The sequence below is a fragment of the Archocentrus centrarchus genome, chromosome 8 (assembly GCF_007364275.1).
Source record: "Archocentrus centrarchus isolate MPI-CPG fArcCen1 chromosome 8, fArcCen1, whole genome shotgun sequence".
In the NCBI taxonomy this organism is placed as follows: Eukaryota; Metazoa; Chordata; class Actinopteri; order Cichliformes; family Cichlidae; genus Archocentrus; species Archocentrus centrarchus.
Genome location: NC_044353.1, coordinates 7666056 through 7738144, shown reverse-complemented (window position 1 = coordinate 7738144; position 72089 = coordinate 7666056). Strand labels below are relative to the sequence as shown.

Sequence of the window (72089 nt, the reverse complement as noted above, 5' to 3'; positions counted from 1 at the left end):
GCGTGCTGCTTTTTGCAGCATGTTACAAGGCTGGGTAAAATATTATAGTATACACTCTGTTACCCTGGTTGCACAGCCCTGGAGCTGGTGTGGAAGGACAAAGGCTGTCAAATCTGGAAGCTGAGAGCTGTATTCATAGTGTGATGTTTGCATCTGCTGTTGAGCTGTTGGAGCTGCAAGAGTGTGTGCACATATCACTCTGTGTGTGTGTGTGTGTGTGTGTGTGCTACTTTTATCCTGGATAAAAGTAGCAATAAATTTCCAACATGTTATAATGCTTTTTAAATCATCTGTATCTTCAATACTGACCCCTCCGAACCTGGACCCAGCTGACACCCGTATTGGTCAAACCTGTTTTTCCATGAAAAAGTGAAAAACCAATAGTGATATGTGTGCCTTATTCCAGAAGGATAAGGTTTCTGTTCCTAATGTAATCTCATATTGGAATAATTTTGCTTCAGGCTTAAAAAAAATATTTGTACATTTATTTCCCAAAATATTCTTGATAACTTTACCCTTTCTTATACAGATATATTGTTTGGATTCTTCTTTTATCCCTCTAATCAGTCAGACCAATTCTATATTATTAACCTAATTTTATTACTTGTAAAATATCATATTCATAAATCTAAATTCTCAAAATGCAATCCTTCCTTCTTAATTTTTAAAGAGGAATTCAAACATTATATAGCAACTCTCCAATATTCCAAAAATAAGAAAGCCATAAGAACATTTGATCTATGTTTCCAATTTAACGTTTTTGTGATTTTAATTTTTTTACTCAATCTACATAGTCTATTCAGCCCCCTGGCATTGTGTTATATATCTAAAATTGTGTTTTTGTGTACCTTCAATGTTTAAAGTCAATAAAGATTGGGGTATTAAAAAAAAAAAAAAAAAAACAGAATGCAGGAAAATCACCACAAGGTAGGTGGTCAACAAAATGAGAACTTAGGGATATGTTAGTATTTTGGCATCTAAGTATGTCAGTATGTCAGGACTATGGCTCCCTTTTGATACCGACCAGCCAAGCTTTACTTACTGAAGTAAAGCTTTCTTCGCTGCAATTTGACAAATAAATGGCAAATTGAGAAAATTAGCAGTTAGCTGCCGTTAGCAGCTAACTGCTGCTAACGGCAAGGTACAGACTTTGTGACATTAAGCTGGGTTCACTGCCATAGATTCTCGTTCCTTCATTTTCATTTTTAGCTTGAAATGAAATGATTTTTAGGCATCTTTTAATCTGTTCAATCACATTCTTTGCTCAAATTAAAGCAGCCAACAAAGCACAGACTGATACTGTATAGAGCAGGGTCGGGCGATTACATTTCCCAAGGGGCCACAATTAGAGCCTAGTTGTAAATGAGTTCAGCTTATTGATGCCCACTACAACAGTCCCAGTTTCTCATGTGGCCCCTTGGGAAAAATAATTGCCCAACCCTGCTCTATAGTCACCATGACATCGCCAGCTGGTTTGTGAAGGCTCATCAACAGCATTTTAGCACCCTGATATCGAGCCCGAAGCAATCACATTGAGACAAAAGGGAGGAGTTTTAAGTTATCCTTTAACACTTGCAAGCCTTGTTGACAGTCTGCATCTATAGACCTTATGGATGCATCCGCACACACAAAAACGTGCTAATTAGCGCTAAGCAACATGGAAATAATATACTGTTGCTTGTTTGTATTTTGAGTTGTCAGATTTAAAATGCCCTAAAAGGTACCAACAGCAAAAACACAGAGGTCAACTTCAGCAGCTCAAAGGAGCTTCAGCCACCTTTATCTGCACACCTGTCAGTTGAAACCATTAGGCACATAATTGGTTTTTGGTAATTATTAAATTAAATCACCTTCACACTCAACTACCATATATGGTTCCTTGCTGAAAGCTCTACACCGGCACTATGTCTTCAGTGATTGGGATCTTGTTGCAGCTGATGGATTATTCTTCAACCACAAAATAAACTGCACCAATCACTGACTGTTTATTTTGTTGTACATTTTCTTTCTTTCTTTGTTTTCTTAAATCGTTTCCCTCTATGTTTGAGGCTGTTTGGTTATCTTTTTTTTTTTCCTGGCTTATCTGCCTGTTGACAGCTTTGTTTTTCCTTCAGATGTTTGAGGGGGTGTTTTTAAATAAAGTTGTTTAGAGAGGCCTGATACTGCTGTGTGCAGAGGTTAATGGAAGTGTTGTTTGGGGGGGACTAAGTCACAGAACATGAGGGAGACTGCAGACACACGCACACATTACCCCCTTGATGACTTTCTCTTGGTTTTCTGGGGTTGTTGCTAATGGTTTGTCCCATCCTCTGCAACACAAGCTGCAACTTCTTTCCCATTTGTTTTTTCTTGATTGAATCTGTCGCCCCCACGTGGTTGGGAGCAGTAACTGCGCTGTGCTTGGTAGGGAGTTGCAGACACTTAGAGCCCCACTGGTTTGAGGATTGTGTTAGGGTTTAATCCCGGGATCCGGGATTCCCGGGAAATGCGATCAGAACCATTTCCCGTTTCCCGGGAAACGTTAGACGGGAAACCGGGAAAAAAGTCGCACGCGTCGATTTGACTTTCAGAAAGAAAAGAAAGCTTCAGAATGTTAAATTTAAGGAAATATTGAGAGAAGGGTTCGTTTAATGCGAAAAGCATTACTCTTCATTTCAGGCACGTTCAGCCTCCGTTTAAGGCTTCAGCCTTCATCTCAAGCGTTTTAATAGAGGTATTACACAGTTGTGCTTTTTTCCTCTTTAATTTGTTGAAATCGTAGGCAATGTGTTTACCCTAAGGTATTTTGTATTATATAATTTTATATTATTATATATTGTTATATTGCATTATATAGCCTTAAAATATGCCTGCCCTGAACAATAAAGAAATATCTGTTTAACTTCGAGTGTTTCTTTTCCTCGTTTGCAGCCGCTTACTAACAATCATGAATTAGGATACGGGCCTAATGTGTGAAGAAATTATCATGAAATAGATTGCTTTAACATATTTCGCTTTTAAAATGGAGTTGAGTAAAATGTATATTTTTTAGGCTATAAGGATTGGCCAGTTTTTCAAAAGACGATTCACAGCGAACCTACTTTAACCCTCAGACATGGTGTTATAAATTTGTTGTTGCCAGAATGGCAATGACCAAGTCGTGGTGCATTACTCAAGGCCCTGTGTTATGCCATATTATAGTGTAGTACGGTAGTTAACTTTTCAATGACTATTACAGCGTTCCACTGGTGGAGATATAGCGCAACAGATGTCGCCACGACAGCGTGGCTGAGCCATTATCAATGCTGTGGAGATGAACCGTATTGTTTTGCACTAGCAGTTGTAAAATAGCTTGGTATAATTCCATGTACAATGGAGGAATATTCGAACTATATTTGTTAAGGGAGTGTTGAGGAACGATACAACACCGCATAGCTCGAGCACTCCAATGTCGAGATGTAGGTTTTATTGCGTTAGCCCCTTAACTGGCAAGGGCCCGGTGACGGGCCGTTTGTAGTCTCTTTTATATGGCAGGCTAGACCCTCCCATTTTTATTGACACGTCATTCGGCCAATCATGTAACTGGCTGCACCAAATCACCTGACAAAGCTACGTGACGCCCTCTGAGTATTATTGGCTCTGGGAAACCCATTTCTTAACATTATTGGCCGAATGAGGTGTCAGTCAAAATGGGCGGGTCTAGCCTGCCATATAAATGCACTTCATTCGGCCCGCGGACCAGACGCAGCCGATTAATAGGCTATGAAATGGGTTGTTCAGAGCCAATAATAACCAGAGGGTGTTATGTAGTTGTTTCAGGTGATTTTATTTGCTGCCAGTTAAGGGGTTAATCAAGCCGACGTTACCCCCTACTGGGCATAACAGGACATAGCTGGAAAGCTACCTCTACAATATCAGAATAGGTTAAGGCCGACACAGGCTACAGAAGGCCTAATTAAAATAAAAAAATAAATCCCGGGAAATGGCTCGTCATTTCCCGGGATTTAATTCATGTCATTTTCGGGAAAAATATTAAACCCTAGATTGTGTAGAGACAAAACCAGCATTGTAAGAAACACTTTAAGCCCTATGAATTTATTTTTCTTTGGTTTCTTTTTTCTTTTAAAGCACAGATGGAATGCACCCCAAATAAGCGCATACAACATTTAAGAATTGTATATTTAAAAATATGAACGTGTAAAAAGTATGAGACACACGCCTTTGTTGTTGGGTACAGATGGAGCCAGGTGTTCATATTTCTTGTGTGTAGGTTTTTTTTGTTTTTTGCGTTCCTGATGTACCATTGAGTTTTTTTTTCTGTTACATTTGGATTGTTTTTCTTTTAAAAATTAACTGCATTGGTTTGTCTTGTTAAGATGTGCAGTACAAAGATGACAACTATTTCTGTATATTGCCTTTTTGCTGGAAAATGTTGAATGTTGAATAAAAATTTTCTATAAAAACAAATGCCCACCTCTGCTGCTCATCCATGCAACTGTGTGTGACTGTTATGAAACATTGATACGGAAATGAATAGTGTTAGTAGTAATAATAATGCGGCCCTTTCACACCTAGGTGTGATTTTTCACACCTAGGTGATAAAAAAGCCTTGCGCGTGCATGTGAGGATCACTGGACTAAATGACTACAGACCTGTGGCACTGACTTCTGTGGTCATGAAGTCATTTGAGCGTCTGGTGCTGTCCCACCTCAAGTCCCTCACAGCCCCCCTTCTGGACCCCCTGCAGTTTGCCTACAGAGCCAACAGGTCTGTGGACGACGCCATCGACCTGACTCTGCACTTCATCCTACAGCATCTGGACTCCCAGGGAACCTACGCCAGGATCCTGTTTGTGGACTTCAGCTCTGCCTTCAACACCATCATCCCTGATCTCCTCCAAGACAAGCTGTCCCAGATGAACGTGCCTGATCCCATCTGCAGGTGGATCACTGACTTCCTGATGAACAGGAAGCAGCACGTGAGGCTGGGGAAGAATGTCTCGGACTCCCGGACCATCAGCACTGGCACTCCTCAGGGCTGTGTCCTCTCTCCTCTGCTCTTCTCCCTGTATACCAACTGCTGCACCTCTGACCACCAGTCTGTCAAGCTTATTAAGTTTGCAGACGACATGACTCTCATCGGACTCATCTCAGACGGGGACGAGTCGGCCTACAGGATGGAGGTCAAACGTCTGGTGTCCTGGTGCAGCCACAATAACCTGGTACTGAACGCCCAGAAGACAGTGGAGATTATAGTGGACTTTAGGAAGCACACAGCCCCTCTACCCTCCATCATCCTGACTGACACCCCCATCACCACAGTGGACTCTTTTCGCTTCCTGGGAACTACCATCACCCAGGACCTCAAGTGGGAGCCCACCATCACCTCTGTCATCAAAAAGGCCCAGCAGAGGATGTACTTCCTGCGGCAGTTGAAGAAATTCAACTTGCCAGCAAGGACCATGGTGCAGTTCTATACTGCCATCATTGAGTCCATCCTTACCTCCTCCATCACTGTGTGGTACACTGGAGCCACCACTAGGGACAAACAGAGACTACAGCGCGTTGTGCACTCTGCTGAGAAGGTGATTGGCTGTAACCTCCCATCTCTCCAGGACCTGTACACCTCCAGGACACTGGGGCGTGCAGGTCGGATCACAGCCGACCACTCTCACCCTGGGCACAGACTTTTTGACCCTCTCCCCTCAGGCAGGAGGCTACGGTCCATACGGACCAGAACCTCCCGCCATAAGAACAGTTTCTTCCCCTCTGCTGTTGGACTCATGAACAATAACCCTAAGACTGTTACCACCACCCTCCACAAACGCTGATGACCCTATGTCTATGCACCTGTCTGACTGCACTGATGTACATATTAGTGGAATATAGTCTACATTCTTTTATCTTTTAATTAGTCTCTGCACTGTATATTTTGTAATTTTGTAATATTGTGCTATAGTTATAGCTCTAATATCTCTGTATATTTGCAATTTGTATACTTGTATATTGTCTTATAGTTTTTATACTTATTTGTTTTTTTTCTGTAAGCACGAAGTACCGCAGCAATTTCCTAATGCTGTGAACCTGTTCACCCATATGGCAATAAAAACCTTCTGATTCTGATTCTGATTCTGATTCTTTGTTGTTGGGTACAGATGGAGCCAGGTGTTCATATTTCTTGTGTGTAGGTTTTTTTTGTTTTTTGCGTTCCTGATGTACCATTGAGTTTTTTTTTCTGTTACATTTGGATTGTTTTTCTTTTAAAAATTAACTGCATTGGTTTGTCTTGTTAAGACGTGCAGTACAAAGATGACAACTATTCCTGTATATTGCCTTTTTGCTGGAAAATGTATGTTAAATAAAAATTTTCTATAAAAACAAATGCCCACCTCTGCTGCTCATCCATGCAACTGTGTGTGACTGTTATGAAACACTGATACGGAAATGAATAGTGTTAGTAGTAATAATAATGCGGCCCTTTCACACCTAGGTGTGATTTTTCACACCTAGGTGATAAAGAAGCCTTGCGCGTGCATGTGAGGTGCGTGTGCGCGTGCGTGTGTCCGTGCGTGTTTGCGCTGACGTGTGATAATGACGTATACGGTATCCGTTCAAATCAGCTGATCTCATTGTCTCTCCTTACAAGGGGGCTTTTTCCCAGACGGACATCAAAGAGGTTCAAACTCACAAGACAGTGGCTAAATAAAAATACAAAGGTAAATAATCTAATATCAGAGCCCACCTGTGGTGCATAAAGCACACAACATAGTGGCTAAATTAAAATACTATGGCTAAATAATAGCCGTATATCCTCCTCAACAGTAGGGCTGTTCATTTACATACAGTAGGTCTGAGGATCCCAGTCTACAGATCAAAGGGTTATGACGTGTGTCTCCACCTAGCAGGGTGTGTCTTAAGTTATAGGTTGTGTATATAAGATCGTATGTACCTCACTTCTTCAATTGACCACCGGCATATACAGCTTCGGAGAGAATTTGCGACAGCTAGCGATCAACCAACCACCCATCTAAACTGTCATGACGTCCTTCAACCCACTTGCCGGAGTGAATCCGTCTGACCCTTTTGGAATCAGGACGGACTTCGGAGGTACGTCATCAGATGCGCAGATTGATGGGCGTCCTCGCAAAAAGAAGCATGATGAAGAGGTTGAATTTAAAACAGATTACCAGGGTGTGAACGGGTACGTGTATTCAGCTAAATATAGGGACGGTAAGGTGGTGCTGTGTGTGAATTGTGGGGATGACGAGATTTGGGGCGTTGGTGGTTCACACCATATGTCTATTAAAAACTGGAGACTTTTTCGCACCGTGGTCGGGCCTGACCTGGACCAGACAGGCTTCCCCGACATGCTGTATGCATCCCAGTGGTATTCACCAACAGGGCCTGAGTTGTACAGAGTGGAGGCTGATCGTTACAACCGACCCACCGAGGAGTTTATTTTTGTGAGTGTTTGTGAAGACAGGGAGAGGGTTATTGCATCCAGAGGAGTCGAGAGCTGGAGATTAAACCCGTATCCTACCACAAAAGCTGAGCGCATGAGTTGGTTTAAGGACTTGTTTTTTTATCCAGTGGGCAGATTGGAGAGCTGTGCAGCGAATGTTTAAGGAAGTCGATGTGTTTATCAAGAGAGACAAGCTCAACAAGGGTTATGAGAACATTAGAAAACGCCTTGTTTTTGATGATTTCACCCTTACTACGAAGACTGCTGAGCCTTCTGCCTTGTGTAGGCCGAAAATCATCAGACTGTCAGACTACTAGGGATAAAAAAATAAATAAATAATGGTACGTTTTTAGTGATTTGTATATATATATATATATATATATATATATATTACATTACATTAATGCTGGATACATAACTAATGATGATTTTTTTGTTTTTCCAGACGTTAAAACAGCCTCATCTGTTACACCTTCACATCCAACACAGATGTTGACCATTCCTCCTCCTGATTCACCACCTCGGGCACCATCATCCCCACCCCACCCGTGGGTAGTGGAGCTGTCAGACGAGAGTTTGAAAAACGTCAAAATCGCCACAATTCGTCTACTGACGTGCGCTATACGAAAGTATAGAGAAGAGGTGTGTTACGGATGTATCGTTAACCACCCGAGCCAAATGCAACATGAATGCATATGGGAAACCCCAGATTTCTATTTCGCCACACATTATGATGAGATCGTAAAGATATTGTGGACCCCAAGATTCATCCCGGCGGTCAGGCTCTTTCTCTGTGCCACCAGCAGCCTGTGGGAGTCACGCAACGAGCTAACAACAGCCGTAAATATCATTCTAACTGAATTGTTGCCTTCAGCAAACATTGAGCAGGCTATGAATGACATATTCTTACCTCTGATGAGTGAAGATGGGGATGCATCTGTTAAATACGCCCATCTAGGAATGATAGAACACTAATGGTCTGGAAGACATATGTTGTAACATAATCAGTGCATATTTGTTGTTGTCACCCATATGTTTGAAATAAAAACGTGTGTTATTCCATACAGACTGTTCATTTTACCTTTGCATTCATCATGGAAAACGCTCTGCGCAAAATATATCATAACCACGCTCACCCTGCGGGGTTGGCTAGTGTGAATAAATTATACAATGGTGGAGTTGAGTTGCTTGATAAACCACCAACATACACTGAGGTGAAACAATATTTAATGACAGATGATACATATACTCTCCATAAACATGCCAGGGTAAACTTTCGCAGAAACAGAGTATTGGTGAACGGCATAGACAAGCAATTTCAGGCTGACTTGGTTGACATGCGTGAATATGCATGTGATAACGACGATGTGAATTATTTGCTAACCTGTATAGATGTATTTTCAAAGTATGCGTGGGTTAGGTGTGTTAAAACAAAGTCCGGACGTGCCGTAGCTGCTGCTTTTGAGGATATTTTGGCTGAAGGTCGCATCCCTCTTAAAATTCAAACAGACAAAGGAACTGAATTCTATAACGCACATTTTCAAAAAGCGTTAGACAAATATAATATTACACACTTCTCAACACATACTGAAATCAAGGCCGGTGTCGTCGAACGTTTTAACAGAAGTCTGAAAACACGGATGTGGAAATATTTGACCTCTGCAAACTCTAGAAGATATATAAACGTCATACAGGATTTTGTACAAGCATATAACGGCTCATATCATAGATCTATTAAAATGGCACCAAAAGAAGTTAACGCAGACAATGAGGAATTAGTGTTTAAAACATTGTACAAATCAAAGCCTGATGAGGTGTATGATTTTAAATTTAATGTGGGGGACAATGTAAGAATTTCAAAACTGAGAGGTAAATTTAGAAAAGGCTATGAACAGACTTATACGGACGAGTTGTTTACCATAAAACAGCGACTGGGGAGAAGATCACCACATGTCTATATATTAAATGATCTTAGTGGGCAAGAAGAAGAAGAAGAAGAAGAAAGAAGAAGAAGAAACAGCCTTTATTGTCCCACAGAGGGGAAATTTGGGTGTAACAGCAGCCGCAGTTATTATAAATATAAATAAAGATATAATAATTCACACTATTAAGAAAAGAATATATATAAAATCAACAAACAATATTAACCTTAATACTACTAATAATAATAATAACACTATATACAATGTACATGATGTGCCGGACTATTTACAGTATATTATATATTATCCTACATTGTGTAGGCTATTGTGGTTTTTGTTGGGAGCAGTGATGGTTATAAAGTCTTACAGCTGCTGGGAGGAAGGATCTGCAGTAACGCTCCTTTGTGCATTTAGGATGCAGCAGTCTGTCACTGAAGGAGCTCTCCAGCTCAGCAACAGCTTCCTGCATGGGATGGGAGACCTTGTCCATCAGTGATGTTATTTTGGTCAGAGTCCTTCTGTCTCCCACCACTTGCACTGAGTCGAGAGGACATCCTAGGACAGAGCTGGCTTTCTTGATGAGCTTGTCTATCCTCTTCCTCTCAGCTGTAGACAAGCTGCTGCTCCAACATACTGCTGCATAGAAGATGGCTGATGCCACCACAGAGTCATAGAAGGTCTTCAGGAGTGTCCCCTGCACTCCAAAAGACCTCAGCCTTCTCAGCAGGTAGAGTCTGGTCTGACCCTTCCTGTAGAGTGCATCAGTGTTATGAGTCCAGTCCAGTTTATTGTTTAGGTGAACACCCAGGTACTTATAAGAGTCCACTATCTCAATGTCCACTCCCTGGATGTTCACCGGTGTCCGTGTGGTGGGTCTGCGCCTGCGGAAATCCACCACCAGCTCCTTGGTTTTAGCGGCGTTGATCAGGAGGTGGTTCCGCTGGCACCAGTCCACAAAGTCCTGAGTCCACTGTCTGTACTCTGAGTCATCCTCACCTGTGATGAGGCCAACTATGGCAGAGTCGTCAGAGAACTTCTGCAGATGGCAGCGTGGGGAGTTGATGGAGAAGTCTGCAGTGTAGAGGGTGAAGAGGAACGGTGCAAGCACAGTTCCCTGTGGGGCCCCCGTACTGCAGACCAGCCTGTCAGAGACACAGCCCTGTGTCCTCACGTACTGTGGGCGGTCAGTGAGGTAGTCCAGTATCCACTCGGAGATGTGGTGGTCCACTCCTGACAGTTCCAGCTTGTCTCTCAGAAGTCCTGGCTGGATGGTGTTAAAAGCACTGGAGAAATCAAAGAACATGATCCTCACAGTGCTTCCAGGCTTCTCCAGGTGGGTCAGAGCTCGGTGCAGGAGGTAGATGATGGCGTCATCCACCCCGATGCCAGGCCGGTAGGCGAACTGCAGCGGGTCCAACGAAGACGACACCATGAGGCGTAGATGGTTGAGGACCAGCCTCTCGAGGGTCTTCATTAGATGCGATGTCAGGGCTACCGGCCTGTAGCTGCTAAGATCCTTTGGATGTTTGGTCTTTGGTACCGGTACCACACAGGAGGTCTTCCACAGTTGTGGTACTTTCCCCAGCTTCAAGCTCAGGTTGAACATGTATCCCATGATGCCACACAGCTGATCTGCGCAGCACCTCAGGAGCCTGGAGCTGATGCCGTCTGGACCAGCAGCCTTTCGCACCTTGATCTTACGTAGCTCCTTCCTCACATGATGAGTTGAGAGGGACAAGATGGAGGTGGGGGATGGGGGTTGTGAGATGGAGTCCTCAGAAGTGAAGGGGGTGGGTGATGGCTGAGAGCTGAGAGGTGTGAGGTCCCAAGAAGAAGAAAGGTTGGCAGTCATTAAAGATGGTGGGGCTGACAGCAGGGGGGACTGGGCTGGGGGAGGGGTGGGTGGCAGGTCAAACCTGTTAAAGAACTGGTTCAGGTTGTTAACCCACTCTAAGTCTCCCACAACCCTAGGGCTTGGTTTGTGGCCTGAAATTGAGTTCAAACTCCTCCAAACCCCACTGATGTTGCTCTGCTGTAGCTGGTCCTCCATCTTCTTCCTGTAGATGTTTTTTCCATCCCTGATTTTCCTTCTCAGATCCTTCTGCACGGCTCTCAGCTCCTCCTTATTTCCTGATCTAAAGGCTCTCTTCTTCTCCTTCAGGAGAGCCTTTATTTCGGAGTTGATCCAGGGTTTGTTGTTTGAAAAGCACCGTACCCTCCTGGTGGGCACAGTGTTTTCCACGCAGAAATTGATGTAATCAGTGATGCAGTCCGTGATGCTGTCGATGTCCTCCCCATGAGGGGCACAAAGCTCTTCCCACACAGTGGAGCTAAAGCAGTCTCTCAGAGCTTCTTCAGTCTCCTCAGACCATTTCTTCACTGTGTGTGTCACAACTGGTTCTCTGTGTACCAAGGGTTTGTACACAGGCTGGAGATGAACCAGGTTGTGATCTGAGCCCCCCAGGGGAGGCAGAGGTGATGAGCTGTATGCCTCCTTGATGTTGGCATACAGTAGATCCAGTGTGTTGGTATTCCTGGTGTGGCAGGTGACATACTGGGTGAAGGTGGGGAGAGTGGAGGACAGGGAGACGTGGTTAAAGTCCCCTGAGATCAGAAAGAGGGCCTGTGGGTGCTGTGTTTGGAGTCTGCTGGTAGTAGCATGGAGGACATCGCAGGCTGCAGCAGCGTTAGCAGAGGGCGGCACATACACAGTTATCACAATAACATGTGAAAACTCCCGAGGAAGATAGTGCGGTCTCATACCAACAGCGAGCAGTTCAATGTCCTTACTGCAGAGCGTCTCTTTGATGGTTAGATGTCTGGAGTTGCACCATCTATCGTTTACAAACACAGCCAGACCCCCGCCCCTCTTCTTACCACTCTCCTTGGTTCTGTCGGCACGGATCAAATGAAAGCCGTCCATGTTTATGTGTGAGTCCGGGGTTAGCTCGGTTAGCCACGTCTCCGTCAGGCACATGAGGCTGCTCTCCCGGTAGCTCCTTTGATGTCGCGTTAGCGCCGCCAGCTCGTCCACTTTGTTGGGAAGAGATCTCACGTTTCCCATGATGATGGACGGGATGACGGGCCTGTACCTTCTCCCCTGGCAACGACGACCTATGCCCGCACGTCTCCCGCGTCTCTTCCTTCTCAGTTCGCGGGGAATATCGAGTCGTTCTGCAGGAGTAGGCACAGCGGAGCTCCTGATGGAGATCAGCTGGTCCCGAGAGTAAACAATAGGAGCGTGGCCACTCTCGCAGTCTCCAAACATAAACACCATAAAAAGGGTAAATAAAAACAAAGTTTTCCAGAAAAAAGTCTGCTCCATCATGAGGAAAAAGAGCAGAAGATACAGAAACACAAAAACACATCTAATACTAAACAAAATGAGAAAAAACACGGAATTAGTGCGGAGCTGCTGAAACTGGCTGCCTGCTCGCGCGGCGCCGGAAGTAAAAAAAAAAAAAAAAAAAAAAAAAAGAGATCGAGGGAACATTTTATGAACAGGAAATACAACATGTTATTATCGATAAGAATAAAATCTTTAAAATTGAAAAAATACTAGCTAGAAAAAAAGTGGGTAGGAAGAAGATGGCTCTGGTGAAATGGTTAGGTTGGCCGTCTCATTTTAATTCCTGGATACCTGAAAAAAGCATATTAAATGTGAAATAAAAACACGCAGCACAGACTACAACACAGCACTCTTTTTTAAGATTGTGAAGACGAATGATGGAGAAAAAGAATGGGTTTTATGTTACGCTACCATCAAATGCGTCACAGCACGTTTATCCAAATAATAAGATATGGAGTTTCAGAACTAAACTGGCTAAACCTATCATTCTGAATGAGCCGTATGAAGTTGGTATTATCGAATTTCAATACCCTAGAATCTGGAACACCTTTTCAAAATCTGATGCGATGGTAGTCGTGTATGTCCCTAAAAGAAAATCAAATGTCTATGTGCACCTTCCCGTGGGATATTATGATTCAATAGCGCAAATAATAAAAGAGTTTTATTCTTTTTTTTTTTTTTTTTTTTTTTTTTTTTAAGCCTGTCATGTCTGGTAGATCTTGCAAGCAGAACTGTGATCTGAATGCGTTGTTGTGCCAAACATATTTGCTATTTCAAGATGAGCTCTATAGGTTCTCAATAGGCTCTTCTTGTTGATGTTTTAACCCTTTATTTTATTTATCTGAGTTATTTTTCCACATACTATGTAACAGCCAGAGCTGACAGGCTGAAGAAGAGGAAAATACAGAGAAGAAAAAGGGAGAGAGAAAGGGAGCAAAAAAAAAAAAAAAAAAGGGGAAAGAGCACAAGTCTATTAATCAGATACTTCATCACTTTAACATATAAAAAAATACTATCAATACTTGCAAAAATAAATTTGTGTGTGAAAAACAAAACTAACAAAGCATGTTACGCACACCAACAATTTTGTTGAGTTGTGATTGAGTGGGCGTTTGTGTCTGTGTCATGTTTGTGTCTGTGTCATGGAACGTACTTACCAATGAGGGCAAAACGCTGCAGCTCCACCCATCAGAAGCCAGAGGCAGGTACGGAAAGCCCCCGGAACCCCAGGCCACCAGCAGCCCACCAAGGGCCAGGAAGACCCCCGGCCACTCAGTCCAAAGACAACCGCATACCTACCCCAGCAGACGGGAGAGGGTGGTCTCAGACGGAGCCCCCCCAGTCGAGGAGCGAGGGCTCCAGGGAACCCAAGGCGATGAGAAGCCAGCCCCCCCCCAGCGGCCAGCCCCCTGCACTGGCCGGCGGCAGGGCTCCCGGGCCCACGGCACCCAAGGACCGCCCGACCCTCCACAGAGCCCCCCCCCACGCCGAAGAAGCCAACGCAGCCCCGCACCGCACCCCCAAGGGGGGCAGGCCAGCACCCACGCCAGAACACCCAGCCCCACCCAGGAACCCCGAGGCACCCCCATCCCAGGGGGGTAGGGGGGAGGAGGCAACCAGCAAGGAGCGGCCAGGAGGCAAGGCACAAGGCCCAGACCCAGGTCCAGCCATACATACAAACACACCCAGACACCCGTGTACACATTTATACACAGATACTCATACATGCCCATACATACTTACCCACACACAGATATGCCATACATACACATTCACTCACCCACCCATACTCACGGAGACGGTGACAAATACACAAAGACACACATTCATCCATAGCTACCCACCCTCTGAAGGCGGGGCAAGTGGAAACCACCCCAGGGCCAACAGCGACCCCAGGACGCCACCAGCCCGGTCCCCAAGGAACCACCCGACCCCTACCCCAGGCGAGACGCAAGAAATCGGGGTGTAAGATGACCCATCCACCCCTCCTCCTCCCCAACTTGTAGGTCTATGTGTTAATATTTGTGAGTGAATGAGGTGTATAGGGTGCAGTTAAAATTGAGGGGACAGTTATGCCACAAGCGCCAACTGTTGGTCGTCAGCGCTTGCCCACACTGCCCCCCCAAAACCCTCCATGTCTAAAGTGCAAATAAAATTTGGAGACAGACAGTGACGAGGATCCGAGTGGGGCCACCTCAGCGGCCCATCTCATCAACCTCTGAGTAACATGCCTGCCCCAAAGGTCCTATGTGTATCAGGTTGTAAGTGTGTATGTGTTGTGAGTTATAATGACTAAAGTGCAATTAAAACGGAGAGGCAAGTGGTGGTGCAGCTCTCCACGTGGCCTCTCCATCCTACATCTGTGAGTGATGTGTATTCTGTGTGTGTGTGTGTGTGTGTTTGTGTATGGGGAGGGGGAGGGGGGGGGGGGGGCATATGACCAGGAAAAATCCTGGAAGAAGAGAGCCAGCTGTCCGCTGGCTCAATAGGCACCCCGACCTCCCACACCCCAGCACAGGGCAGGGGGAGGTGAGCCCGGGGCCGCGGTGACAGCATCCCGGAGCACTGCAGCACCCGAGGTTGGCGCCCTCGCCCCCACCGCAGAGGGCGGCCCGCTCCTCCTAGATGCCCATTCACTCAACAATAGACACAAACAGGCGACAGGACATACTGGCCTGGGCATGGAAATGCAGTGCCCAGTCCCCCCCAACCACCCCACCGCGGCCCCATCCCCCACCCCACCCCCCCGCAATGCAGGCACCCCAGGGCCCCAAAAGCGTAGACCGGACATCCCGACGTCAGGCCAACCCACCCCACCCGGCGGCGCGGCCGGGACAGCAGAGGCCCCCCCCGCGCCAGGGGGGGCCCACCGGGAGCCGGCGCGGCCCCAGTGCCGGGGCCCCAGACCCCAGCCCCCAAGCCATACAGGGAAGACCAGCCAACCGACCGAGGGCCGGCACCACCCCCCCAAGCACCCCGCCCACACCCCAGGACCGAAGGCAGCACCATCCAAGCCCCCACCACCATCAACCAGGACAGGCACACAGACATCACCAGAAGGTCGCCCCAGGGCCCCAGCCCCAGGAGGCCACCAGCTACCCAGGCCCCCGGAGTCCCCCCCCACCCCCCCACAAAGCACATCAGGAGCAGAGCCCGCAGCCCATCACCCCCACTAAGTAATGGAGCTGAGCAGTGGGAACCAAAGAGAGTCAAATTCCTCCAATTTGTTTTTAGAAGAAGCAGACATTCTCTCTAAACTAACATGATCTACTAATAAATTTCTGTACTGAGTAATACATAGTTTATTTTTTGTCTTCCAGTTCATGAGGATCATCTTCTTAGCGATGCACAAGGCAGTAAGAACTATGTGTGATATATTTAACTCCATAATTAATTCACTGACATCACCTAAGATGCATAGTCTGGGGGAAGTTGGGATATGACAGCTAAACCATGTGGATAGATCTTCACAAATCCTCTGCCAAAATCTCTGAACTGGTACACAAGACCACAGAGCGTGTAGATGATTATCCTCTGAATTGCTTGTACAGTGGGTGCATATGTTTGAGTGTGTAAGGCCCATTTGGAACATCCTTTGTCCAGTGTAGTATGTTCTATGGAGAATCTTATATTGTACAAGTTGTATTTGGGGTCTTTTAGTCATTTTGAAGATATTTAAACATATTTCTGTCCATAAATTTTGATCCAGGTTAACAGAAAGATCACGCTCCCATTTTGTAATTGGGAGGGAAACTGAATCATCAGTTTTTATTAATAATTTATATAATTTTGATAACAATTTTGGGGTGCAGAGGTTAAGAAATTCTGTTACCCAAGTAGGCATTTCTAGATTCAATTGATTAAGGTTAAATCTTCCCTGTAGGACGGACTTAACTTGTTGATATTCCAGAAATCTACCGTTGCCAATTCTATATTTTGATATAAGTTCTTGGAACGTGATAAAATTTCCATCTTGGATAATATGTTCTAAGTTATTTATACCCTTATCACGCCATAACGGAAAATTCAGCATTTTCTTTTTCTGACAAATATCTGGATTGTTCCAAATGGGTGTTAGTTTACAGGGGATGAGTGAAGACTTAGTTATTTTTAAAAATTCCCACCAGGCTGTCAGAGAGGTATTTATACTAAGGACTTTATAGCAGTTATGATGTTTAATACTGGAACTAATGAAAGGTAAATCTGAGATTTTTATTTTTCCACAAAACGCCTGTTCTAGATCCAGCCATGGGTTGTCTAATGAATTGGATTTGATCCACTTTGAAATATACTGCAATCTACTGCTTAAGAAATAGTAATAAAAGTTTGGTAATTCTAGACCTCCACTGTGTTTTGGCTTTTGTAAAGTTTTTAAGCTTATTCTTGATGGTTTGTTTTTCCATAAAAATTTTGAGATGTTTGAATCTAGTGACTTAAACCAAGGAAGAGTAGGTTTATTAGGGATCAATGAAAATAGATAATTAATTTTTGGTAAAACCATCATTTTAATGGCAGCAACTCTCCCCATGAGTGATATAGGTAAACTGTTCCAACGTGTGAGATCATCCTCTATTGTTTTTAATAAGGGGATATGATTTAATCGTACCAAGTCTGAGAGCCTGGCGGAAAAATTTATGCCTAAATATCTAATATTTCCTGACTTTAGTGGGGTCCTAGAGGTTCTCTGGAAATTACAATGCAGAGGCAAAACTGTTGATTTACTCCAATTGATAGAGTAATCAGATATAGATGAGAACTTATCTATCAGTGTGATAGTCTTCAAAAGAGAGCCTTGTGAATTCCCAAGGAAAAGTAATACATCATCAGCATAAAGGCTAAGTTTATGGTCCATATTTTCAGTTTGAATCCCTTTAATATTTACATTTTGACGGATTGCTGCTGCTAGCGGCTCAATGAAAATTACAAAAAGAGAGGGAGAGAGTGGGCAGCCCTGCCTAGTGCCCCTCTGCAGACTGAAACTTTGTGAAATGAGATCATTTGTCCTAACACGCGCATTCGGAGAGCTGTGTAGTGTTCTGATCCAGTTTATAAAGGATGAACCGAATCCAAATTTTTGCAGAACTGCTAGTAAGAATTTCCAATTTACCCGATCAAATGCCTTCTCTGCATCTAAAGACACGATTGTCGTCTCTAATTTGTTAATAGAACAATAGTCTATTATATTTATCAGTCGACGTGTATTATTGGCTGAGTGCCGACCCTTGATAAAGCCTGTTTGATCTGGATGTACAATAAATGGAGTAATACTTTCTAATCTTTTGGCAAGGGCTTTGCAAATTATTTTAAGATCTACATTAATGAGAGAGATTGGCCTGTAGCTGGATGGGAGTGTGGGGTCTTTGCCTGGTTTAAGAAGCAGGCTAATGTTAGCAGAGTTTAAGGTTGGAGATAAGATGTGGTCATTCTGAATCTGAGTTACCATTCTGAAAAAAATGGGAGCTAGCTCAGACCAAAATTCTTTATAAAACTCGGCTGGAAAACCATCTGGGCCTGGGGCTTTATTATTTGGGAGATGCTGTAGGGCTTCACTAAGTTCACACAATGAAAGAGGTAAATCCAGAGCTGCAGCCTGGCTGTCATTTAGTTTTGGTAGATTTATATTATTAAGAAATTCTTCAATTTCAGTATCAGATGGGTTAATCTGTCGTGAATATAAGGCTTCATAGAAGTCTCTGAAAGAGTTATTTATTTGTTGTGGGTCATGAGTAATAATACCAGTCGAGTCTTTAATGGAAAAAATAGCTGTTTTTTCTTTATTCAGTTTTAATTGCTTGGCCAGGAATTTTCCAGATTTATTTCCATGCTCAAAGTTTTCCAAACGCAGCCTCTGCAACATAAATTGTGTCCTTTTATCAATTATTTCATTTAGCTCCAGTTTCAGTTTCCTCAGGCTGATAATTGTATGTTCTTGTGGTGAAGCGGCATAGGCAGTTTCTAAAGATTTAATTTTTTGTTCTAATTCTAACACAAGTGCTTTTTCTTTATTTTTCCTATGCGAGCAGTAAGATATTATTTTGCCCCGCATTACTGCCTTTCCTGCTTCCCAAAGAACACATGGTGATATTCCTGGAATATCATTATATTCTAAGTATGCTGATCATTCCTTTTTGAAATAATTAATAAAATCTTCTTCTTTAAGTAATGATGTATTAAATCTCCAGTTCCTGATTGGTGGTGTGACTCTTTTCTGTGTCAGAGACATAGACACCGGTGCATGATCGCTAATAGTGATAGGGTGAATCTGAGTGTCTGTGATATCCATCATTATGGAGCTGCTAACTAAAAAGTAATCTAAGCGGGAATGAGATTTGTGTACTGGTGAGAAATAACTATAATCTCTCAAAGTAGGGTGATGTGAACGCCAAGCATCGCAAAGTCCAAAATCCTTCATGTACTGTTTAAGAATGTCTGCAGACTGCCAGTTCCTCTGACTCACTGCTGTACTGAGCCTGTCAATATCTGCATTAAGTACCAGGTTGAAGTCTCCTCCTATTACAAGTGTGGTGTCAGAGTGATCTGAGAGTGAAGTGAACAAAGCATGAAAGAAGGAGGGGTCATCAACATTTGGTCCATATATACTAGCAATACATAAATCTGTATTCTGTATAGATAAATTAAGTATTATAAATCTACCTTCAGGGTCTATTGTACTGTTGCTAATGTTAAAGTTTATCTTCTTGTTAATCAATATAGCTACACCTCTTTGTTTGGAGTTATAGCAGGCTGAGTACGTGTGAGGGAACTGTGGAGAGGAAAGAGTGAGCACAGATGTTTTGGACACATGTGTCTCCTGTAGAAAAACAACATCTGCTTTTAAGTCTTTTAACCGATTAAAAATTTTTAGTCTCTTTTCCCTCGAACCAGCCCCGTGCACATTCCATGAGACAAATCTGAGTGTGCTCATATTTAAACTAACTGATGGACTGTTGTGTGCTCACTAAGGATGTGTGTGTGTGTGTACATATGTTCTGTATGTTGGCGTGTGCCCTTTATATTGATGTGTGCGTGTGTATGTGCGCTGTATGTTGGTGTGTGTGCATCTGCGCTGTATGTTAGTGTAGTAAACTGTAGCATTGTAAGTGACGTAAACATATTGCTGAGTGCAGAAAGAAAAAAGACGTGTAAAAAGTGACCTAAGTGACATAAGAATGAAATTAGATGAGGGGAAAACAAAACAGAACAAACAAACAAACAAACGATCACGGTACTATGCTGACTCGTCGGCGTTAATGGTACTACTTAGACAGATTTAGACTATTTAATGGTACTGTTTAGATGGTTGAAAAAAAAACTCAGAAAAGAACGTTAATATGGACACAGATCACCTGATCGATCAGCAGAGCCATGGCGTGGTGTTTTTGTCTCGGTAAAGCTGTCCGTTCACATACAGTTTGTCCACGGCGATGACAGCCCGGGAGCCTTCCTGCATGAGCTTCTTCCGGATGGGGAATAGGGCCTTGCGTCGCTCCAGAATCTCCTTTGGAAACTGGTCGTTGACGCTGAAGTCCGTCCCTCTCAGCTCCCGGCCGCGGCTCTTCACCAGCTCTTTTTCTTTGAAGTGTTCGAATTTGGCCACGATCGGTCTGGGTCTGCGTGCTCCGGGTCGCTTCCCTCCCAGGCGGTGGACTCTATGGAAGGCGATGGTCTTCACGGCGTCCTCCGGGAGCTTCAGGTGAGTTTGGATAAATTCCTTCACTGTAGCCTCCGGGTCCTCCTCTGCCTTCTCCGGGATACCTGAAAACACAAGATTTTCTCTCATGCTGCGGGCCTGAAGCTCGATAATCGATTCTTTAATTTTCTTATTTTCTTCTGAGAGCCGGGTCGTTTCCTCGGTGAGGGAATTCACCGACTCTCTGAGGACAGCGTTTTCAGCAGCCAGTGTTTCCACCTGATGCTGGCTGAACTCGACTGACTCCCGCAGGGCCTGAAACTCCTTGTGAAGGATTTCAACCAGGGCCAAGCGGGCGTCAAAGCTGGACAATTTGTTATTAATGGACTCCAGAATGTCCACAATATTGGTGGTGGGTGACGAAGTTGCCTCTGGGGAATCTTCTGGGCGGCTTCTTTTTGTGGACGGCGTTCCTTTGCTGGTGGAGGGAGTCGGCGTCTTGTCTGTTTTCCCCATGACGACTCGCTCAAAACACCCGTCGATGTACCGCAGCAAACTATCCAGGTCCTCTTCACCGTCCTCCAGATTGTTGTAAATAATTTAAGTTAGGCTAAGAAACTACCTATATTTTTTGGTTTTAAGCCTGTCTAGTTATAAATTGGCGAAAAAAAAAAAAGGCTAATCACGCAAATGTTTGCTGATAGAGTCACGCCGCCATTAACGATACTGCCGAGATTCACAAAGTCTCGCGTGACTACAGCATAGTCTCCTCCGAGTTTTATTCTGAATACCTTAAGCTGACACAATCCACGGACTTCAGCATTTATCACAACCTGATTACAAATAGAATACATGCAGTAGCACAGGAAGGAGTTACTTTAACGTTTAAAGGTCGGCTAGCCGAAATACTGGGTTTTAATCCTGGAGAAGCTTTTACACTCTCTAAGACATCCAAATCCGCCCCTCATCCTGCTGACATTCACGGAGGAAGATATAATATTTTTATATACAGCGATATTGTAGATTATCAGCTGGTAGGCGACTCCCATGTACCCCTCCTCAGATGTATAAATGTAGCGAACGAAGACAGCTCCATACCCATTCTCACATTTGACAGACCGCATTACACATCGGTGTGCAAATCTGTTATAGACGATATTGAATTATCTTTGAAAGACGATCAGAATCAATTCATTCCCTTCATCTACGGCAAAGTAATTGTAAAATTACACTTCAGACCTGCGAGACATTATTTTTAAAAATAAAAAAAAATAAATGTTGCGCACACCATACATTCATGACGAGACCAAATATCTCAACTACTATATCAATCAGGCTGGTGGAGATATGCCCGGATTCATAGGAAGCAGTGTACAATACGGTAGCCGATTAGGAGGAATTTTTCGCACACTCTTCAGGTTTGCTGTCCCGTTGTTAAAAAGGGGTTTTAATATTGCCAAGCCTCATCTTAAATCTGCAGCCACGGGGATCGTATCAGATGTGGTTTCAAACATAGCAAGGCGTGTGGGGTCTGAAAAACAAGAGGGAAATGGATTATTGGTTTACACATCTAAACCGTCGAGATCCCCTCCCACTTCACACAGTCGTCACACCAAAACAGCCAAGAAACGCAAAACACGCTCCTCCTCATCCTCCTCCTCCTCCTCCAAAAAAAGAAGAAAAGCTGTCAAAACAAGAAGAAGCACCACTTCAAATTCGGCTTTTAAAGGGAGAGGACCGGTGAAAGACATATTCTAAGATTAGATAATCATGTCTCTCATCCATACACAATCAGCTGATTGCTTGAAGTCTGAGCTGGACATTTTTACAGTACCGTTCACACAAACGTCAATTGAAAAATGCACATTTATTGAAATTCCTCCCCTGTTGGCAGTGACAGACAGTGGGCCTCTTGAGTTTTTTATTTCATCAAGCGGTGAAGATTATCTGGATTTGAATGATTCTTATATATTTATAAGAGTCAAAATAACAAATGCTGACGGCACGCAGTTGGATAATGCAGCAGATGTAGGATTTATAAATTACCCAGGATGCACGCTCTTCTCTCAACTAGATATAACATTGGGAGATCGTCTAATAACACAATCGTCAAACACCTATCCGTATGGAGGGATAATTGAATGTTTAATTAATTACAGCAAGGATACATTGGACACGCAGTTTAGTACTGGATTGTTCTGTAAGGATACAGCATCACATATGAATGTGACGTCCATAGAAGGTGATAATCAAGGTCTGGTCGCTAGAGGGAGACACACTGGAAACAGCAGAATTGTGGAATTAATAGCACCAATTCACGCGGACATGTTTTTTCAAGATAAACTATTGTTGAACGGTGTTGATCTGTCTCTAAAGTTTACCAGGTCTAAAGATGAATTTTGCCTCATGACGGGTCAGAATGCACAGTACAAAGTTAAGATTATCTCAGCAAGTTTGTTTGTCAAAAAAGTAACAGTTTCCCCCACGATCAGGTTGGCACAGAGCAAAGCGCTGCTGCATGCAAACGCTAAATACCCTATAGATAGGGTTACGTTAAAAACATTCTCCATTCCGGCAGGAACACGTCTCAACACACAGGACAATCTATTCCTAGGAGCCATACCACAGTTTATCATTGTAGGATTTATTGATAATGAGGCATACACAGGCAGCTATGCACGGAACCCATTTAATTTTGAAAACTGTGCTATAGAGTTTATGTGTCTGTATGCTGAAGGACATTCATACCCAGCCAAACCATTTCAGCCCCACTTTCAGAGAGGTCAGTACCTCAGAGAGTATTATCAATTAATTCAAACCACCGGTCGTCATCTAAAGGACAGACCTCTGGCTATATCAAGAGAGGATTTTGGATCCGGATACACACTGTTTTGTTTCAACTTGGAAGCTGACAAAGGCCATTCTGGGAATGTATCCCTGATTAAAACAGGCAATGTGCGCCTGGAAACCAGATTCAGAAATCCTCTGCCGCGTACTATGAACCTTATTTGTTATGCTGTTTTCGACTCAATTATTGAGATATCAAACATGAGACAAGTACTTTTGGACTACTACTAAAGTAGACATGAATACTGTGGAATTAACCTCAGTCGTTAAAAGAATAATTATTAATGGGACCTATTTTCTAGGAGTATTTGCATGTGATCAGTTACCTAAAAAGACAATATCGACATTTCCCTGCATGGGAATTGTAAACACAGATCCGTCATCCTTACCCGGACATCACTGGCTGGCTTATTATATCACAAAAGACAGACGAGGTTTATTTTTTGACAGTTTTGGTAACTCGCCAGACAAATTCCCACATGAGATAATAGACTTTCTAATGAAAAACTGTGATAATATTATATCTTCTGGAAGACAAGTTCAGAGCTTCTTTACCACAACTTGTGGCCATCATTGTGTGTTTTTCTTGTATCACATGCAAAAAGGTGTAGCCTATAATCAGTTGATTAATATGTATACTTCTAACCTTGTCTGTAATGATGCTATGGTATGTCGCTTTGTTAACAAAATACAACCTGTTTCTAAGTGTTTAGGATATAGCTTTGATTGTGTACAACGTTAATGCTATGGAAAACGAGACAATAAAGACGATGAAAACCACAGATTGATTCATTTCATTTATTTTCAGAAAAAATATAAAAACAGCCTTATCAAGCAAAATATACAGACATGTAGAATGTTAAAAGCAGTTTTATCAGACAATATATATATTAGGGCTGCAACGATTCATCGATTAACTCGATTAAATCGATTCTAAAAATTTATCAACACAAATTTACTGTGTCGATGCTTCGTTTAAACTCTGCAGCGCTCAGCTGTCTCGGTGTAAGCGGCGCTCCTCACTAGCATTAGCAGCATTAGTGCTGACGTTTTTTTGTGGGTTTATTGGGGGCTGGCAAACCAACATAGAACTGCATTACCGCCACCTACTGGACTGGAGTGTGAATCACTCACGTATACACAAGCACACATTCTAAAAAGCTCTCCGTCGCTACGATGGATTTCATTGAACACAGAGTGGATCATCACTAGAGTTGCCACCTGTCTCGTAAAATACAGAACCCCGTATGTTACGGGACTCCGTGGAATACGGCTCCGTAACATGCCGTGTTCCGTACTTTACGGGACGGGTGGCAACTGTAATGTATTGTTGGAAAGTGCGTGTGTGGTACGCGTTCTGTATGTCCCTAATGGGTATCCGTACCTAGCAGTTGGGGCAGTCAGGAAAGCGGCCCGGCCATGTTTGTGGAATAATAAAAGAATGCGCCAGTTGAGAACAAGCTCGTTCCTGTCTATTTAGTACACAATATAAGTACATTACATGGTGTCAGAAGTCTAGTAAGAACGGCAACCACGCCGCCATGACTACGCAGTTTGAACACCCGAAGATTGACTGGGATGCCGCGGATTTATATCAGGAGTTTCAGCGGTTCAGCTGCCACGTTAGCTTCGTGTTCGCAGGACCCCTCGCCGCGCTGGAAGCAAAACAGAAAGCCGGCTGGCTGGGTACGTGGATAGGCGAGCAAGGGAGAGAGATTTACAAGACGCTTCAGTGGGCGGATGGCGAAAAAGACGACCCCGCGAAAGTGCTGGATAAGTTCGCCGGGTACATCAGACCGAGGAAAAATAAACGGATCGCCAGACACCGCTTCAAGCAGAGAAAGCAAGGCGCAACAGAAAGTTTTGACCACTTTGTGAAGGACCTGAAGCTGCTTCTAATGGACTGTGAGTATCCAAACGCAGATGACATGTTGATCGATGCAATAATAGCAGGAGTCAGAGAGAAACGTGTCCAGGAGAGACTGCTGGATAAAGGTGAGGATTTGACACTGGCTAAAGCAGTTGAAATTCCCCAGCAATACGAAATGTCTCAAATTCAGATGCGAATTGTTAGAGAGGAAGATGCACAGGTGGCGCATGTGTCAACCAGACCGAAGCACTATAACCAAAACAAAAAAACTTACAGTCACAAGCAGCATAAGCCCACACAACCAATGCAAACTGCACCAAATAAAACAAACAATTGTTCAAGATGTGGTAAAGATAACAAACACAAGTGGAATGGAGGAAAATGCCCAGCAAAAGGCTCTTTATGCTCATGCTGTCAAAAACCAAACCACTGGGCATCAGTCTGCCGAAGCCGATTAGTAAGTGCACTTAATGCAGAGTCACCCTCCTTCCAGAGTGACGAGGACATTCTGGACATAAACCTGACAACAGAGGATGTTCCCATAGCAATGCTTACAGACGATAAGTGGTTGGTGGACATTTTTGTTCTGGCTCACAAAGTGCAGTTTAGAATAGATACAGGTGCTAAATGCAATACGCTGACTCTGAACTGTTATCAGTTGCTGAACCACATGGGGGAGCTAAAGAGTTCCAAAAGAGTGCTGAGAACCTACTCCAATCACAAAATAAAGCCAGTAGCTGCAGTCGACCTTCCACTAAAGTATAAGGACTGTAAATGCACAGCGGAGTTCGAAATAGTGGACATTGCACAAGAGAATGTGCTCAGTGGCACAACAGCCGAGGCCTTTGGCCTAATTGCTAGACTGGACTCTCTAAATGTCGGCAGAGTGGCAAACGATGTGAGCACAGTTAACAACACCGCCACGAACCCGAGCCCACCTGCTGGTCTAGAAAACTTTCCTGAACTAACACGTACTACAGGAACATTGCCAGGCAAATATACAATAAAGATCGACCCTGAAGCAAAACCAGTGGTGCATCCTGTGCGCCGACAACCAGTAGCCCTCAGAGCAAAGATAGAGAATAAGCTCAATGAGATGGTAAATGACGGCTACATCACCAAAGTTAACCGACCAACTGAGTGGGTGAGCTCTATGGTTGTGGTCACAAACAAAGACAAACTCCGAATATGCATAGATCCAAGTGACCTGAACCACGCTATCAAACGGGAGCATTACCCAATGCGCACAATCGAAGAGGTTGTAGCTACTATGCCCAATGCAAAGGTGTTCTCTGTACTAGATGCAAAGTCAGGCTTCTTGCAGATTGAGTTAGACGAAGCATCATCTTTCTTGACAACATTCAACACCCCTATTGGGAGGTTCAGATGGCTGAGGCTACCCTTCGGCATAAAGTGTGCACCGGAAATATTCCAGCGCATCATGGACCAGATGCTGGAAGGCGTCAGTGGGGCAACTGCCATAATGGATGACATTCTCATCGCAGCACACACAGTGGAAGAGCACGACAAAATACTCAGAAAAGTTGTAGAGAGAGCCACGAGCTACAATCTGAGGCTAAACTTCAGCAAATGCCACATCCGGCAGCTAGAAGTGCCATATGTGGGACATTTAATAACAGCTGACGGATTGAAACCAGATCCTGCTAAAACAGAAGCTGTGCGACGCATGCCACCACCAACTGACAAAGACGGTGTTCGCCGCTTCTTGGGATTTGTGACATATTTGTCAAAGTTCATTCCAAACCTTAGTGAGATTGATGCTCCCTTACGACAACTTACAAAAAGCGATGTGGAGTTCTCATGGGATCCAGCACAGCAGCAGGCATTTGACAAACTTAAGCACTTATGCACTCGTCACCCCGTGCTGAAGTTTTATGATGTGACGAAACCTGTGGAGATATATTGTGATGCAAGCAGCACAGGACTGGGAGCTGTTCTGATACAGGATGATCAACCAGTCGCCTTCTCATCTAGGTCTATGACGGATGCCGAGACGCGCTACGCACAGATTGAGAAGGAGATGCTCTCCATTGTTCATGCCTGCGCCAAGTTTCACCACTACATATTTGGGAAACATGTCACAATATACAATGACCACAAGCCACTGGAGGACATCTATAAGAAACCGTTACTGTCAACTCCGATGCGCATACAGAGGATGCGCTTGCGACTGCAGTGGTATGACATCACGGTTAAGTACAGAAGAGGGAAAGACATGGAGCTCCCTGATACACTGTCCAGGGCACAGCTGCCTGATAAGACCCCAGAGGCAGGCAGCCTGGAATGTGTCTCAATGCTCAGCTTTCTGTCTGTAAGTAGCGATAAGTACGCCGAACTGCAGCAATACACCAAAGAGGAATTAAGTCCTCTCCAGCAAATCATCCAGCAAGGTTGGCCAGACAACAGGAGGGAACTACCCATCCCCGTCCAGCCGTACTGGGACTCAAGAAGTCAGCTGACTATAACCGACGGCGTAGTGTACAAAGGAATGCGCATCGTTGTCCCCCCCACCATGCGAAGACACATGCTGGAGCTAATACACCAGTCTCACCTGGGCATGGTGAAGAGCAAACAACGAGCACGTGAAGTGTTATATTGGCCAGGTATGAGTGCCGAAATTGAAAACGCGATCAGAAATTGTTGTAAGTGTGCTGAGATTCAGAACAGACTTCCTAAGCAGCCACTCATTCCAACAGAAACACCTGAGCTACCGTTTGAAGTTGTGGCCTCTGATCTGTTTGAGTTTGAGGACAAACAGTACATCATACTAGTGGACTATCATTCTAAATACATTGAGGTTGAACTGTTAAGAGACCAGCGCAGCCGCACTGCTATTGAAGCCCTGAAATCTCAGTTCAGCAGACATGGAATCCCTGCCGTTCTGCGGACAGATAACGGCCCGCAGTATGCTTCAGAGGAATTCAAAGAGTTCTGCGAAAGCTACAGCATTCTGCACAAAACATCTTCACCTCATTTGCCACACTCCAATGGCGAAGCAGAGCGGGCAGTACAAACAGTTAAGAAATTGTGGAGCAAAGCAACTGACAAACATCTGGCTCTACTGGACTACAGGACAACTCCTCTTGAGTCAGTCGGCCTGTCGCCAGCACAGCTGCTCATGGGCAGGAGACCCCGCAATAAACTGCCAACTGCTCGTGCATTACTTAGACCGATGACCTATGACCCCCTCAAAGTAAAGCACCTACTAGACAAGACTAAAGACACCCAGAAGTTCTATTACGACAGAAGAGCAAGCCGCTCGCGTCCAGACCTACGTCCTGGGGACGAGGTCAGGATGGCACCGTACCCAGGCAATCAGAGATGGGCCCCTGGAGTTATCACTCAGCAGCACAGTTCACCTCGGTCGTACATTGTGGACAGCAAGGGCAAGCTGTTTCGGCGCAATATGCAACATCTCCGCAGAGCCACTCAAACTGCCAATCAGTCCCGGCATGATCTGCCTGATGAGCCCTGGCACGAACCAGCAGCTGAGGAGCCGCAGTCATCGGCAGGCCCGCCAGCGTCCCCTCTGTCACCCTCAGAGGTACCCCGGCTCACGCAGGCCCAAACAGGTGGACTCTTTCGCACTAGGCTGGGCAGAACAGTAAGACCACCTGAGAGGCTCAACTTATGAACTGTCTTAGTCAGGGACAGGCGTGGTAAGACGTCTGTTGGAAGTGATGTGCTAGTAACCTCTCCTTCCTAGTTTAGTTTGACTACTTGTTCAGTAATAAGCTTAATATTCACTGTATTAAGATTACAGGTATCAGTGAAAGTAAGTATTGTATCAGTGAAAGTATTGTTCGGTTATGGTTACACTGTTGTGAAGCTAAATGATAATTTCAGTTGGGGTAGTGTTTAGGGGAATGCTTCTTTCAGTTTGTTACATGTAGCACTGCATTTGTTTTACTGTTGAGAAAGGGGGATGTAATGTATTGTTGGAAAGTGCGTGTGTGGTACGCGTTCTGTATGTCCCTAATGGGTATCCGTACCTAGCAGTTGGGGCAGTCAGGAAAGCGGCCCGGCCATGTTTGTGGAATAATAAAAGAATGCGCCAGTTGAGAACAAGCTCGTTCCTGTCTATTTAGTACACAATATAAGTACATTACAGCAACTGTCGCTGACATGCATTTCCACGCCTCCACTGCTCTCCACTGTGCGTTGTGCTCGCTGAGAATTTCAGCTGCTATTTTTGTCTTTACTTCAGCTGTAGCTACCAGAACTGGTTTGCTAGCGAGCGCGGGCCATTAGCACTAGCGATGGTTCGGTACCGGAAGGCCCGCCCCCCAGGACCGAGGGCTCCTTCAAAATATTTTTTATACTTTAATCCCTTATTAGTGACTAAATATAGACCTGCAGTAGAAACGTATTTTCGAGAATGCTTGTGAATACAAAGCATTACACCATTACTCACACATGCGCCATGGCTCCCGCAGCCACTAGTTTTTCAAAACACTCATAGCAGGCAGCGGTTTTAACTGCGCAAGCGCAAAGAGGCGAACCTGTGACGGTGAGCTCAAGTAGTGAAAAAGGAAACGTTTTTCCAGCGTCCAAAACAGCAGCTTTTTCTTTTAGTAACCACCATTAAATCTGTGAAACAGCTGGAGGTCCTTCATCAAGCACCTGATCAGCAAGTGTTAAGGTGAGGAAAAGAGAACTTTGTAGCTGCTCCATTCACCGCTGTTTGTTCACATGGCGAGAAACTGCATTACGGAAGTTAAAATATGCAGATAAACTGTTAATAAAAAAAAGTATTTCTTATCCGATTACTCGATTAATCGCTGGAATAATCGATAGAATACTCAATTACTAAAATAATCGTTTTATGCAGCCCTATCCAGTCCAGACAGTTTTACTCAGCTTTACTGAGTAAAGGATAATTTGACATGTCAGGAAATGCACTCTGTCTTGAACAATTACAAAATAAATGTGTAAATTTGGATTCAACAAAGCCATCATTAATGTCATTAATAAAACATTTAGATTTAGATACAGCATACCTATGTGAATCTCCCGTTCCACGACATCTCACAGGTGCTCTGTTGGCTTGAGATCTCGTGACTGCGGAGGCCATTTGAGTTCAGCGAGCTCACTGCCATGTTCAAGAAAGCAGTTTGAGATGATTTGAACTTTGTGACATGGCGCGTTATCCTGCTGGAAGCAGCCATCAGAAGATGGGTACACTGTGGTCATAAAGGCATGGACATGATCAGCTACAATACCCAGGTAGGCTGTGGTGTTTAAACAAAGCTCAGTTGGTACTAAGAGGCACAAAGTGTGCCAAGAAAATTGGCCACAGCATTACACTGCCAACGACCTGAAGCGTTGATAGAAGGCAGGATGGATGCGTGCTTTCATGTAGTTTACATCAAATTCTGACCCTGTATTACCACAGAAATTGACACCAATCAGACCAGACAATATTTTTCCAGTCTTCTGTTGTCCATTTTTGGTGAGCCAATGTGAAATATAGCCTCATTTTATATATGTTAGCTTAAAATGGAAGCATGAGCAACGTGTAGCTTTTTTTTCTTCTTCTCATAATGGAGAGTCTCTTTGGCCTGGTCATGGGTGCGCTTGAGAGAGAGATGATTGAGGCTGACGGAGAAACGAGGGGAGACAGAGTAAGAAACCTTAAGTAGAAAGCACTTGGTGAGAAAGGAGGAGAGAAAGAAATGAATCAAACCAGATTGCTGGTACTGGGAGATCACTGTTTTCATAGAGCCCCTTTTTGAGTGCCTGCAGTGGGGAAAAAGAGTGTGATGGGACAAAGAAAAGGGAATGGACTCTAATAAAAGGAAATTAGATTGTAATCTGAAAAGGGAGAACAGGGGAAGGAAACAAAAGGAGAAGAAAAAAATAAAGCAATAAAGGAGTGCAGCGTGATATCAAAAGAGAGAAAAAAGAGGATTTTTCTGTCTTTAGCAGGGCAAACTAGAATGAACTGCCTACGGGCACCCTGACCTTGGTGATGAGGCACACACAAAGATTTAACCTATGGCACATATACATATGCACACATTTTGCACACATACAGAAATCTCTGGTATCACATCTCTCCCTCCTTGTTCAAGTGCTTTTTGTGTCTGCCGCTCTTTTTTTTTCTTTTTCACCTCCCTCTCAGTCTTTCCCTCTATATTCCATCTTTGTCTCTTACATCATTCAGGGAGGGGTGAAGTGGGACAGCAAGATTCATTAACACTAACCTTTACGTCCACCATCCACAGTGCTCATAATGATGGCCTCCTTTCCCTTCTCTCATCCTCCTGCTCCAGGCTCCCCACGCCCAATTAGCCTGTTGCAGCTAATGAACGAATGACAGTGTTTGTGTGTATATGAATGTGTGTGTGTGTATATGTGTGTAACAAGCATGAAATGAGATTTGGCCATCCATCTGATCAGCCCCAGTTGTGCCTTTGCCTCAAAAAGCAGGGGCTATAGATACCCAAAGCGCTGACATTGAGGAAAAGACGGATGGAAAGACTCCTGAATGGATTCAGCTGAAGCTGTGGTGACTGCTGGGGCAAGTATAAAGAGAACTATCTATGAATGTTAGAAGTAAAAAGTAAACATCATAGATCTCTTCTTTTAAATAAAGTCGAGATAAGGTGACCCTGATCATGTCCCACTTGGGAGCTTTGTATTTTCAGCTTGGTCTGTCTTTATTTTCTTGTGTTACTGTGTCATTTTTTTTATTGCAAGGTGTATCTTGAGGCAAAAATAATGTTTACTTGTCTAGTATAACCAATTTTCCACAAAAAGATGCTCCATAACCCAAGTTTACTTGAGCTTCAGGACACGAACTGCTGGTCGGACATTGTCCTTCAGGATTTTCTGGTAGAAAGAAGAATTCATGGTTTCATCAATTACAGCAGGTCACCCAGGTCCTGAAGCAGAAAGCAGCCCCAGACTATCACACTGCCCCCTCCATGTTTGACTCTTGGTACGATGAGTTCTTTGTGAAATGCTGTTAGTTTTACGCCAGATGTAACGGGACACAAACCTTCCAGAAAGTTCAGCTTTTGTCTCTCGTCAGTTCGCAGAATAGTTTCCTAGAAGCAAATACTTTTACACTGCGCTGTAGCTTTACTGAAAATAATAGTATGAAACATGGAAATTAAGATTTGGAAGTGAGAGAAAACAAAAGTGGCATGAGCACATACTGTATAAAGATGCTGGACTTCAAAACTGGTATCAGGTTATAATGAACCCTTCACTATTGTCATGATTTAACTCACTCATCTTAAATCATGACAGTATTTCGGCAGTTTCCTCTTCTTTCCACACAGCATGGCCTGCCAGGTATCCACACCACAGTCCCAGTGTAGCTTATGAAAGCAAGAAATATCATTTATATTATAATTGATGCCAATTAAGTGCGTTCCTTTGTTCATGCAGTAATTACAACACTCAGCTCTCATAATAACTGAACATATTTGCATGACCCACTTGTTCAAGATAAAATATGAATGAATCACATCATTTTTTTGACGTCAGTAGTCAGTCAGTAGTCCATGTGTGTTAATGATGTCTGTTGTATTTTCTTTGCTTGTGTTGTAACCAGTGTTGGGTGTAATGTCGTACACCCAGTGCCTTACTGTGATCACATTACATTTTTCTATAATGCAATAATGTGACATGTTACTGTACTGAATTTAGTAATCACACTGTAATTCAGCCATTACTTGAGTTACGAAGGTTCGGTGGATAGAAAGAATCAAATGTGCCTTATTTTCCTGCACAATCAGCTGATTTCAGTCCATGTGCAGAGAGGAGGAAAAGGGTACAGCTAGTGGTCTACAACCTTTTGAGGGGATTTGAACTTTGTTTCTATTTTTATTGCACGCAAGCTCAAGAGTGTTATGATAAGTGTAAACTGCGTCCAGTACAAAAACAACTGCATTGTACTGCTAATACAACATCCCCTCTTTGCAAGCATCTGCACAGACAGCATGCTAACCCAAAGGTAGCAAAGACTGAGTGAGTGTATGTTGACCTCAACCAAGCCCCAGAGGCCAGAGGCTGATCTTCAGCAGGTAACAAAGGCTGTGATGTAGCAGTTAGGTTTGCAGCACTGCAGCCTCCATTTCTACCTGTACCTGTTTCCACAGTAGAATTGCCGTGGAGGTCGCTTTGAAATCTCTCCGGGCTGGTTTTCAACTGCTTTTTGTTGTTCTCTTTGTGTTCTTTGTGTTCAAAGTTAAACACTAACAGAAAGATCTTTTGCGTGTCCTCATTAGGATAGGGATTTGTGTCAGTGTGTGCAGCCCGGAGCCTAAGGTACACATTGTTAACTGGTAATTATGTGGCAAAGCATTTCAGGTTTACATGTCACATATTGTAAACGTGAAAATGTAAAGTGTAAAAATGTATTTCTTCAGGGAGTAATTAAGTAATGTAATGCATTACTTTAAATAAAGTAAAAGTAATGTGTAATACATTTTGTACTTTTTTGGAGTGTTTTTGGCATAATTTCAACATTTGTCAGCTGGAGAGAGCTGGAGGGAAGGACAGGATGAGATAAGAAAGGATTTAAAGTGGGAGAGAGTAAGAGAAAGGGGGGGGGGGGAAGGATTTTGAAGGGAAGTGTCACTTTTAACATTCTTCACTGGAGAATCATCCAAACCTTAATCCTGGTTTATATTTAGAATCTCAGACATACAAAGATTAAAATTTTGCTCAGTACAGGTTTCAAAACACATACATTTAATAATAATACATTTTATTTATAAGCACCTTTCATGACACCCAAGGACACTTTAAAGGGAGAAAACAAGACAAACCACAACAAAGCACAAACAAGAAACTGAAATGACCAAAAGAACGTTTAATCATCATAAAGTGTGGAATTGGGACATTTTAATGATTTATCAAAGAATATACAATTTGTGCAAAAGTCTTGAGCCACCTATTCCTGGTTAATAGGTGCAGCAATTTATGGAAACACATGCAAACATACATGGAAATACACACTGCTTTAATAATATTGAGACCCAGGATCTGGAGGCTCAGGAGTTTTGCACAGTACTGTATCATGTTTCCCATGATGCAGTTGATGCATGCTCTTTGTTTTCTTTTGTAATTAGTGTAGAAATGAGCTCTTCTCCCTACATCTGTTAATCTGTGACTTTTATTACTTGGAGCTATTATATTATCTTTGAAGTAATGTCTTTGTTGCCAACCAAACAACACTAAATGTTTTATTAACCCACAGAAGCTGCTTTCTATTGGTAGAAGGACTCTTATATATCAGTGAATAGTCAGCCATTTTGCTATCGTCCCGGCCTCTTGACTTTCTAGTAAAGCTTTGAGCGTCACACTCTGGGTGCAAACAAAGCTGGGAGTGCGATGGAGTCCAAAGATGTCTTGATCCTGGATACCTTTTTTCTTTCTCGTGGTCTCTGTCACACACATGCCCATCAACACACAAGCACGCACACACCTGGTTTCCTGGTGAGTCTGCTTGTAAAAGACTTCCTGAAATACCCTGTTATTGTCATCCCGTGGAACTTTGCAGCAGAATGATCTGATTTTCTCAACTTCCCTTTATTGTGCCGCTTTAACATATGCACATTTATTCTGACACACAAACAAACACACGGACGGACAAGCGGGATGGAAACAGCCCCATCACCTCTCTTGCAGTCAGGCAAGTGTGTGTGTGTGTGTGTGTGTGTGTATGTGTGTGTGTGTGTGTGTGTGTGTGTGTGTGTGTGTGCTGCACCTAGAGACTCAGATCTGCAGACTGTCACTTTGCTATGGGAGTCAATCATTATTTCATCTATGTGAATGTGCATGTGGGGCTATGTGAGTGTATTTTGTCCCTTTTACTTATCTCTTTAGTCACCTAAAGGCTAATGTGAATTTACATTTACCAGTCTTCTTTTATAAACCCCTTTCTTACACATCTGCCGTAATGTTCCATCTAAAACACTCCTACGGCCTTAGAAAACATGCCTGTGATGTACCGCAATCATATCACTGCTACTCTGTGCCTGAGCTTGTCAAATACAGACGTAACTGTCATCAAAATCCCACTTCCTTACATGCACGCCCCATGCTGCTGATGCATGTTTGTTGCAGTTATGCAGGGCGGTGAGCTTTAATGCAGTAATTACTACTCTACACATAATGTGTTAAAGGCCATTGCGACACTCAAAATTGCTATTCTACACAGCAGTGAAAGGGCAGGTCAGTTAATAAAAAGAATGGTAATCACTCAGAGTATTTATAGATATTTTATCACCTGTAAGCTTTATCTGTAACCCAATAACCCACAACTTCGTGTTTAAGTACTTCAAACCAGCTTGCTTGCATTGTAATTTGTGATTTATTTGGCTTTTTTATTCTTTAGCTTTTGCTGTTTTTGCAAATGGATAAAAGTACTGGGACACCTCCACATTAACACAGGAGTTCCTTGTCCAATATTCTAACCATGTCTCATTGTGATTTTGATAGACCATCTACACTCTATCATTTCTGCTTCTATTTGTCTCCTAATAAGGTCAGGTGAAAACCCTCTGTTACTGTCATATATCATAAACTATGATTCACTGGTATTTATGGACTTGTTGAGCAACAAATTATTAGGGACATGGTTTTAATGTTTTGACTCATCCTTGTGTTAAGATGCTCAGGTCAGACTGTGCAGTGCTCAGAGAAACTGCAAAACACAGTGAGACTAAGGTCCAACCATCGGAAGGCTTTGATGGAAAAAACAGAAGTGGATGAGGAGCACAGTTGGTAGATGAATGCTTTCAAACTTGCAGGTTTCACTCTGAAAAAATCACTGTGAACCTCAGAAGCTTGGCATTTTAGAAACATAAAACTAAATCCAACACAAGATTTACTTTGGTTGCTGGACTGTAAATTCTCCCAAAAAGACTAAGAGAACAGAGCTAATGTTAGCCAAAACTAACATCTTTCCCCCACAGGTTGATGTGATGTCTTTATTTTTATTTTAGGTCGAGACTGTTTAATCTGTTAGCAGAAGGCCTGTTCTAATGTGGGTACTATGTGTTTTTATTGACAATTATCAGTGGATAGTCAGATGTTCAACTTAAGCAACTTTCCATTTATCAATTAAAATATTGCTTAAAAGGGAGCAGGTATTTGATTAGGCCTTGAAGTCCCCTTTTAGCGTTTCTGTCTTCTCTGATCCTCTTTCAGGCACTATGCTGTGGTACGATAGCTCTCAGCCCGCTCACCCTCGGCTCCATCAGGCTCACGTGTGTCCCGTTCTGGAGGTGGGGCCGACACCGCGCACTCTCAGACCTCTCATACACTCTCTCAGGGCCCTCAAAAGCTCCGCCGAAGTGGCTCTCATGCAAGAAGCGGGTCGCATCATGGCACAGGTGGATGTTTAAATGACTTTTTGCAAAGCTTTTGAAGACTCCGCATGAATGTTAGATTTATGAAGTGTACTTGCAGCAGCTCATATGGTTATCTTACAGGCTTTTAGGAGAACAATGGCTCTGTCTCAAGGAGACGTGGATGAATCTATTCTGTTTGCTAAGGTAACTAACTTCTTGATGACCTTTATCTCTTCACTGTCTTGACGCATGTGGGTGGTCATTATCTTTGTGCCTTTCATTGAGCTCATGATGTAATTATTAGAACAATAAGAGTTGATTGAATTGTTTCTTGTAGTCAGAGAAGAAGCAATTAAATTTTCCAAGTTTACCTCCTAATTTCCTGAATCTGCTTTAAAGTAACAGATGGGGAATTCCAGAGAGTTGTACCTTAAACTGAAAATGTCATTTAAGTCTTACAGCGTCTACTTCTACACTTCATTTGTGATATACAGTACTGTCTTGAGCCATCCTGCCTTTCTTTATATTTACTTATACCTTAGAAAATAACCCATTTTACACTGTATATTTGTTACTAGCAGAATCGTACTCTTTGTGCCTGATATAATGTATTTGTATTGTTTCAATCAGTCGCTGCACCTATTTCCCATATTCCAAAGACACAAATAAATGATGGGTGAAACTGCTGAAAAGAGATCCACTCTGGAAAGAGGCTGAAGAGCAGCCAAGCAGCCAAGTCTCAAAAGTGTCTTATCTGCATAGTCTGCATTTTGACTGTCTGACTGCTCCGCTAAAATTTTGTGACCTTCTTGTTTCCCTCTTGTTCCTGGAAAGCCTAAATCACCTCTCCTAGGAGGCGCCCACGATGTACTAACCATGAACCACCTCAACTGGCTCATTTGGATGTGAAGTAGCAGCGGCTCTGCTCTGAAACCCACTAGAATGACTGAGCATCCCACCATAAGTCTGAAGGGGAGCCCAGATGCCCTTCAGAGGAAGCTCATTTCTGTTACTTGTACTCTTTTGATGACTATCCAAAGCTTGAGGCTGAGGTGAAGGAGAACACCGATGCCTTTTAAGACCCTGCAGGACCACCTTTACTGCACGACTGCCAGTTTTCCTTGAAGCCGAACGTGCAGTGTTGGTAGAACTGACTGTTTATTCATGATGCCAGCATAAACTGCTGCAGGAAACCCAATGTTTTGTTCTAGAACCAGACCGATGCAGGCTTTCAGTCAGTATGGTTCCCTACAGAAACACAAATATAATCACACCAGACCCACTGAAATACTGTAAAGAATGAACGGGTGTATCTCCAGACCAGGCTTGTTAAAATTCCATGGAGTCACCCATGCACTGAATAACCTGGAGACCGGACTTTTTAGAACTTGTCTTGGATTTATCTGGTCTTGTAGTTTCTTGAGTGCTACAGTGAAACAGTCCATTAGGTCACACTTCTTTCACAGTGGCTTATTTTTCACAGCTGGTGTGGTATTTGATAAAAGGATGGAGGAGACTTCCAGCTAATAATGGGATAGTGGATGATTATATGTTTAGATATTGGAGTGAAAATGCTTTTTGTGTGTGTGTGTGTATAGAACTTACAGTAGGCAATGATGGCAGAACAAGACAAAAACACCCCAGATGTTGCACAGCTTCTCCTGGGGTGCTCACTCAGACCTTCAAACTGTCAGTATAAATGTCACTGACCAGCTGTAAACATGTAGAAAGTTATCAATTCTCAAACTACGGCTGTAACTAACTTTAACTGTTAATTGGTTTTCTTGATTAACTGGATGGTGGTTCAGTGTATAAACTCTCAGAAGCTTTCAGCTGCTGCTGCTGGTTTTACTTAGATACTCACTTTGTTCTCAATCATAGATGATGGAGTGAAATGTTTTCAGTTTTTCTTAAACTATAAATCTGCAAGTGTTCATGGTTTTAACATATTGTTGGATGAATTTTGATGCTGAGTGGAGTTTTCCCTCATTATTGAACCGTTTACGGTGAGGAAACAATCAGTACAAATACTTTGTGTGTGTATGTGTGTGTGTGTGTGTGCGGGGGGGGGGGGGGGGGGGTACTTCTTTCAGCAAGTCTGTTTGATATATAAAAGTTGCTGCTGTTATTGAGGGCAAAGAGGAACATTGTTTGGAGTTGTGGAGCCTGATATTCTGGCAAAATTAGCAGCCTGAGCCTAAAGGGGACTCAGTCTAAAGTTTATCAGCTTCACCAACAAAAGAATTTCAGCCAATGATATCAAACCTGCAAAAAGGAACTAATGGAAAAACAGCTTGCATGTAGTTGGTTTTACTAAATGGTGTGTTTGATGTCTTTAAAAAAAAATGCATTTTACTTTTAACTTTTTTTTAATGTTGTAATGATTTATATGATGTGGTGTCATTCTTTGTGAAATCATGAAAATCTGAAAAATAAAGCCCACAAAAGATTTCATATCTTGTCTGATTTGAAATTTGTGCTTATTGCGAATCTGTATTAATAAAGCTACATTCCCAGTCTATCCTTGGTTAAAGAAATTAATACATAAATGTGAAACGTTTCTTTTCTTGAAGGTAAAACACAGCCATGAGCATGTGGCTCGTATATTAACAGTCTTTCAGTTCTTTAGTGCATTTGGTAAAAAGTAATCAGATTTTTGGTCAGTACCACCCAGAACCAGCATCACATGCTCAAATGTGTCATGTGACATTGTCTGATCAGATGTTACTATTCAAACTGTTGCCAAACGGATCGTGCACGATTATCCTCATGACATTAGTTGTGCAAAATACAATCTTTTGCATATTTGATTTGCAACATGTCTGGTTATAGTGTATGTGTATAACTCCAAAGCATTAAAGTCCATTTTCTGCAACCTCTCAAAAATCTCTGATGAATCCATTCCAGCAGTGACTGCCCCACCAGCTCCCATACTGCAGCCTTTTCCTTACAAAGTGTCTTACAATGAGCATTTACCTAATTTCATTTTTTCTATTTACCAGAGAGAGGGCATGTTAACGCATGCAGATTCTGTATGTTTGTAGTGCTTGGTAGGTCACGTGTAAGTGATCACAGATCTGGTTTGGCAGAAGCTGTTGTGCTTTAAAAACTGAGAGGTGGCTCTAATGCCAACTCATTGTCAGTCTTTTGTTTAATAAATTATTTGAAAGGAGATGGTGCAGACCATGCAAATCCTTGTATGTAAAATAATTGTCTTCTTTAAAAATATCAATGCTCAAAGACTGTACACAGAAAAATGTAAAAAATGTGCAACACCAAGTCCAAAAAACTTGGGATGTTGTGTAAAGAGACTGCAATGATTTGGAAATCTCAAAATTCATTCACAACAGAACAGCTTTGGCCTAAATAATTTGTTCCTGGCTCCAGATTATTTAATGCATTTTGTCCTGTTATCTTTCAATAAAGCAGCATTTGAGTTCAGTCCCTGTCTCCTGCCACACAGCTGATCCGTGACACCTGGTGGTTTCCCGTCACTTCCATTTTCCCATTATCCAGTTCTTTCTTCTCCTGGGAACGCCAGAAGGTTCTCAAATTTTATTATTACAGTTATTATTTTGCCCTTGCTAAGATCTATGTCTTGACACAATGTTGTCACAGATATTTCCTAAGACTTCATGCTTGTTTTTTAATTCTATTAAACTTCGTTTTACTTCATCATGGTAAATTTAGTGTAATTTTTTTTTTTTTTTTTGGGGGGGGGGGGGGGGGGGGGGGATTGCCAGTAACTTATATTTACAATAAAGTGTAAGAAGACTGAAGGGCTGTGAATACTTTTTATTTTGTTAAGCTGCACTTGCAGGTGTTTCTGACTCTTTGTGGTGTGTGTCAGTATGTGGCAGTTCTCCAAGTCCCAGTGGAAATATTCTGGCAAGATATCCTCAGTGTGAGAACGTGAACACACCGACCTGTGATCCTTTCTACAGTTACCCGATCGTCTCTCTGCAAACATGCAGAATGAAAAAGGAAAAAAAAATAAATAAAAAATCACGGCTGTATAACTAAAAGCACTTTAGTAGATTTTACAGCCCTGAATGTTACTAACGCAAAACACGTCATAAACAACAAGACTAATAGTCACCAGCATGCTTTAAGACAACGTTATAATTCACTCGGAGTGGACCACGAATGCTGGCAGAAATTCCTTCAGTATTTGTTCAGATATTTGATTCTCAGCAGCTGGCAATAAAAAAAGTCAGGTGGCTTCAATATGACTAAGAATACTTAGCAATACTACGTTGCCACCAGTATGTTGAAGTATAAAAGAATCTCACCTGGCAGATTTGATTCAAAAGTAAAATTAATGTTTGTTGAAGTACTGAGCTTAACCTCATCAGTTTGCTGCTCATCTGTTAATATATCTGTAAGACATTGTATATATATCAACACTTCATATGTACTTTTCCTGTCACACTAAGCATATAAATCTTATTATAGTGTAATGAAGTGTATTATTTTCATCATATTGGTAATGTGAGGACTGTATTTTGTGCTTTTCATCAGTCCACACTGAACAAGAGTTAACACCTGTAACTCTTGTTCATTAGCACCTTCTAGTGGGAAGTCCGCAAGTGGCATGGACCGAAGATAAGTTGGTAATGCTAAACTTTCAGTAGTTTATGATGGTGTAACTTGTTTTCTGAGCAAATCTCTTTGTGGTTACATTTAAAGATATAAAATCAGGGGTGCTCGATGCTTTAATAAGATTCCACCATTTAAAAAAAAAAAAAAAAAAAGATTTTTATGCCTTTCTGCATAAAGTCTCCTTGAGGAGATATTTTCAAGAGAATTTGTCTGCCTCTCCAGGGTCACTACAACATTACAACATAACTCAAGAATTCATAGTTGAACTGTGACAAAATTTCACACACATGCCAAATAGAAGAACAGTATCAGGAGCAGATGGGAATTATGTATCGAGGTAGCAGCATTACCGTCACATTGCAGAGCTCGGGACCTGAAAACTGGAGCACTGTGTGCCCCATTCCCAACACACCTGTTCTCTCCACTCCTCTGCAGTCACATGACCCAGCAGGTAGATTAAAAACCTCAAAAGAGACACTGTCTGCCGCTGTGCTCAGAAGCTGAATTGGAGCTTTGTGGGTTTTGTTGTCGACAGAGCGTCTCCTTGCCGTGCAGACATACAGAAGCAGGTACGCACCTCTGACTCCTCTTTGCTACAAAAGCAGCTGAGTTATATTTACAAAGACTCTGCATTCAGCCCAGTACTGTAAGCACATCTGCTGTTTACAGCTAATTTTTAAGGCTAAGGTAGCACTGCATTGTAACTAATTAGTTTTTCCTTTCATGCACTTTTAAAGGCAAAAATCATAATTGTATTTGATGTTATAGTAACAGACTATGCTTTTACAACAGCAGATGCAAACATCACACTATGAATACAGCTCTCAGCTTCCAGATTTGACAGCCTTTGTCCTTCCACACCAGCTCCAGGGCTGTGTAACCAGGGTAACAGAGTATATACTATAATATTTTACCCAGCCTTGTAACATGCTGCAAAAAGCAGCACGCTACAGAGCATGTTAGATAAAGTGCCAGAGGAGCAGCTGTTCTGTCTCTCACTCCCACAGGCTAAAGTAAGAGTCCTGTGACTGATAACTGCATCGTAACTGCACAGAACCACTGTTGACTCAAGGATCCTGATCACAATCAACAGTATTTCTATTAGCCATTTTATTGCTTTTAAAAGTTGCATTTAAAAAATAATGTAGTGACCGCAAGTTCCAAACCGAGGACCTCGCTCAACGAGAGCGGGAACAGGCGGTGGAACTTCACCGTCCCCGCCTCAGTTTTCCATACCAGTCCGAGGGTTCGCTGAAGCTTTGACAGATGATTTCAGTCTGTCTGAGGATTTGAACCGGCATCCTCTCTGTCACTTCTCAGTCAAAAACCTGAACTTGTACATTATATTATTTACAGTATACATTGTACAGTGAAGTTTGTCATGAACCTTCATGTTAACTTACAATGAACTTACAATGAAAGGAACAGGCTTTGTTTGGCTTGCAAATCATTTTTTATACACAGGTTCAGGACTGATATATGTAGTGAGCCATTTGCATATGTACATGAAAGAAGATTTACTTAAATTCCAAATCATTTGTAAATGTCAGTGTTTCATTTGATAAGTCATAAGTTTTTAACATCTAGTCTCTTTGGTGTAGGATGCAGTTGGTGAGCACTTTGGGGCTTTTTTTGACCTTGCTGCATCTTTCCACCTCACTGCTGCTGGGAGCCTTCAACATCAGATCCTTTGGGGACACCAAAGTCTCCAACACCACTCTGATGAATATCATCAGCACGGTTTGGAACATTTTGTGTCTTTTTTTTTTTTTTAAATCTTATTCTGTTTATTTGTGTGCAAATGTACAATCACACGCACATTTAAAGATATTGGTGTAACTGGAAGTGAAAAGTTCCCTCCTTCTGCATTTATTTCACTTCTTCATTTTGATGCACTTCAGCTCCAAGTTTGGCTGTTTCTCTATATTTTAAACACCAATTTCAGCAAATAAAATGTAATTTAAAAACTTTCTTGACAGTTTCAGCTTTTTTACTGTTCAGTTTTTTTTTTTTCTTTTTAACCCTGTTTGCTCAGCAAATTATGGTTTAGGTATTTTAAGCATTTTTCGGCATTTCAGCTCCAGTCTGCATTTTCTGCAGGAAATGCTTTTTCTAGTGATTTCGTGAATTTCTTCACAAAAATTTTAACCATCAGAGGAAAAACGTATTCATGACCATCTCAACAATCAGCTGCTTTCAGCACTGCTGGTATTTGTTTAAAAACTCTCTCCAGTTTCATTTTGGAGTTAACTTCAATAGTTACTTCCTCCAAACCATCAACATGTCTATTGGCTGTGTACCACAGGCTTTTAAGGTGGCAGTAATTAAACCATTACTTAAAAAGTCATCACTTGACCCAACTGTCTGAGTTAATTATAGGCCAATCTTTGACCTTCTTTCCTCTAAAAAAAAATCCTTGAAACTGATCATCTGCAGAGGAACGGTTTGTTTGAAGAGTTTCAGTCAGCTTTCATCACAGTACAGAAACAGCATTAGTGAAGGTTTCAGATGATCTTCTTACAGCCTCTGACAGTGGGTAAACAGCACTGCCCCTCGAAGGAGCAGCTGCTGCAAATAATTCAGCCTTTACATTCACAGGTGTTCCAATCACTTCCAAGGCCACAGGTTTATAAAACCCAGCACCTAGGCATGCAGACTGCTTCTACAAACTCTTTGTGAAAAAATGGGTCGCTCTCAGGATCTCAGGGAATTCCAGTGTGATACCCTGATAGGATGCCACCTGTGCAACAAATCCACTTGTAAAATTTCTTCACTGCTACATGTTCCATAGTCAGCTGTTAGCATTATCACAGCGACTCCACTTTTGGCGCGTTGGTCTACTGTAGGGGTGTGATTCTTGCTTTGGGTGTGAGAGTTCATGCGTTCAAATTTCAGACAAGCCCATGCATTTAATGGTGGTGTTTGTATAGTCTCTATAAAGATGGAAGCTGTTGTACAGTCATTCAGGTCGTGTTTGAGCCACACATCTACTACTGTAGGTCTGTACTCATTCAGTGACTGTTTTACCCCTGCTCCTGGCAGCTGCAATTCCAATATTCCCTAAACACTTCATATAGAGGCAACTACGAAATATAAGAAGAACTTCCCAAAATAAAAAACTCACCCAGATGACTTCTTTCTCACTGAAACCTGTGAAGGTCATGATTGTAAATAAGAACTGGTTCTCAAACAGATACTGTAAGTGGGCAGCATGATGGTGTGGTGGTTAGCACTGTTTCCTCACAGCTAGAGGGTCTGGGTTTGAATCCACCTTGGCCCGGGCCAAGTTTGCATGTTCTCCTCATGTTTGTGTGGGTTTTCTACAGGTACTCCAGTTTCCTCCCACAGTCCAAAGACATGCAGTTACTGAGGTTAGGTTAATTGGTGATACTAAATTGCCCACAGGTGTGAATGGTTGTCTGTGTTGGCCCTGTGACAGGCTGCTGATGTGTCTCCATGACAGCTGGGACAGGCTCCTGCAACCCTGAATAGGATAAGCAGATGATGGAAAATAAAGGTTAAAAAACAAACACACATACAGTGGTTCCTCAACTTCTTACTAGGGTAGATATAGCATTATATTATCCAGGTGACCCCCCCTTAACATTATACATTATTTTCCATTTTCTTTCACAATCCAGTTACAGTATTTCTGAATTGCTTTTACACATTTTCCGAGTCCACCACCCATTTTCCTAAAACCATATACACAAATTTCCCCAAACCCCAGACTTTCTTGTCAAAATCAAAGCATCACTGCAAAAAGCAGTTACCTGTGTGCAAAACCAAACACTGTGGGCAGATCACACACACACACAGCAAGTAATAAATCTATTCACAAAGAACATCTGTTACACACCACATCTAATAATTTACAGTATTTTGCAATCGCTAAAACACTAAACCCCGTTCCCTAAATCAAATCCACAGTGGCCTAAATGAACTTCTCAAATCACGCTCTCTTCTGGCCAAAACATGAGCACAGTTCTGGCATTTAGATGCAACTCAATCACTCTTTTTTTCTGAAACAGCAGACACATTCTCAGTCACTAAACACACTTCACACGTGTGTTGCTAAACCTGAAGCACTGGCAGCAGAATGCGAACACAACTCCAACACCTCCGTCAGCTGTTACACACAGCAACTCAAAATTGAACACACATTTGTCCAATGATGTGAGCAAACCCACTGGGCAGGATAAAAGTCAGTTTAGTGTGTCTGTGGCACGTGTGCATCTACAATGGGCAGACACATACAGAGAGGCAGAGGAGGAAGAGGACGAGGACCACTGAGAAAACAAACCATGTTCTTGTCCATGGGATGATAATGAGGGAAGCAGGACAAAGGGTAAAACCCAATCTGAGCAGATTCCATGTGGTAGCATCATCAGGACATTCACTGTTCCATGCTGTACAACATCTGACACACAGTATGCCACACTGCAAGTACACACTTACAGTACAATGTCCAAAGTGCACTCCCCCTTTCCCAGAATTGAACACATGACCACATGCAGGTGGCAGGGACGCCCTTTTCACGCATCATGTGGGAGTCCCTGGCCAGCGGGCTGGCAATGTCACCCAATGCAGCCATTGGTAACTGGGAGGGGGGGGGGGGGGGGGGTGTCCTCCACCGTCATGCTAGCCTGGAGCCATACAACACTGGACATCTCCTCACAGTCCTGGGTGGTCTACATGATCGCATGGCTGTGCGTGAACAGCTGGATCAGCAAGCAGTGCCTCCTGTATATGTCATTGTTCCTGCAGAAAATGCAATGTGAATGCTGAATATCTAAAACACTAATTTGTTCCAATCCAAAGGCAACAGTTTGGGTTTGTTTAGCAGTCACTGCAGGGTTTGTTGATGGCATTTATATTTATTTTGCAGATTGTCCACCGCTATGACATCATTCTGATCCAGGAGGTCAGGGACAGTGATCTCTCAGCAACCAAAAAACTCATGGAGCATGTCAACAAGTGAGACTGACTACACGCCTAACACAGAACATAGAGAGTAACATTAAGCATGGAATGCAAAAATATGGAAACATTTCATACAAGTTTGGTTTGAAGTATATAAACTATGTTTTCCGCAGAGATTCTCCTCAGTTTAAATACATCGTCAGCGAGCCCCTTGGTCAGAGCACCTACAAGGAGAGATATCTCTTCCTTTACAGGTACACCAAGAAGGAAAACAAGTCTAAATCTCTACCCTACACCCAGAAAAATAAAAGTGCCACCTGCAACCAAAAATGGTTATTTGGAGTGATTCAAGCATTTTAATTTTAAAGATCCTATTAGCAAGTTCTTTAATCAACAATTTCTACAAATGGTTCCTAAAAACAAAAATGATCCATTCAGATTGCCCAGAGTCAGAGACTTCGAGGGTTGAAGAAACCCACATGCCACAAACAACCATCCAAAACAACTTAATAAAAAAAAAATATATATATTTTCAACCCAGCTGTTTCACTAAAAAAATCAATAAATGTTTGATCAGTTTGAACATCCTCCTGCACATATTTCTGCTCTGGGAGGCACATGAAGCATTATTTTTAATTTTTAGGTAATTATATATCAATTATATATAAATGCTTTTTCCACAATGGACTCTTTTCCCCACTTGATCATTATGATACAGCAGCCATTGTGTTTCATCATTAAATTAGGCAAAATAACAAATTACTCATTTTATAGGAGGCATTTTCTGGCATAAAATACATACATATATATATATATATATATATATATATATATATATATATATATATATATATATATATATATATATATATATATATATATATATATACATACACACATTATATTTTTCATTTAGAATTCAGAAGAACTAATTTCTTAAAATTAAATTTGTCCCGAGACACAACTTGATGTATTTAGAAATAGAAAGTACTCACTGACTGCAAAGGAACAGGTGGTGATGTGGTATATGTTCTCCACAGAGAGGACACAGTGTCTGTGGCAAAAAACTACACCTATGAGGATGGCCCTGAGGAATCTGGGGAAGACAGCTTTAACAGGGAGCCATTCATTGTCATGTTCTCCTCCAAATATAGTGGTATGCTTTGGTACTGCTGATGATGTGGATTTCCTTAAACAGTTGTATAGGATACGGTCCTGGTTTAGTCACCAGGATTAGGATTTATGTCAGCTGTGCAGTGCAGGGTTATCCTGGCAGTCAGCGACACTCTCCTTTATTCCCTCCTCTCCCTCCTAGCTGTGAAGAGCTTCACTCTGATCCCCCAGCACACTTCTCCAGACTTCGCTGTGCAGGAACTAAATGCTCTCTATGATGTGGTGGCCGATGTCCGCAATCGCTGGAAAACCAATGTAAATACACCCTACAAGTAAAAGTTTGCTATTTGGTGGATTTGTGTAAAAAAAAAAACACACAGTTGAGGTTAAAAACATCACACGACTCTCCCCTGCAGGACATTGTGCTGCTAGGTGACTTCAATGCAGGTTGTAATTATGTATCCGGGTCTGACTGGCAGCAGATCCGCATCTTCACTGACAAGAGTTTCCACTGGCTGATCACCGATGAGGCCGACACCACAGTGACACACACTAACTGCCCTTATGACAGGTACACACAGACTGTGAGGGAGGGCATTCGAACATGTGCACACAGACTCTAAATTCCACTCATCTTTCTGTATTTGCAGGATTGTGGTTACCACTGACATGATGAATGGAGTGGTGAAAGGCAGCGCTGAGGTGTACAACTACATGACAGAGCTGAATCTCAAGCAGGATCTGGTAACAGCTGAATTTTAATCCTTCTCTCGAATAGAATTAATTTAAACTGAAAAGGACACCCTGCTTTATAAAAAGTCAACATTAGGTTGTATTCAATGCAACTGAGGCCATAAACACACAACACCATGTTCACAACCTGCCAAAACGACATGGACTCCATGAGACCCCTGAAGGTGTTATCAACAGATCCTTAAAGTGCTGTAAGCTGTGAGGTGGGGTCTCTCATGGTTCTGACCTGTTTGTCCAGCACATCCCACAAATACTCGATTGGACAGAGATCTGAGGAATTTGGAGGCCAAGACAACACCTCAAACTCGTTGTGCTCCTCAAACCATTCCTGAACCATTTTTGCTTTGTGGCAGGGAGCATTATCCTGCTGAAAGAGGCCACAGCCGTGGCCATGGACACCATGGTCTTGCAGCTATGCAGCCACATACACAACACACTGTGCTGTGCTGCACTGTGTTTTGTGACACTTGTCTGTCAGAACCAGCATGAACTTTTTCAGCAAGTTGAGCTGCAGTAGCTTGTCTGTTGGATCAGACCACATGATCAACCTTCACTTCCCACGTGGATCAATGAGCCTTGCCGCCCATGACCCTGTCGCTGGTTCACCACTGTTCCTTCCTTGGACCACTTTTGATAGATACTGCAAATAGCTGCAGTTTTGGAGATGCTCTGACCCTGTCGTCAAGCCACCACAATTTGGCCCTCATCAAACTTGCTCAAATCCCAATTTTTTCTGCTTCTAACATCAACTTTAAGGACAAAATGTTAAATTCCACCCACTGACAGGTGCTGTGATGAAGAGGTAATCAGTGGTATTCACTTCACCAGTCAGTGGTCGTAATTTTACGCTTTTTTTTTTTTTTTTTTTTTAACATAATCCTTCCATTTTCACTTCTGGCTCCAAAGTATTTGTACAACTGACTGATTAGCAATTTCACAGCCAGGTCTGATCCTTCATCATTTAATGGCAAGTTAAGTAATCAGTTGGTAGCTGTCTGGCCTGGAAGACCACTGAAAACAACTTGGTAAAAATGGCTGTAGTAAGGACCACAGAGACACTGATGAAAAGAGATTTGTAGCTGCTGTAACAAACAAAAGCACTTGTACAGTGTCTATTGCTGTGATGCTGCTACCAGACACACTGAGTTTTTCAGCACATAATAAAACAGTGCACAAGAAATTTTTTTTTTTTTTTATGTAGAAGCTGAATCCATCTGTGGCAGCAAACTGCGAGCCACTGAAAGAATGATTTCTCTCTCTCTCTGTCAGGCGCTGGCTGTAAGTGACCACTTCCCTGTGGAGGTGAAGCTGATTGGTCAGCCTCCTGCTGCTTGAATCGTGACTTCCACAAGCTTTCCACACATCACGCTCAATCTGCAGTCAGCGTAAGGATCATTTAGTTGGAGGACTATTGTCAACCATGGCTTCATGAAATGCAAACACACAATAAAGCTGCTAAAAATGTCACAGCAAGCCTGCATCTTGGAACTGGGATTTAAAAAAATAGTTCAGTTTGTTTGATTGTAGTAGAGGATCTTTGTGTGAAACACATTTACTAAGAGCCTTTTTAATGTGGAAATCAGCCTTCTGAGTAATATTATACAGTAGGGTAATGTTGCTTACACCGTTTTTCCTTTTTTATGTTTTGAGCATCGCTAATGAAAGTTCAGCGACTGTAGCTTCCCACTGTATAAAAAGAGCAATTAATGAGTGTCAGATAAATGAGGTCAAATTTCCACCCTTGCATCTGCCCGTTTTGCTGCTATTCCCTGATCCAAATCACTGTGAGGTTTCCTGCTGCACAGACCCAGTTCACGAGAGCTCTTCGAGGTCCAGATGCTCATGATACCACAGTGTCTCTGAGCTGAAATCACAAGCATTTCCTTCTTGCTAAGTCAAACTGAAGAACTGCTTGGCCCTCTCTGAAATTAACAGTCTTACAATATTGTGGACCCACTGGGGAAAAAAAAAACCCCACAGATCTGTAACTGAGCAGCTCAATGTTAAAAAATTACTTTAACTCTGTTGCACTCCATAAACATTTTTTACTAATAACCACGTGACTTATACCTGTAGACTTAGTGGATGCCTCACACAGTGAAACAGTGCTAACACATTTGAGAATAAAACTATCAAATGTGTAAATACAGTTTAAAATATTAAAGGAATATAGGAGCAGATGCCCCTCCTGTCACAGACAGAGTGGAGACACTCGACAGACTGGTATCCGTTATACTGTGATGCTTGAGTGTAACCTTTGTTTTTGTCTATTGATTTTCCAAAACGTGTGCAAATGCTGACAAAGAATGAGGAACGCTTCTTATTATGACAGCAAGGTTTTTAATTCTCATAGCAAAGAGCATTTTGAAGGGTTTTATGTCGTTTTGACATCAACTGTCATTTGAAAGCAAGTAAGAAAAAACCTGAACTAAAATGATGAATGAGAACCACGTTAATGACGCATTAAATCACACAGTTTAATCCACTCATTTATGCAGATCGTTCACAGTCAAAAACAGAACACTTTGAAAAGATACATAAATTTGTCACAGAGACGACAAAGGCTTTGCCACCGTTGGCTTTTTAGAGTGCAGGGACAGGCACGTTAGTGATGGAGACCTTTCTGTGGCAACAATTAGCTGTTTGCTCAGGTAACCATACTGTAGGTAATGCTGTGTGACAGACGTAGCTCCGCAGGCTGCCCGAGTGTACAGCTATTTTGTAACTTTTCACTGATTTATTTTTGATTTTATTTTATTTTTTTTAAATCTTAGGGTGTAAATGCTAGGTGTTTGTTTCCTGAAAGTGGAGCTTGCTCAATGCTTAATGTCAGATCATCCTGTGTTCTGGTTAAACTAGTGCCACAAAGCTCCTGTAATGTGTGCGTGTGTTAGCGTTTCCCTCTAAGCCTTTCTCTTTTTAAGCATCTCCAGATACACTCCCAGCGACTTCTGAATAGAGTCTTTGCTGATGAACTTGACAAAGTTCTTGACATCGTCCTCTCTGTTGGACATCAGCTTGTCGATGGTCGGCTTCCTTATCATGGACTTTGTGATCTGTCTGGCGTGGTCTGCAGATTGAATAAATGAACATGTAAGGAGCTTCTTTACATTCACTGTGCAATATGATACACATGTTATTAGTTATTGTAGAAATACTCAGAGCCGCTGCAAGTACGGACAATTAACAAGCACTTAATTGCAGTCAGTGGCAGATTTTGTTGACTTTTTAGACCTTTGGAATTAAACAATAGTGTTGACATATTTGTGTAACACAATATATATATATATTTTTAAATGTGGGAAAGTGACATTTCAGGGCTGTGCCTCTGGAGTCTCTAACATGGATGATTTGTCAACTTAAAGCTTCCATTCTGCTCCAAGTTAGGATTTCTAACATTAACGGTACCTGTTAAACTGCAGAGGTGGGAGAACTATTCAAAAAACAAAAATATCCTGATGAAATGTTATGACTTCATACTGTTTCACATTCAGATGTTCATTTTCTTTCACTCATGTGAACCAGTTACTGCAGGCGGGATGATTAATGGCTGCATGTGCTCTCAGTCACATCCCTCATCTACATCCTTTTACCAAGTGCTAGAATCTACTAGATACCACGGTGTAGCTGCTCATGCACTCGTAGATGAACGCTTCTGAGGTATGAGGTTACAGCTTCCTAGCTTTTGGTCACCTTAAAATAAATGTGCACTGACAGAACAACAACACTGAGCAAATGACAAATGATCATTTTAAAAAACTTAATGTTACATTCTATCATTTTTTTCTACCCTTCTTAGAAATACCACCTGCACATTAGTATTAACCTGACATACACATGAAAACAGTATCCAACCATAGAACAAGGTAAAGATGACAACTAGAACTAGACAGGACAGTTATGCAGTATACCTGGGATGGCCAACCACTTAGTCATGGCCTCTGTGGCTGTAGTGAGGACCTGGTCTTCAGGCACCAGCTGGTCCACCATTCCTATCTTCAGGGCCTCTGCAGGGCTGTAGAGCAGCCCCAACTCTAGGGCCATCTCTGTGGTCCGATGGCCCACTGTGTTCATCAAAGTGTCCTTAAACCTGCAGGAGGAATCGTTTTACAACTCCAAAACAGCTTCTCTGGAAAGCTCTCTGTATCCGGTCATGTTACTAATTAACTGGTTGTCAGACGCCTCACCAGGTGTTTTTTTTTTTAGTATCACACACCTTTGCCACTCTTGCTTCCTCACATGCCACTTTCACCAATCTCAAAATGAGCACGCATTTACCACGCGTGTATTTCATGTGTTGTCTGTGTACTACAGTAAAATCCAAGCTTTCAATTATTTGCTAATCATTGCAACCTTTTCACAGTATTCACTTTTAAAAAGCGTCGGTCCTAATTTCTTACCAAAAAGGTGCTACAATGCCGAGCTGTGTCTCATTGAGCCCGATGCTGTAACGAGGGTTATCTGCCATTATTCTATAATCACACGTCATAGCCATCAGACAGCCTCCTGCAGGACTGGAACCCTGGGGGAAGAAGAGCAATGAGAGGGACTTATTTCAGTGTGTTCCCCCCAAACTGCACCGGTCTGTCCCCGTGTGAGGTACGGTCAGTGTGGGGGTAGGCCGTGGGGTTGCGCTACACCTACATTGATTGCTGCTATAGTGACCAGGTTAGAGCCATAGAATTTCAGCCACATCTCTTGTACAGCTTTCCAGAACTCCCCGCAGTGCTCCGGACTCTTCCCATACATCTCCAAGATGTCCAGCCCGGCTGAGAAAACCTTGGGCTGGTTCTGGATTAAGACAAAAACAGCACAGCAACACACTCTGGATACACTGTCAATATACTGTACAACACCATGTTCACAAACTTCAAACACACTCCAGCTGTCAGAGTGCAAATCACACTGATTAACTACACTGTAACACAAATGTAACTCCTTCTGCACAATGCTGCTTTAACCAGGGAAGTTTCACCGTACTGAGGTGATGATGAGGCCTCTGCAGCTCTTATCCATCTCCAGCTTCTCCAGAGCGATGCAGATATCGGTGAGAAGCTCTAAATTAAGGCTGTTGACCGGAGGACTCTGCATGCGCATCACTGCCACGCCTGCAGAGACACAGACACTGCAGTCATCGCTACATCAGTAAGACTTTGATGGAGATTTGGCTTGCTTTGTGTTTCCTGATGATTAGCCTCAGGCCTCAGAGAGAGAAAAGACAAACACCCCAAGCATTTACCAACCTGCTGCACTTTGCATCCAACTAATGAACTCAGTGGGGTGAGGCAGTATTGATTTGTATGGGTGTATCTAATGGGTTGACTGGTTTAGCTGCTTTATGTGGATTAACATTTTAACTAGGAGACACTATGAGAAAAGCTCCACCGTCTTGTAGGCCAAGACGATGGAGTTGGAGTCAGGAGAAGCACGTGTGGTCGGGCTTTGAGGAAGTACTGACAAAGTGCTCACCTGTGCTCTGGTCAAAATCTACTTTGACCTGCTGTGAGGTGGAGCTGTTCCTCCCCTGAGCAACAAGGACAGGAGCCACACGAGCAGTGCCATGATTGCTGCAGGAGGACAGCTGGGACAGAAGAACTGCACAGAAACACAAAGACACACAGTGTCAATGAAAGCAGCACATACACATGAAAAAGATCCCCAATCAGCAAATTCAGAAGACACAATGAAAGTGAAGGCCAGTTACAAACATACTGCACCATATTCTTACTCAAACTGTCTTTGTTGGTAATAGTTTGGTTATAATAGTCTTAGAAATACATAAATATGCCTGTAGCTGTGTATATGCTCCACTCGCCTTTAGTTTTTAGAGAACATGAAAGCTATCAAAGAGATGTGTTAAAAATCTTGTAGAAGTTGATAATAAAAATGAGACTTGTTTTGATACAGAACTTTTAAAACCTACTTTATTGTTATGATTTTAGCGCTGAAATATAAAACACATTGCATTAAAAAACAAACACAAAGCGATTACAAATGTATTTATCCCAGCAAAGGTGAATTAGCCCCAAAAAGCCTTTTAAAAACCTTTTGGCTTTTGGAGTATAGATCGCTGAAGTGCACATAAGGCAGTGATATCTGCATATGATGTAGGTGCGCAAATTATCGCTTCTCTCCGAGGCGCAGCTGACGTGACCTGCGGTGGTGCCACTTCAGGAGGTTTGTCCTATGACCTCTGCTCCAGTTTCTGCAGCCAACACTCAGCAGCTGTTTTTAGGAAATAAAGCCGCAAACAATTAAACTGCCTCCCCGCAGATGCTCCAAACTTACCTGTTAAACCCCGCTTGCTTCTCAAACCTGCCCTCAAAGCCATTTTCGTCGCTGAAGAACTACTGCCGCGTCTTCTTCTTTGACGCGTTTCTGCTCTTCTTCACGGGGTTTTATATGCCGGGCTTTGACTTTGGTTGCGTTATGATCCAATAGCGCCATCTACTGAGCGGCTGGCAATTTCCTATTTGTCCTTTATACTCCTGTCAGAGAATCTCCTCCTCCTCAGTCTTCTTTTCTTTCTTTTCTTTTCTTTTCTTTTCTTTTCTTTTCTTTTCTTTTCTTTTCTTTTCTTTTCTTTCTTTTCTTTTCTTTTCTTTTCTTTTCTTTTCTTTTCTTTTCTTTTCACATATACAGTTCTGTACAAAAGTCTTAAGCCACCCCTCATTTCTTTAAATTTTGTCAGGAAAATTGGAAATAGTTGCAGCTCCTGAATTAAACATGTGCAAACAAACATGGAAATAAAGTATACCAGGCAAAAAGAGAGCTTTTGCAATTCTAATGAGCTTGAAAGTCAGTATTAGTTGTGACCTCCTTTATTCTTCAGCACAGTCTGAACTCTCTGAGGCAGCTTTCTGTAATTTCTTTAAGTAGTTTTCAGGAAAGGTTCTCCAGGATTCTTGAAGGACATTCAAAGCTCTTCTTTGGATGTTTCTGCCTTTTGTTCTGTTCTCTGTCAGGATGATCCCACACTGCTTCAATAATGTTGAGGTCTGGGTTCTAGGGAGGCCAATCCATGACTGATGGTGTTCACTTGTGTGTTTTTTTTTCTATACAGGTATGATTTTACTGCATTGACGGTGTGTTTGGGATCATTGTCAAGCTGAAAAATGAAGCTTCTGCCCGTTAGACCCTTTCTGATGGTACTGCATGTTGGATCGATCTTTGACTGTACTGTTTTGTGTTCATAATTCCATCAGTTATGAGAAGATCTCAACCACCACAGGCTGTAATGCAGTTCCAAACCATGACAGGGCCTCCACTGTGTTTTACAGATGCCTGCAGACACTCACTGTTGCACCTCTCTCCTGACCACTGTACATATTAATGAGAATTTGATTGAAAAATTTCAGATTTGGATCCATCACTCATCACACCTGCTGTCACTGATGTTCACTCCAGTTCTTGTGTAATGTGTCCTCAGCCTTTTCTCCCTGTTTCCCTTCATTAAGAATGGCTTCTTGACAGCCACCCTTCCACTGAGAACAGTAGATGGATCAGCTAAAGGTCCAGATGCATCTCTCAGGTCCTTCATCAGGTCTTTGCTTTTTTTCTATTTCTTAAGGATATGACTTTCAGATACTGTTTATCTGCTGTAGGCAGTTTTTTTAGGCCTGCCACTCCTTTTTTGTTCTCCATTTGTCCAGTTTCCTCAATTTGTTTAAGGACACACAACACTCTATGCTGAGGTATGCTAAGTTTTCAGCTAATGGCTCTTGGGGATTGTCCTTGTTGGTTCAAAAATACAATTTTATATCTTTAGCATTTTTCAGAGATTCATCTAAAGAAATGGGAACTAATCATTTTTATTATTTTTGTAACATGCTGCTAGTAACAAAATGCCTAAAGATACAATTTAAAATGGGCTCTTTGCTAAGTTGTCTGTTATGTGTCGACACAACATTGATTCATCCCTTGAGTTAGGTACCTTTTTTATGCTTGAATGACTCATAGGTCAGTGCTACGTGGTTAAAAAGCAAAACAAAACCACAAAACATTCCTCTGAAAATGGTCGAGTACAAGGACCAGACTAAAGATGAGTGAAAAGGCAGCCAATGTCAAAGAAAAACTCTGAAAGACCTTCAGAAACCTGAAGAACAATTGCTCATTAAAAAATGACAGAAGGTCTAGCTCCTTGGAAGCAAAATATAAGGGAAATAAGTGGTGACTCAAGACTTTTGCACATTACTGTACATACACACAGAGTTGTGTTTCTGTGCCTTCAGGACATTACATCGACTGTTGGATTACATTTAGACCTCAACTTATCTGTAAAACAGCCATAAAATGTACAAAACCAAACAAAACCATGGCATTACATTTAATATTCAAGAAATCCATATGCTCAAATAAGTATGCTGTATCATTAACTGAACCCAGATCAGTGAATGGAGACTTTACAAACACAGTCTCAAAGGGTCTGAGACCATGTTTGTCCCTAGTTCGCATGCACACATAAAAAAAAAATAAGCCGGTGTCCTCGCAGCATTTGGTCAGCTCGGCTTTTGTGGTCACATTTTCTCGTTCTGCTGCGCCTGCTGACTGGATGATAAGAACGGTGATGTTTTAACATTAAAACCCAAATACTGTGAAATGTCAGCCAGGGCTCGATTAACACTACTGACAAGCATCGGTATGATTACTCTCAAAAAGATCTTTTCCACAGCTTCTGCTCCTGTTTAGAGGTTAGAAATACCTTCACCCATTTGGTGAACATGCACACTACTACAAGACAGTATTTTCTTCCCCTCAGATGAAGTTGGTTTTATAAATACTTCATTAAATGTTCAAAGCTGGTGGGGAGGCGTGTCCTTGTTGATGTACCTGTATGGCACCTGAGGCATTATTTGCTGCACCAATAACACTTTTTTAATACTTGGCTGCAAAAGTTGAAAACCTTCAAGTGTACCAATTTGAGTTTCTAGCAGCCCACATACACACATTGTTTACACAGTAACCACAGCACACACACACATACACGCACACACACACACACTTGATTTGCCTAAGCTTTAAGCTGATTTCTGCAGTACATGATTTAATGAAGTACAAGTACACATTGATTCTGCATATATTAAGTAGGTGAAGGTACATCTGGTATTTTCCATTACAGTTATTATATTGTTCTTCTGAAGCTATGCCTCCAAATGTGTTTCTCTCTGTCAGGGCAGGGGGGGCTATCCAAAATAAAAATAATTGCAACTCAGTGAATTTTTTAATTTTTTCCAGATCTTTGGGTGTTCACAAATGCCACATATGCATTAGATCTACACTGAGAACTACTTACTATGAAGGTGGAATGTTAAGATACTGTGCAACTTTGTCTGCATCTTTTTCTGCTCTACACACACACACACACAGGTGAAGGGGACACGCCCCTCCCCAGCTTCGGCAGCACAATGTCAGTTGATGCCAGGGGACTGGGTACTCATCAAGGATCCCAGGCAGAAGTTCTCATGACAAAGGAGACAGCAGTGAAGGTGGCATGAAAAGTCTCTTGGATCCACGCCAGCCATTGTAAGCTGACCCCAAGTCCAGAGGTTGAAGGAACGCCTCCCTCTTGTATAGGTGGCACCCATTTAGGGTAAATCGTTGGAGTCCTAGAAGTTATGAGTGTGATCACCACAACAACTAACAGCTCCCACCATTGTCCCAAAAGGGGGATGGCAGGATGGGAACATCATCTTTCACTGTGTGATGGAACATCATGTTAAAAACATTCAAAGTCATGCACTCATCTTGGGTCACACATATGTGACTCAAATAGACTTAAAGAGACAGACTGTGATAAACCACTGCTGCTATATCTGTACACCTTTAATATCTGTAACTGTGGCTAATTTTATGCAGTAGGTGAGAGCAGTTAAAAAAGTAAAACTTATTTTCGTGTCTCTGGTGAAAGTACTAGACGCCAGAACAGACCTGTTTCATGTGCCTACACTCGTGTTCCTGTTACAGGGAGACGCACAGAAGCTGAGCCAACTCAAGTGAGTTTGTTCCCCATCATACACTGTGGAGCTATCTCTTAAAGCTCAAGAACTCTTAGCATACTGATACCCTCCTATGGCACATGCGAGTCCCAGGAAGAGATAATTGTATTCTCCATGGTAGTAGAAAGGCATCTTAATAAATCTGCAATAGCCTTTTCTATCATGCAGACTCCTACTGTGACTTGTGCATTGATGATTTTCTTTAATTAAATCTGTTAAAATATTTAATATTTCATTGTGGTATTTTGGATTTGGAAATCTAATTTCCACCACAATAACTAAAGTGATATTTCTAGCTCGTATATGCACAGTGTCAAAGGGTCAGACAAGTCCAAGTTTATTCTCCAATTATTTCTACTTTATTTCGTGTTTTATATATCATCTTGATGCAGCTGACAGGTCTGAAATACAGTTTTCATTTCTAGTGGAGAAGTAACCTTGCTGAGGCACATTGAGCCTCACAGGGTTAGTAAATATCCTCAAGCCTCAACAATCTGCTTCCTAGAAACTTAAACAAGTTATTTATTGCTGTATTTGAACTATTTATCATGTTGCTGCTCTACGCAAACCTGCTAAACATCTCAGCTTCTCAGAACGCATGTGTTATACTGGGTTAAGCAGTATACACAAAAGGCTCTACTTTGGCAGCCTGTCCAGGAGACTGGAGGCAGGAGACGTAGCACTTTAACATGAAGCAAGTCTGTCCAATGTTCTGTTTTTTCTTGAATCTCCTCACCAAGATCACAGAGCAGAACAAGAACTGCAGTCTGAAGTGCAACAGTGTGGAGTTGGAATCCATCCACAGGATGAGAGATTCACTGGAGCGGCAGCTGAATTTATGGTTCAGTAATTTAGGAGCATACAGACTGGAAGAAAGAATGAAACATGCAGTGTATCACAAAAGTGAGTACACCCCTCACATTTCTGCAGATATTTAAGTAGATCTTTTCATGGGACAACACTGACAAAATGACACTTTGACACAATGAAAAGTAGTCTGTGTGCAGCTTATATAACAGTGTAAATTTATTCTTCCCTCAAAATAACTCAATATACAGCCATTAATGTCTAAACCAGTGGCAACAAAAGTGAGTACACCCCTAAGAGACTACACCCGTAAATGTCCAAATTGAGCACTGCTTGTCATTTCCCCTCCAAAATGTCACGTGACTCGTTAGTGTTACTAGGTCTCAGGTGTGCATAGGGAGCAGGTGTGTTCAGTTTTGTAGTACAGCTCTCACACTCTCTCATACTGGTCACTGAAAGTTCCAACATGGCACCTCATGGCAAAGAACTGTCTGAGGATCTTAAAAGACGAATTGTTGCTCTACATGGAGACTGTTATATAAGCTGCACACAGACTACTTTTCATTGTGTCAAAGTATCATTTTGTCAGTGTTGTCCCATGAAAAGATATACTTAAATATATGCAGACATGTAAGGGGTGTACTCACTTTTGTGATACACTGTAGTTGGTTGTGCCAGCAGAAACCAGGGAGATTTAAAAGGCTGAAGAACCAGGTCTTTAGGTCAGGTCTTTAAATATGTGCCAAAAAAGGTGGCATTTATCCACAAAACTATTAGTGAAATAGAAGAAAAGCACCTTACTAAAACTAAAACTGAACAAAATCCAGCCTTACAGCAAGCTACAACCTCTTCTATCTACTACACAGGTGCGGTCCTCGGTCATTTGACCCAGTGTTTTGTGAAGTTTTGGACTTTTCATGTTTTGTTTATTTAAATGTTCTATTCGATTCCTGGTTTGATTCATGTGTATGGTTGAGTCTTGTGTTTTTCCTTAGTGTATTTAGCCTTGTTCCTTTAGAGTTGAATTCTACCCTCCATGTTCCACCCTCTTGTGTGAAGTCTCCTGTGTTCACTCACACAGACCCACTCTCTATTTTTAAGATTAGGCTTAAAACTTTCCTTTATGATAAAGCTTATAGTTAGGGCTGGATCAGGTGACCCTGAACCATCCCTTAGTTATGCTAGTTATGCTTATACTTCACTCTGTATTTAATCATTAATTATTATTAATCTCTGTCTCTCTTCCACAGCATGTCTTTTGTCCTGTCTCTCTCCCCTCAGCCCCAACCGGTCTCAGCAGATGACTGCCCCTCCCTGAGCCTGGTTCTGCTGGAGGTTTCTTCCTGTTAAAAGGGAGTTTTTCCTTCACACTGTCGCCAAATGCTGCTCATAGGGGGTTGTTTTGATTGTTGGGTTTTCTCTGTATTATTGTAGGGTCTTTACCCACAATACAAAGTGCCTTGAGGCGACTGTTTGTTGTGATTTGGTGCTATATAAATAAAATTGAATTGAATTGAATTGAATTCATACATTTGTGTTTTCCCCAATTAGTTATCCCACTTCCTGCTTTATTTTGTTAATCGTGCTTTGCTTTTAGTTTTGCTTCCTTTGTCTCATCTGTGATTTAGTTCACCTGTGTGTAGGTCCCCCAGCTGTCTTCACTTAATTGCCTGCTGTGTGCTGTCTCCCTTTGTCTTGGATGAGAAGATGTAACAATACTTACATCGTCACAGCTGCACCTGGATGGACTCTGCAACCTGCACTGGTATGGGGGGGATCAAACCATAAACCACCAAAATAAAGAAATCTAATGTTCAAGGTAATCTTTGTTCCTGCTGCCATACTCTTGGATTATGGGTACCTATAATATAAACACTGTACATCCATAGGGGTGGCTGTGGCTTGGTTAGTAGAACAGGTCACCTACTAATCAGAAGGTTGGTGGTTCGATTCCCGGCTGCTCCAGGCTGCATGCCAAAGATACTGAACCACAAGTTGCTCTCTGACGCAAGCGTTGGAGTGTGAATGTGTGTGAATGTTAGATAATAAGCACTTAGCTTAGTTACACATGGAAGTGCGTGTATGAATGGGTGAATGCAAACATGCTCAATTAGAGTAGAAAGGCACTATATAAGAAGTAGTCCATTTACCATATGTTCATGAACAGAGTCAGAGACTACAGAAGACCACTCTTCAAATCTGCCTCACTGCCTTTGTGCCCCAGTCATTCACTGCTCAGGACCCAAACACAACACATTAATTACACTGATGACCAACCAAGGAAACGCAGGTGATCCACAGAAGCAAGACAGGAAAAACAATCAAAACACTGAGCTCAACAACAGAAACTCATTGTGTGATCAATAATCACACACCCCACAGCTAATGTTTGGGAACTGGGGATAGTGACAAGAGGAAAGGAGTGATCCTTTGCAATCAAAAGATCTCCCAGCAACAGAGAAAATATCCATCCTGGATTATTTACTGGGCAAAGCTGGTAACATCCCAGAAACTCTATCATATATCACCAATTAGTTAAAACATTTACATTTATATTGTAATTAAAAAGCTTAAAAATTCCAAAATGTAAAACAAAGCTAACATAATGTAAAGAAACAACTGCTGACTTTATGTTCAGAACATCTGTGTTTTGTGCTGAAGAGATATAAACTGAAATTGAACTAGAGCAGGGCTGTACTTTTGTGCACTACAAATAATACAAAAAGATAGTATGTTAATGTAACCAAGCAAGTCACTGAAAACATTTTTATTTACAATGGCAACCTGGGAAGAGGAAACCCTCTTGAAGAAATGGGGGTAGGGTTAAAAAAAGAAATATCTAAGTTAAAAATACAACAGCAGACATCTAAAAACAAACACACCAAAAAACCCACTGCTCCCTGGTGGCGAAATTTTTAGTTAAAATTTGTAGAGGGTGGTTACAAAAAGTCCTTTAAAGGGCATTATCAGCACTTCTAGATGGAGATGTACTTTAATTTCCTTCAGTTAATTTTGTGCTTATTTGATATAAAATTGCATTTTATTGACCTGCTTAAAGTTTTTGTGTATCAAGAAATGAACACATCATAGATGTTAGTTCAGTGTAAAATTACTGTGTGGCAGAAAACAATTATTTTTATTGATAAACCTGACAGCTATCAAAACAGCAGATTTCTGTTCTGCTGGCAGATGGCCCTGATCAATGATATGACTTCCTTTAAAACTCAATTATCTGTATAAGCTCCAAACGCTCATGAGACAGCTCCTTCCTTCTAGGAGTGTTTTTTTTTTTTGTTTTTTGCTGTAGGCAAAATCATGAATGAAGTCACCGAGCTCTGTCCACATGGGCATTTTTCCCCACATCTAATATGCTGACGACAAGAACCAACTGTTAACCCTCTGAGGTCTAAGGCATCATCAGTGGCAACCCCAACTCTAACCCTGACCCTAACTCTAACCCTATAAAATCATATGCATATCTCGATCTCGCAAGTCTTGCCAGTTACATAACAAAGAAAAGTTTTGGTAGTGTGCTGGTCTGGAGCATTCAGGTGTGTGTTAACACAATGCTACAGTCTTCCCAGGTAGAGAAATACAAATTCAGCAAATTCACATTAAGGTCAGACTGTGCAATGCTCAGAGAAACTGTAAAAAACCCAAGCAAAAGCTGATATGCTTTACCCATAATGTAAAGCATATTAGCACAGATCTCTCATATCAACCACCATGCACGGTGGTGGAGGGGGGATGATTTGGGTTTCTTTTACAGCCTCAGGACCTGAACACTTTGCAGTTGCTGAGTAAAGTACTCTGGAGTGAGATGGGAGGTCGTCTGTCCGACAGCTAAAGCTTGGCACAAATTGGGTTATGTGATCACACAATGATCCCGAGCACTCCAGCAAATCTAGAACAGAATGACAAAAAAAAAAAAATCAAGCTGAATCAACTTCTGTATTAAATCTGGTGCTTTACATTGGTGAACAATTGCTAGGGAGATGTAAACAAAATAGTAGGAGTTAGGTTGGGGACCACAGGTTTGTGTTAAATGAATATAAAGTAGTAAAAACTAGATTAAGAATTAAGATTAGATTAAAATGGGATTATTTCTTCCACCACTGCCTAACTGAAAAAAGCAGACATCATATCATGTTGGCAAACTTTAAGTGACATAGTGTAAAAGATGTATGTGGTGTACAGGGTGTTATAAGACATGTGTGATAGAGAGAGGTATAAGAAAGAGAGCGAGTCAAAGAGAGAGAGACAGCAGGTGTGTAAGTCACAGCCAAGGCAGACGAGATACATGAAGACACCGAGGCACATCTCAGTCAGTGAGTACATCATTTTACCTCAACTGCATGTGCTTGTTTGGATGTTCTCCATGTGGAAACACTAATATCCAGTTTTAGCTTTTTTTTCTTTTTTTTTTGAGATGTTGCAATAAAACAGTTTTTTTTTTTGTTTGTTTTTGATTTTTTTCATTGCTATAAAAACATTTTATATAGTAAATATTCTTAGGAAGGTTCAATAAAAGCTTTTATAAATAGACCATAACTGTATTAGTATTTAATATGTGTGCCCTGATGTGTGTGCATCTGTTTTCTTGATGTTTATGAAGACTGATTGTAACATTTGGAGCTAACTGTTGACGGGTGGGCAGATGACTTTCACCTTCAATTTAATTGTAAATTACACATGCAGCTGCTGGTGCTCACTTACATGACCAATGTTGTATCTTGTAAACACGTCTAAATGTGTTTTTTTCTTTTCGTCTAACTGGACAGTTCTTGCCCTCCCCTGATCACCCCCTTCAGCGTCGGCCCTTATCGAGCACCATAGGAAATCCATCAGCGTGCGTCACCTCTGCACCTTGCAACCTGAAGGACACGCTCCACTGCTTTCTCTGCTGTCACATTTCTTGTCGATGCCCACCCTCCCTTCCCTCATGGATATGATGGATGCAGACGTGGGCAGTGGCTGTGGAGAAAAAAACTGTGGCCTCACATCCGGCTTTCCGGAGGACTGCTCCAAACAGGAGTGCCACTGGGAGGAACCTATGTTTGGACTGATTGAATTAGGTGGGTAAAAACTGTAGTAAAAGTACTGATGCATGATGTCATAGAAATAAAAAACAGAAGCTACAATACATGCTTTTGTGAAAAAACAAGTTTTCATGACGCTTTTTGTCTGACTGAAGGAAACTGTGGTGTCTGTCTGTCTGTCTGTGCATGTGTAGAACAAATCAGGCAGAAACTCACATCAACTAATGACAGCAACACTGCACAACTTAAGATGACTGATTTCTGTGTGTGCTGCTGCTTCTGACTCAGTACTGAAGATTCATGCTATCTTAATCAAAAATTTTATTATTGACTAATTTACTGGAGTGTAGTTTAAACTAGAAAGGCACTAGAGAATAAACTGAGAACAGTGCCCTAGCTTGATTTTTTTTTCAAATAGTAATCACTTACTTTGCCCATACTCCACCACCCCAACGAGTTTCATGTCATACAAGCTGGCAAACCAAAAGGAGTTAAAAACATAACTCTGGTAGAGAGATAACAGTGAGTGGAAGCAGTTTTACTGCAAAGTTGGAAATGTCAATAATACAGGTTTATCCAGTACAGCCCCATATGTATTGGATTTTGGAATCTGCCCGAGAAACGGAGGGACACTGCACCCTTAACACTGGCTGTTTTTCTTTTTTCTTTTAATACAGTCAGTGATAAGGACACTAGGTTAAAAAAAACAAAAAGACTTTTCAGAGGCTTTTCCATGTGATTGACAAGTTGCTAGCCTATGAGCATACCACATTCCCAGGCAAATCCACCCCTCGCTCTCCAAGTCCAGTCTTAAAACATCGAGTTGGCAGTGGTGGAAACACTAACTTCAGGCTTCACAGTAGGATATCAGTAACCAGTGGTCGACCTCAATCTTGGTTTTGTACATGTTTTATATACAGTCCATGACACTCATAGGGTAGCAACTTGTCAATCACAAGGTTGGTCAGCCCAAAAGAATACCCTTCTTTTCCGTCCTTTTTTACTCTAACTGAAACTAACCAAGCATCATGTTGTATTAAATAAAAGTTGGTAATTGAGACCATAAACTTATGAGGAAAGTGTTTAATGAGGTTACAGATCAAGTGAGCAGGAATGTTATTTCTCACACTTTTATTTTTTAGACCTTTTTAGACCATTTTTTAGACCTGGAAACACTGACAGTATAAAAGATAAATGTAGCCACCATAATATCACCGATTGGTTTTTGAAGTCGTTAGCCAATGTCCAGAAATTTACAAAATAAACTTAATGTTTTGTTTAATACGACCAAAATTGAGTGACTGAGCTCGTAAACTGAGCAGGAAAGCATTTACCGAGGTTAAGTCTGAGGGCTGTTTTTCCACAGACTTTTTGCAGCTGCGGGTACCGCCCTCTGTTGGCTATTAAAAAGAATGCAGGTTTAAGGCACTACCACGTCGTTCAGTGTTCAGATCTGGAAGTGTCCATCTTTTATGCTAACTCTGCCTCAAAAGCAAGTCCATCTTTTATATACAGTCTATGGCTTGTATTAAGCTAAGCTAACCAGCTTCTGACTATAGGTTCAATAGAAATATATACAATGTATAATATTGTATTATCAGGCTTTTGGGAAGAGAAATCTGTGAGATGTTACGTGTTAAATACATTAGTTAACGTATTAGTGACACAACGTGATTTTCATTTTCCATTCTTGGCAAATAATGTCTACACTTCTGAAATATCTCAAATTTAGATCAGATTCAGATGATAACATATGATTATTTTTTCTTGTAGTGTGCGTGACTGTGATTTACATCCCACTGATGTTATTTGGCCTCCTGGGAAACATACTAACAATTTTGGTGGTTTGGCTGCGTCCACATATGAGAACCTCCACCTACCTCTACCTGAGCAGCATGGCTGTGAGTGATCTGCTGATACTCCTGCTGCTGCCTCTGGATTTATATAAGGTATATACTGACACAGTGCACCTTTTTTTTTTTAATGCATGCATGTTGTGGCACTGGGCAATCAGATCATGATCTTAGTTTAGCTCAAGGTTGAGTCACAGAAAATCACTCCATTGGGTGAACAAAGCAGGCATAATGGATTTGCTTCCTGTTGGTGTTTACTAGCAATGGTTTAAAGATGTTATTGCTGCCTTCCCCTCGGGGGGGACCTCTGCCTCTAAATTAAGTTTTGTTACATACAAAGCTTGTGTCACACTCAGAGTAATCTTAAATCACTCTTCCATCATAGCACAATCACTTTAAGTGTGTGGATAAATAACAAATAATATTTGTTGTTGTGTGTAAACAATTTAATCAACAATTCTTTATTTCTCAGCTTGTGATCAAATGAATGTAAATCACTTCAGTATTAGTCCTGTCAACCTTAGTTTTTAGTCACCAAACTGGTGACTAAAAACTAACATTGAGTTAAATGATAAAGGGTCGAGACGATGATGGCAGTATATAGTATTACATTGGCAGATGCTCATATTAAACATTCAGGCTCGTGTATGTACAGACTTAAAGACGGCTTCAGACTGCTCTAAACACTTGATTTCAGACAGTTTCTTTATACTCTTGGCTCTGTATGATGTCATAGAGAGCAGATATCCTTGAAATGGTCTGACGCATTCAGCGAGCCGTTCAAACCTGTTTGTGAGTGGCAGCCAATCAAATGAGCTAAAGCGATTTATTTCAGACAGGGGAAGATCTTGAGACTGCACCAATGCTCAGTATGAGATAAATAAGGATCACTGTGAACTTTATGCTTATTTAAAAAGGGGCAGTGCACATTAATTAACATGAATCCTTAAATTATTTTTGTGTATATATACCAGATTTAGCCATACAGGCTAATTTTCATCCACAGACCCTGGCAGGTTTTTTGAGTTGTACAAAGTTACTCTCACAAAGTACAGTTCAATGATGAAACTATCCAGCTAAAATGATCATAATTTTTCATTGCATTATTTTCAGCCATTTTCCTTGTAATAAAGTTGTTTTCAGAATGTTAATTTAAACTAAGCAGATGAGCTAAATGCAAATTCTGGCTTGTCCACACACTTTTGCTTATGGCAATCCTTTACAGGTTAACAAAAGGTCTAAAATGTAATCAGAGGAAAAAATAATTGTTCTGTGTCTCTAAGCTCTGGAGGCCCAGACCCTGGCCCTTAGGAGACCTTGCCTGTAAGCTGACTATGTTCCTCTCAGAGTGCTGCACCTTCTGCACCATCCTCCACATCACCTTTCTCTCCCTGGAGAGGTACCTGGCAGTCTGCTGGCCGATCACAGCCAAGACATTAGTGACACGGCGCAGAACGCGGACTATCATCGGCTGCCTCTGGCTGGGTGCAGCTGTGAGTGCTGCGCCAGTGCTGGTCATGGTTGGAGTGGAGGAAGTCGGAGGAGAGGAGCTCGGACTCATCCAATGGAAGGAAGATGGAGGGTGGACCGGCAGGGAAAGAGATCAGGGAGGTTTTATGATAGGTGGAGGAGAAAAAGAAAGTGGACACATGATGATGTTGGATGCAAGATTAGAGGAAGCAAAGTGGGGTGAAAAAGAGACAAAGGGTTGGGGGGAAAGAGTAGGTGAACTGAAATGGATTGGAGAAGAAGTGGAGGGCAAAATTGGAGAAGTAGATAATAGGCCACAAGAAGATAAAAGTGAAATGAAACATGAAAAACACACAGTTGAGGATGGGAGGGAGGGAGAAGGAAACATGGGATTTGAGGGAGAGCAGCAAAACAAAAAGGAAGACGAAGGAGGAGGAAAGGATGGCGGCACCGATGAAGCTCGTGGAGTAGAAACTGACAAGAGAGAGTGCCGCTGTACACATTTCGCCATCTCCTCTGGTCTGTTGTCGGCCATGATGATTCTGTCCAACTTGTACTTCCTGGTACCCCTCTGCATCCTGGGACTGGTGTATAGTCTGATTGGACGCACACTGTGGCTCCGCCCAAAAAGCAGTCGTCGAGACCAGAGTCACCGGAACACTGTCAAAATGCTGGGTGAGGAAACACACACACACACACACACACACACACACACACACACACACACACACACACACACACACACACACACACACACGTCATAACACATAAACTAAGTCACAGATACTAGAATGATAGCTTAAAACTTTAAACACTGGATCAACAACTAAACACAGAGCATAAACCAAGACTCAAACAGATTAACGAAGCAGCCAAAAGAAGATTCCAGAATGAAAAACATCAAACTCAAGTAATGAAACCAGCGACCATGACACAAAAGGTGCAGAGGGAGAGTGGCACCAGCTGCAGGCAGGGCTGAGGCAGGAGGAGAGGGCTCATTTGTATTTTCATAGGTCTGTGCAAAATAAATGAGGGAATAAGCAGTGCTACAAAAATAAAGAGCCAACCCTCATTTCTTTATATTTGGCTCGGAAAAGGGAAAATAGATGCAGTGATTTATTGAAACCTGTCATTTTATTCTCCAATGTTTTGGAAGCTATTTGTCTGCTTTTTGCAATATTTGTACTGTGCAGAAAAAAGTGTGTAACTAAAAACAGATAAACACATTAGTAGAAAATTATTCAAAATGAACTTTTTGCTCTACTAATAAATAATTTGAAAAAAACCCCAAAGCTTTAGACTGACTTTAAAATATGATGAGGACATCTTAGATATATATATCGCACATTTACAACAACATCAGTATCAGACACAAATCCTGAATAAAGTTGGTAAGGTTATAGCTAAATATTAAATTCAATGGATCAAACTAACTTGGAGGGAGCAGCTTTATTATATGATTAGCATGCGAACACTGGCCTCATCACTTAGAGTTAGGTATGTAACAATGTTTTAAACCTATCCTGTTTTACTCGAGAAAATCTTTATCCCAATGAAAGCTCTACTTATTGTTATACACAACCTTAATTTACTGCTGGAGTAATAGAGGGCGCTCTTGCTGTGCAACTAAAACAAGTAGTTTACAGATATATGCCTCAGCTAATTGGATAAGTGGAAGAGGATGGATGGATGGATGGATGGATGGATGATGGGAGGTTTGGTACATGATATCATATCATACCATACAAATTTAATTATTTAACCCACTTTTAAAAATCTGGAGAAGGCATTCAACCATGTCCCTCGGAGTATCCTGTGGGAGCATGGGAGTGCTGTTGGAGTATGGGGTGTCTGGCCCATTGTCATGTGCCATTTGGTCCCCATACAACCATAGCGCAATCTCACTATGGTTGTAAATTAGACTCATTTTCAGAGGGTGCTGTACTTTGCCAGGGCTACCCTTTGTCACCTATGTTCACAATTGTTGGATAGTGACTGAAAGAATAAGTTTGCAGACACAAGCAGCAGAAATGAATTTCTTTCGAAGGGTGGCTGGGCTCTCCCTTAGAGATACAGTGAGGATCTCGGTCATTTGGGAGGGGCTCAGATTAGAGGTGGTATTTCTCCACATCGAAAGGAACCAGTTGAGGTGGTTCAGCTGTCTAGCTAGAAGGCCTCCCTGGGTGAAGTGTTTTGGGCACGTCCTACCCAGGACTTACTGGCGAGATTATATTTCTTGGCTGGCTTTGGAACTACACCGTTGTTCTTCCAGATAAACTGAACTACATGGCTGAGTGAAGGAAATTTGGGCGCTTCTGCTTAAGCTGCTGCCCCTGTGACCAGCAGCAGAAAATGGATGGACGGATTTTTTTTGGTTTGTTAAGCCACTTAATGCTGACCCATAAATCAATCAAGCTTAAAAAGGGCACCTAACTCATGGGATGAATCAGTGTGATTCTACTCAAAACAGACAACTTAGCAAAGAGCCAATTTTAAAATGTATCTGTAGGCACTTTGTTACTAGCAGACTGCCACAAAAACACATAATTTGTTCCAATTTTCTTTAGTTTAATCTGTTAATCTATTAAAAATGCCAATGATAACACCGTCTGGGGGGGACAAAGAGGTTGATTCCCAAAGATTTATTAGCTGTAAACTTGGCATATCTTGACATGGTGTGCAGTGTGTTCAAGTCAAAAGAAGAAGTGGAAGGCCTAAAACAACTATCTATAGCAGATGAACAGTATCTGAGAGTCATATCTTTAAGAAACAGATAAAAATACAGCAAAGACCTGACACAGGACCTCTGAGATTCATCTAGCTCTTCAGCTGATCCATCTACTGTTCACTGAAGCCTTATCAGAAATGTTCTCAGTGGAAGGGTGGCTGTCTAGAAGCCATTCCTAAGGAAGGGAGACAGGGAAAAAAGGCTGAGGTATGCAAAATTACACAAGAACTGGACTGAAAATCAGTGGTAACAGGTCTGATGGAGTGATGAATCCAAATTTGAAATTTTTGGTTCAAATTGTAACCAATATGCATGGAGAAGGTCACGAGAGTGGTGCCACAGTGAGTGTCTGCAGCTTTGTCATGGTGTGGGGCTGCATTTCAGCCAGTGGTACTGGAGATCTTGACAAACCTGATGGAATTATGAACACAGAAAAGTACCATCAGATTTTGATCCACCATACAGTACCATCTGAAAAGCATGTGATGGATAAAGCTTAACTTTTCAGCATGAAAATGATCCCAAACACATGGCCAATGCAGTAAAAGCATACCTGGATAGAAAAACACACAGTGGAACACTATCAGTCATGGATTGGCCTCCCCAGAGCCCAGACTTCAACATTATTGAAGCATCCAAAGAAGAGCTTTGAATGTCCTTCAAGAAGCCTGGAGAACTATTCCCCAAGACTGCTTAAAGAAATGACCAGAAAGCTGCCTCAGAGAGTTCAGACTGTATTGAAGAATAACTTTGGTCACACCAAATATTGACTTTCAAGTTTGTACATGTAACTATATTTACATGTGCTTGCACACATTTCAATAAATTGCTGCACCCATTTCCCATATTCCTGACAAAATATAAAGAAATGAGGGGTGGCTCTAGACTTTTCCATGGGACAGTATGTGCTGTGATTGGCCAGGATTGATCTGAAACTTTGGTGGTTCTGACTTAATGTTGTTCTCTTTTTTCTCCCCTCTTTCTGTTCTCCCCATGCTGCAGGAGTGATAGTCTTGGCGTTTGTCTTATGCTGGCTGCCCTTCCATGTTGGACGGACTATATTTTCTCTTTCTCTGGGTGCTGGAACCGAGAGACAGGAAACATACCTGGAAAATAACTCCCAGTCAGACACTACCACACATCCTGATATCAGCATGGAAAGCAGAGATGTCAACATACATGCCATTACTAAACTGCCTAGCCACTCAGACTCAGACATGAACTTCTCTGAGACCTTATCCAAGGCTGGAAAAATGCCTGCACACACTCTCACAGAGAGAGATGAAAGATTCTGTGACATCTGTGCCAAGACCAAAGTGAAAATAGCCACACACACTTATGATATGGGTACAGACAAACACTTGCACTCTCATATGATGTCACACACAAAAGGGAAACATGAAAAGACAGACAAAAGCACACATAACGCACACACACAAAATCAGAATGTTTCAGTCCATGCTGTAAATATGCAACTAGAATTCAGTGACAACAGAAACATACACCAGCAAAGCAGCACCAACACAAATACACAAAGCATGCAAAGTAAGACGCCAATTACCATAAAGTCACAAAATGACACACCTAAAAATGCACCTCCCATCCCCACAATTGAATATTCTGCAGCATCTACGGAGACGTACAATGACCACACATACAATGACACACACTTCAGTAACACATACTCGCCCCCGGATACACACTTGTACTTTTTATACTATCTGTCTCAGTATTTTAATCTTGTGTCCTCCGTGCTCTTCTACCTCAGTGCCGCTGTCAATCCTTTATTGTACAACCTAATGTCTGCCAGATACAGACACGCTGTGCACAGCCTCATACACACACAATCCCACACACAGGCTCGTCGCCTGCAAACACTCACGGTGCACCACTCCACAACCACTTTGTGATGGCAAAAAAAAAAAAAAAAAAGAAAAATTGCATACACAGAAATGGATGCACACACTGCAAGCAAAAAAGAGGGAACAATCAATTGAACCTTGATTTCTTTTAATTACAAAGTGGTACTGTAAAAATCTACAACCATGTAAATCAGAATACTGACATCCATTAGTATAAAACAAGTTTTAGGTATAGATAAGAAAAAGATAGATTAATGAGTTAACTGATGTTATGAAGATTTCCACTTTTAAAAAAAAACATAAGAAAATCTTAATGATTGCTTGACTATTGTTCCCATCGAGCACCGGACCTGATTTTAATGTTGTGGTGATGTCATAGATCTCCAACTCATTATAGACCACTTCTAGCACAAGCAGTTCAATTCTTCATGTAATTTATGTATAAGCAAACCATTCTCAACTGAACTTCATATACTGGGTATTTCATGAATATGTGGAATAGGCTATAAAATAATGCTTAGGCTAAAACACATTCCAGTTTTAGTTTAAGCAT

At 42.0% G+C, this 72089-nt stretch overlaps 3 protein-coding genes across 3 annotated transcripts; 2 read left to right on the top strand and 1 right to left on the bottom strand.

Moving 5' to 3' along the window:
* The first annotated feature begins 41548 nt into the window (after window positions 1-41548).
* On the top strand, window positions 41549-49289 carry LOC115784899 (deoxyribonuclease-1-like). The gene is made up of 9 exons (XM_030736301.1): window positions 41549-41562; window positions 42595-42733; window positions 45882-45970; window positions 46090-46170; window positions 46957-47072; window positions 47232-47344; window positions 47446-47600; window positions 47680-47773; window positions 49052-49289. The coding sequence occupies exons 2-9, from the start codon at window positions 42596-42598 to the stop codon at window positions 49115-49117; spliced, it is 852 nt and encodes a 283-aa protein (XP_030592161.1). The 5' UTR covers window positions 41549-41562; window position 42595; the 3' UTR covers window positions 49118-49289.
* Window positions 49290-50238: 949 nt separating this feature from the next.
* Window positions 50239-54197, bottom strand: LOC115783894 (enoyl-CoA delta isomerase 1, mitochondrial-like). Its single transcript, XM_030734868.1, has 7 exons — window positions 54071-54197; window positions 53252-53377; window positions 52763-52890; window positions 52427-52573; window positions 52183-52304; window positions 51694-51872; window positions 50239-50852 (listed from the first exon to the last, which is right to left on the bottom strand). Exons 1-7 carry the CDS (start codon window positions 54111-54113, stop codon window positions 50686-50688), a joined length of 912 nt encoding a protein of 303 aa, XP_030590728.1. The 5' UTR covers window positions 54114-54197; the 3' UTR covers window positions 50239-50685.
* A 9338-nt stretch (window positions 54198-63535) lies between these two features.
* LOC115784285 (growth hormone secretagogue receptor type 1-like) lies at window positions 63536-71584 on the top strand. The gene is made up of 6 exons (XM_030735445.1): window positions 63536-63659; window positions 65397-65572; window positions 66760-67248; window positions 67309-67621; window positions 70677-70766; window positions 71388-71584. The coding sequence occupies exons 1-6, from the start codon at window positions 63536-63538 to the stop codon at window positions 71582-71584; spliced, it is 1389 nt and encodes a 462-aa protein (XP_030591305.1).
* Window positions 71585-72089: the final 505 nt, after the last annotated feature.

What these genes read in the sequence shown, in the direction of transcription:
- LOC115784899 (XM_030736301.1), top strand. Translation starts at nt 42,596, where the DNA reads ATGCAGTTGGTGAGCACTTTGGGGCTTTTTTTGACCTTGCTGCATCTT. An exon ending in TGATGAATATCATCAGCACG is followed by an intron (nt 42,734 to 45,881) that starts GTTTGGAACATT and finishes TTTATTTTGCAG; the next exon opens with ATTGTCCACCGCTATGACAT. An exon ending in TGAATCTCAAGCAGGATCTG is followed by an intron (nt 47,774 to 49,051) that starts GTAACAGCTGAA and finishes TCTCTCTGTCAG; the next exon opens with GCGCTGGCTGTAAGTGACCA.
- LOC115783894 (XM_030734868.1), bottom strand. Translation starts at nt 54,113, where the DNA reads ATGGCTTTGAGGGCAGGTTTGAGAAGCAAGCGGGGTTTAACAG. An exon ending in AGATTTTGACCAGAGCACAG is followed by an intron (nt 52,891 to 53,251) that starts GTGAGCACTTTG and finishes GTGTCTCTGCAG; the next exon opens with GCGTGGCAGTGATGCGCATG. An exon ending in TCACTATAGCAGCAATCAAT is followed by an intron (nt 52,305 to 52,426) that starts GTAGGTGTAGCG and finishes TTCTTCCCCCAG; the next exon opens with GGTTCCAGTCCTGCAGGAGG.
- LOC115784285 (XM_030735445.1), top strand. Translation starts at nt 63,536, where the DNA reads ATGGATGCAGACGTGGGCAGTGGCTGTGGAGAAAAAAACTGTGGCCTC. An exon ending in TGCCTCTGGATTTATATAAG is followed by an intron (nt 65,573 to 66,759) that starts GTATATACTGAC and finishes TGTGTCTCTAAG; the next exon opens with CTCTGGAGGCCCAGACCCTG. An exon ending in GAACACTGTCAAAATGCTGG is followed by an intron (nt 67,622 to 70,676) that starts GTGAGGAAACAC and finishes CCCATGCTGCAG; the next exon opens with GAGTGATAGTCTTGGCGTTT.